Here is a 72,089-nt window from a genome sequence, read left to right on the forward strand (position 1 = left end):
CCAACTCGCCAACAATGGTCAGCAGCAGCTGTAGATGGAAAAGTCCAAGGATCTCACAGTTGCTTAGTCCCAGAAGGCAAGCAGGTATGCAAGAGTGAGTCTTCCTTCTTCCGATATCCTTACATAGGTCTCCAGCAGAGGGTGTGGCCCAGATTAAAGGCTGTAGGTCTCCAGTAGAGGGTGTGGCCCAGATTAAAGGCATGTGCCACCTTGCCTTTAATCCTGGATGACCTTGAAATCAGAGATCTCCTAGTCTTAATTTTCTAGAATTCATAGCTACTAAGCTTCAAGATCTCCATGCCAAGATCCAGGTCAGAAACTTGCATCTTTGAGCCTTCAGATTAGGATCATAGGTGAGCATTCCCATTCTTGGTTGTAGTTCATTCCAAATATAGTCAAGTTGACAACCATGAATAGCCACTACAGAATCCATGAAGTGCCAGATCACCAAACCCATATGTCAAGTGGGCAGGTACAGCCAGGAGGCAGGGACCAAGACAAACAGAACAGCTGGATCCATCTGGTCTCTGCCTGCACCCAGGGGCTGGTCGTCTCCACAGTCCTCTGTGCACTGATTCTGCCAGGGGAGTACTGCTCTGCAGGGAATGAGTTGACTCCCAGCTTTGAAGGTCAGGGCACCTCAGTCCTCTCTCCAATGGCTAAGCAGGCAGGAATAGCCTGGAGGCAGGGCCCAGCAGGGGCAGAACAGCTGGGACAAAGTCAGTCTGACCTTCACATGTACCCAGGAGCTGGCAGCGCCACAGCACTCTGTGCTAGGGGATAGTTAGTCATACAGGGATGCTGAGACAGGATTGTAGGCCCACAGGAGGGACAAGCACCCACCAGAGATAGCAGGAACAATTAATACCAGACATAACCAGATGGCAAAAGGCAAATGTAGGAACATTACCAACAGAAATCAAGGCAACATGGCACCATTTGAACCCAAATTCTCCCACAACAGCAAGTCCTGGATACCCCAACACACTGGGAAAAGCAAGATTTGGATTTAAAATCAAAGCTCATGATGCTGATAGAGGGCTTCAAGCAGGACATAAATAACTCCCTTAAAGAAATACAGGAGAACACAATAAAACAGGGAGAAGCCCTTAAGGAACTACAGGAAAGTACAACCAAAGAGGTTGAACAAACCATCGAGGATCTAAAAATGGAGGTAGAAACAATAAATAAATCACAAAGCAAAACAACTCTGGACATAGAAAACCCAGGAATGAAGTCAGGAGTCATGGATACAAGTATCAACAATAGAATACAAGAGATAGAAGAGAGAATCTCAGATGCAGAAGATAGCATAGAAAGCATTGAAAAATCCAAAAAGCACCTAACCCAGAATATCCAGCAAATCCAGGACACAATGAGAAGACCAAACCTAAGGATTATAGGTATAGAAGAGAGTGAAGATTTCCAACTTAAAAGGCCAGTAAATTTCTTCAACAAAATTATAGAAGAAAACTTCCCCAACTTAAAGAGATGCCCATGAATGTACAAGAAGCCTATAGAACTCCAAATAGTTTGGACCAGAAAAGAAATTCCTCCTGCCACATAATAATTAAACACCAAATATACTAAACAAGGAAAGAATATTAAAAACAGTAAGGGAAAATGGTCAAGTAACATATATAGGAAGACCTATCAGAATTTTGCCAGACTTTTTGCCAGAGACTATGAAAGCCAGAAGATCATGGGCAGATGTCATACAGACCCTAAGGGAATACAAATACCCACCCAGGCTTCTATATCTAGGAAAACTCTCAATCTCCATAGATGGGGAAACCAAGGTATTCCAGGACAAAAACAAATTTACACAATACCTTTCCACAAACCCAGCCCTCCAAAGGATAATGAATGGAAAACACCAAAAAAAGGAAGAAAACTACACACTAGGGAAAGCAAGAAATTAATGTGACCTCATAAAATTGCAAAGCTTCTGTAAGGCAACGGACACTGTCAAAAGGACAAAACAGCAACCAACAGATTGGGAAAAGATCTTTATCAATCTTACATCCATTAAAGAACTAATATCCAATATATACAAAGAACTCAAGAAGTTAGACTCCAGAGAACCAAATAACCCTATTACAAATTGGGGTACAGAGCTCCACAAAGAATTCCCAATGGAGGAATACCAGATGACTGAGAAACACCTAAAGAAATGTTCAACATCCTTAATCATCAGGGAAGTGCACATTGAAACAACCCTGAGAGTCCACCTCAGACCAGTTAGAATGGCCAGGATCAAAAAATTAGGGGACAGCAAATGCTGGAGAGGATGTGGAGAAAGAGGAACACTCCTCCATTGCTGGTGGGATTGCAAGCTGGTAAAACCACTCTGGAAATAAGTTTGGTGGTTCCTCAGAAAATTGGACTTAGTACTACCTGAGGACCCAGCTATACCATTCCTGGGCATATACCCAGAAGATGCTCTAAAATGTAAAAAAATACATGTTCTAAGATGTTCCTAGCTGCCTTATTTATAATATCCAGAAGCTAGAAAGAACCCAAATGTCCCTCAACAGAGTAATGGATACAGAAAATGTGGTACATTTTCATAATGGAGTACCACTCACCTAAGTGGATATTAACCTAGAACTGGAATACCCCAAACATAATCCATACATCAAATGAGGTGCAAGAAGAAAGGAGGAGTGGCCCCTTGTTCTAGAAAGACTCAGTGGAGAAGTATAGGGCAAAACCAGAACGGGGAAGTGGGAAGGGGTGGGTGGGAGGACACGGGGAGAAAAGGGGGCTTATGGGACTTTCGGGGAGTGGGGGGCTAGAAAAGGGGAAATCATTTGAAATGTAAATAAAAAATATATCGAATAAAAAAATAATAAAAAAAAACAAAACAATGAATCATGAAATACTTAGGCAAATGGATGGGGCTAGAAAATATCATCCTGAGTGAGGTAACCCAATCACAAAAGAACACACATGGTATGCACTCGCTGATAAGTGGATATTAGTCCAAAAGCCCGGAATACCCAGGATACAACTCACAGACCACATGATGCTCAGGATGAAGGAAGACCAAAATGTGGATTCTTTGATCCTTATTGGAAAGTGGATCAAAACACCCATGGCTCACAAACAACCAATAGGGTCCCCGATGAAGCAGCTCAAGAGAGGACCCAAGGAGCTGAGAAGGTTTGCAGCCCTGGAGGAGGAACAATAATATATACAAAGCAGTACCTCCAGAGCTTCCAGGGACTAAACCACCAACCAAAGAGTACACACGGAGGGACCCACAACTCCAGCTACATATGTAGCAGAAGATGACCATTTCAGACATCAACAAGAGGAGAGGCCATTGGTCTTGTGAAGGCTTAATTTCCCAGAATAGGGGAATGAATGTTCCAGAATAGGGGAATGAATTTCAGCGGAAGAGTGAGCAGGGAGAGGGGAGATGGGATAGGGGGGTTTTCAGAGGGGGTAATACAGAAAGGGGATACCATTTGAAATGTAAATAAGGCAAATATCTAATAGTAAAAAAAGAAAAATACATCTATAAATTTATGAAGTTTCCAAAGAATAAATTTTAAAAGTCTTTAAGGGCTTAGATAAATAGTTCAGTGGTAAAGTACTTACCTCTAGGTTCAGTCTTCATTCTCCCACACACAATCTTTCAGTAGACCAGATTTAAGTTTTACTAGATAACATTAGGGTTGGGTGATTAGGTTTCTCTTTTCAGGTCAGATTTTCTTTGTGAAATAGGAAATGTGATCATTTACCAAAAAATACAAAAGAATCAAGAGAGAATGAAAGTTTGGACTGGATGACTGAAGCATAGTTAGGTATCCCTCAGAAGTCAGCTGAAATTTTCTACTTCTATCTGAAGAAAGTCTTGTGTCCATATATATAAACCAATACAATAACCACTGTGAAGGGAGTCATCCACAAATCAGGGGGAAGTGAGGAAGAAAAGAGAGATTCTCTAACCCTGCGGTCACTGAAGTCTCCCATTCACAGCATAGTGGGATATCTCCTGCTACTGATGTAATCCACTTCAAGTGCAGACTCATTCATTCCTAGTAATGAAACACTTTTGATAAAGTGGGGAACAGTATTTTGGGATAAATGATAAAATGAAATACCATATACTGGAAGAACTTTTCATGCAGTGTCAAAGATAAAATAATGATAAGCATGTTTCAAAGTTTCAAGCAGAAGTATGAGGCAGATGAAACATTGGATGAACACCCCAAAGAGGAAAAGATTTCTTCCAGCTGCTTGACAAGCAGCATTAGAGCAAGGTTTTGAAATATGAGTAGACTTTAGGCCTTTAGAGGTCGGCAAGGACAAATTAATTGTCACTGCTCTTGAATACTGACTTTCTAGACCAGCAGCAAATTGATCATCAGTGCTCACAAGGAAAGGAACCACTGCATCCTGGTTTGCCTGCCCATTTATTTCACAGGTGGAATCCCTGAAAGTCTCACGCTGCAGGAACTACCCCAGTCCCTGGAAAATTAGACAGGATGTTGACTATGCCAAAATTGTGAATGGCAATTTTCTTGTAGAAAAATAAAATAAAGCAAAAATAAGCCTTAATACTTGAATAGGGTCAGTACTGAGATGGTTCAGCAAGTGGAAGCTCTTATGCCACATGCCAGAGCATCTGAGCCTGACCCTGGAACCCAAGTAAAGGTAGAAAGGAGAACCTACTCTACAAAACTGTCTTCTGATCTCCACACATGCACAGTAGAGCATGTGTTTCCCCACACTTTAACACATATCATAGCAATAGATATAACTTTTAAAACCATCTTTTATAAGATGCTAGGTAGTTAGTTTCTGGTAAACTATAGCTGAATATCATATATACTGGAATCCAGTCAGAAAAAATGAATTTATTTTGTTTCTAATGACAATAATTAGGCTTCAGTTCACAGAGTTTAGCATTCCTTGTTATTCATAACTTTCTCTGAGTTAGTGGATATACTTTCACTGGTGGAGGAGACCTGCTCTGCCCTTTCCATAGTAGATGATCAATCTATAGCAACAGCAACTCACAGCAATGTAATCTGTAAGAATTTCATAAACCTATAAGGTACCCTTGGGTCTCTGGTAGAAGGAAATGCATCATGCATCATTTGTAAAGAGAAATAAGAGACAGTGTTAACCTCAGGTCTGCTCTGTTTGTGAGCTCATGTTTCTGTTCCTTTTTCTGTGCAGGATGAAAGTTGAATTTTAGTTTCCATTTTCCATTACTTGGTGCCAAACACACACACACACACACACACACACACACACACACACACACACACACACACACAGATACATATATAAGCATACATATGTGTATATATACACAACCACATACATTACATACACACATACATAAATGTACACATACCCATTTTTCACTCCAATAATTTCCTGGTAAACTTTTTGGTGGGGTTGCAAATTGGTACAACCACTCTGGAAAGCAGTCTGGCGGTTCCTCCGAAAACTGGGCACTTCACTTCCAGAAGATCCTGCTATACCACTCCTGGGCATATACCCAGAGGATTCCCCAGCATGTAATAAGGATACATGCTCTACTATGTTCATAGCAGCCCTATTTATAATTGCCAGATGCTGGAAAGAACCCAGGTATCCCTCAACAGAAGAGTGGATACAAAAAATGTGGTATATCTACACAATGGAGTACTATTCAGCCATTAGAAACAATGAATTCATGAAATTCTTAGGCAAATGGATGGAGCTAGAGAACATCATACTAAGTGAGGTAACCCAGACTCAAAAGGTGAATCATGGTATGCACTCACTAATAAGTGGTTATTAACCTAGAAAACTGGAATACCCAAAGCATAATCCACACATCAAATGAGATACAAGAAGAAAGCAGGAGTGGTCCCTGGTTCTGGAAAGACTCAGTGAAACAGTATTTGGCAAAACCAGAACGGGGAACTGGGAAGGGGTGGGAGGGAGGACAGGGGAAGAGAAGGGGGCTTACGGGACTTTCGGGGAGTGGGGGGGGGCTAGAAAAGGGGAAATCATTTGAAATGTAAATAAATTATATCAAATAAAAAAAAAACTATCATCATTTATGTATTAACTATACTTTCCAAGTTTCAGTTGCTAATGTGTTTTTAAAAAGTAGCCATAAGTTAAGTATATCTGTATATATGATTACTAAAACTTAATCAGGTTAAGTCTGTGTAGAAACTATAAACAATCTTCTGATTTGGGTTCAGTGTCTAGGACTGATCCTTTACTTTATGACACACTATGTTTTAGTTTTCTAATTTAAAATTTTCATGCTCTGCTGTGGGTGACAACATTTGACTTTGTAAAATTTGAAGGTTTTTTTTTTATGAAAATAAAACTGAATATGTAACATTTAAAAAACTAAAAATAAAATGAAGATGGAGGGTGGTGTCCTTGGACTCACTCTCCTAACACAGAAAGTCAGAACAGGGTAAGAGTAATCTCCAGAAAAGTTATGATAGCTCCCACATAGTTTCCGTAATGCTATGTGAATATAAGACACTAATATGAGGCCATATCAGCCAAATGTCTAATGCATTGGCCTTTTCCTTCCAAAGACCTCCCTCATCTCAGTTATTCTCAATCCATTTGTCCAAGGTCACAAAGGATTCTGTGACCATCAGAGCCAATTTGAGCCAACAGGAGACGCTCAGAGGAGAAGAGGGCACAGGAATGTCACAGAGGAAGTGACCACTACTTTCATCATATGGGCCAAGAAATGTGTCTCCTAACCTCTCTCACTTTCTCACCTGAGCATGGGAGTTTCCAGGAACTGCAGAGTTGTCCTTCCTTGGTCCTTGCAATGCCACCTCCAGCCCTATATGAGGGACAGGCGTAGTGAGGGCTCTAGATACACCCACTCAGGACCCTTTTTGCTCCCCCAGGACTTTAACTGTTTAGGTTGTTGGCTGCTCCTCTCTAGTCATGGTCAGGGATGTTGTAGTTCTAGAATAACAACCTGTTATCCTGGGCTCCAGGAACCCTGTCCTACATGGATCTAATCACCAAATGGGGGAAGACCCAGGCTAACAACTTTCACCAGAACTGACTAGAACATGTCACAAGAACAAACCAGAGCTGGGAATGCTGAAGAAATGAGCCCTTCCCCTAAGCCTTATGTAGAAATTCTGCCTGCCCCTGCATGCACACAGAGGAGTGCCTTCTCTGCCTTCCATGGTCCACTTGGAACAGAAGCAGTTGACAGATCCCAATGATCCTATTGACTGGTGACAGTGCTTGTGTGTGCCATCCCTGTGGAGGCCTTCCCTATATGTACTAACTCCCTGAATTCCTGCTCAACATATCAACAGTGCACATGACCCCCCCAGATGTCTTTCCAAGGCAATCCCCATTGATGGACGATCAGATGAGCCATTATCCTTAAAGACTTTGTGCTTGATGGTTTTATGTCAACCCAATACAAGCTAAAGTCACCTGAGAGGAGGGAATCTCAATAAGAAAATTCCTTCATAAGATTGGGCTGTGGTACCATTAGAAACAATGAATTCATGAAATTCTTAAACAAATGGATGGAGCTGGAGAACATCATACTAAGTGAGGTATCCCAGTCTCAAAATATCAATCATGGTATGCAATCACTAATAAGTGGATATTAGCCTAGAAAATTGGAATACCCAAAATATAATCCATATATCAAATGATGTCCAAGAAGAATGGAGGATTGGCCCCTGGTTCTGGAAAGGTTCAGTGCAGCAGTGTAGGGCAATACCAGAATGGGGAAGTGGGAAGGGATGGATGGGGGAACAGGAGGAGGGAAGAGGGCTTATGGGACTTTTGGGGAGTGGGGAGCCAGGAAAAGGGAAATCATTTGTAAAGTAAATAAAAAATATATCGAATAAAAAAAGATTGGGCTGTGGCAAGCCTATAGGATATTTTATTTGTTATTGATTGACTGGGGAGGGCCTAGTCCATTGTAGATGTCATTCTCTAGTCTGAGTTCTGGGTTCTATAAGAGAGCAGTCTGAGCAAGCCAAGAGAAGCCAGCCAGCAAGTACCACTTCTGCAAGGCCTCTGCATCAGCTCCTTGCTTCAGGGTCCTGTCCTGTTTGAGTTCCTGTCCTGACTTCCCTTGGCAATGAGCTGTTGTTTGAAAAATTAAACTGAATCAACCCTTTTCTCCCCAAACCACGAATATGAGTGCTGCAGGCCTCATATGTTGTCTGTACCCCACCCCCATGCAGGAAAAGTAGTGGAGGAACATAGAGGTTGTGGTCTTACTAGAAGCCATAGCACTGTCCATTCCAGTGAGTGACTGGTTGTATGAGGACCAGGTTTTTCTTATTGCTTGTAAGATTCTTGATCTTACAGCTCCTCAACAGTCTGAGCCTCTAGACTCAAGGCACCTACAGTGACATTCTTCACAGCTATGTACATGGATATCTTGGAGTATCTGGGCATCCAAACAGACTACAATGTGTTCCTGTGAGTGCAGGTGAATGTGGAAAAGAACAACCTTCTTCCTAAGGCCCAGTCAGTCCTGAGAATATTCCCTGCTTTGCTGTATCACTGAGGCTACCTTGCCAGGCAGGCCGTTCTGCCTTTGAGCCACTGACTCCCATCTATCTTGGGCAGGTCTGTTTCTCAGCTGATCTGGAGAGGTCTTTGTGGTCACAGGAGATGTGGGCCAGAAAATGTGGGAATCTTCTTGTAGGTGAGCATATGACCCATTATGGTGGTGACATTTTTGCCAAAGTTGGTTTAATCCCCGGGTGTGAAGATCACAACCTGAAGCTAGGTGGATGAGAGAGCAAAGTGCAGCTTCTATCCTCACTGGCCTGGAATCCTGATCCACTTTCCCCATCTGACACACAGGACAGAAGCTTGGACTTACCATTGGCTATGTGATTTAAACTTTTCACACAGATGCCACTAACTAACAACTGTGCCAGGATTTTATTGGTCTCATCATTATTGCCCTTACCTTTGATAGTTTCCCATCAGAGGATGCTTCCTGTGCATCTACATTGTACCATAAGTTGAAATTAGAGTGTGATATTTGCAGTGACTAGTATCCACTTATCAGTGAGTGCATACCATATGTGTTTTTTTGTGATTGGGTTACCTCACTCAGGATATTTTCTAGTTCCATCCATTTGCCTAAGAATTTCATGAATTCGTTGTTTTTAATGGCTGGGTAGTATTCCATTGTGTAAATGTACCACAGTTTCTGAATCTATTCCTCTGTTGAGGGACAGCTGGGTTTCTTTCCAGCTTCTGTTTTATTTAGATTTCAAATGTTGTCCCCCTTCATGGTTTCCCCTCTGCAAATTCTTCCATCTCCCCTCCCTTTGCCTCCTCCACCTACCCACTCCCACCCTACACCTCTACTATCCTCCTATGCTGGGGTATCAAGCTTCTGCAGGACCAAAGACATTCCCTCCATTAATTTCAGATAAGGCAATCCTTTGTTACGTATGTAGCTGGAGTCATGGGTCCCTCCATGTATATTATTTGGTTGGTGGTTTAGTCTCAGGGAGCTCAGGGTGGGGTTTGGGGGTCCAGTTAGTTGATAGTGTTGTTCTTCCTATGAGGTTGCAATCCCCTTCATGTCCTTCTGTCCTTCCCCTAATTCTTTCATTGGGAAGCCCAGGCTGAGTCAAATGATTGGCTTTGAGTATCTGCATCTGTATTAGTCAAGTGCTGGCAGAGTCTCTCAGAAGGCAATTATACCACACTCCTGTGAGCAAGCATTTCTGTTGGGGTTTGGTGTCTGTTGATGGAATGGATCACATCGTGGGGGCAGTCTCTGGATGGCCTTTCCTTCAGTCTCTGCTCCATTTTTTGTCCCTGCATTCCCTTTACACAGGAGCACTTCTGGGCTAAAAATTTTGAGATGGGTGGGTGGCCCCATCCCTCCATTGGGCAGGGAATTTCTTCAGGTTCTAAACCCACATTCACTGTTGGGTATTTCGTCATCCACATTGGATCTTGGGAGCCTCTCACATCTCTGGTGTCTGGGACTTTCTAGTGGTTCCCCAATTTCCCTACCCTCCACTACTATTTATTTCAATTCCTTCTCCTGGACCTCTGGATTGTTTTCTGGTCTCTTCCCATACTTTGTCTTGCCACCTCCCTTTTTTACTCCCCCTCCCCTCTCCTACCCATATCCCTCCCTCCTTCTGTCTCATGTAATTATTTTGTTCCCCCTTCTAAGTGGGGTTGAAACACCCACACTTTGGCTTTCCTTCTTATTAAGCTTCATATGAACTGTGAGTTGTATCATGGATATTCTGAGCTTTTGGGATAATATCCACTTATCAGTGAGTACATAGTACTCTAGGGCACTCCAGACCCCCTCGCATACCCTCACAACTTGACTCTTAGGAGGTCCATCACAACCAGGCTAACAGGTTGAGTTGCCCCCTCCCACAACCAATACCTGGCCCAACTGGGACTCCCATGGACCAAAGTATGCAGGTCATTAAACCCTGTCAAAGACACACTTTACTTCCAGTTAGAATCTGTGCCTGGGAGCAGATACTGTGCTCTAGCCTCCCTCCCAACCCTTTCTACACCAAGAGACAGCTTGACCCTAAGTTGTTATGACATAGCCAGGCTCACAGACTAAGCTCTCCAGACCCCCTCTCATACACAGAGACAGCCTAATCCAAGGAGGCTTAACATAACCAGCTTCACAGGAGGGACAGACTTCAGTCAGAGACAGCAGGTCAGTTCACAACAGAGATAACCAGATGGTGAGAGGCAAGTGCAAGAACATAAGAAATCAATGCTACATGGCATCATCAGAACCCTGTTCTCCCATCATAGCAAGCGCTGCACACCCTAACACACCTGAAAAGCAAGATTTTATTCTAAGTCCCATCTCATGAAGATTACAGAGGATGTTAAGAAGGCTAGAAATAACTTCCTTAAAGAAATACAAGTTTGTATTTCAAACAGAACACAAGAGATAGAAGAGAGAAGCTCAGGTGCAAAAGATACCACAGAAATTATTGACACAACAGTCAAAGAAAATGCAAATGCAAAAATCTCCTAACTCAAAATATCCAGGAAATTCAGGACACAATGAGAAGAACAAACCTAAGGATAATAGGTATAGAAGAGTGCGAAGATTCTCAACTAAAAGAGCCAGTAAATATCTTCAACAAAATTTTAGAAGAAAACTTCCCTAACCTAAAGAAAGAGATACCCATGGACATATAAGAAGCATACAGAACTCCAAATAGACCAGACCAGAACAGAAATTCCTCTCATCACATAATAATCAAAACACCAAATGCACTAAACAAAGAAAGAATATTAAAAGCAAGAATGGAAAAAGGTCAAGTAACATATATATCAGAATTACACCAGACTTCTCACCAGAGACTATGAAAGCTAGAAGATTCTGGACAGATGTCATACAAACCCTAAGAGAGCACAAATGCCAGCCCAGACAATAATAACCAGCAAAACTGTCAATTACTATAGGTGGAGAAATCAAGATATTCCATGACAAAACCAAATGTACACAATATCTTTCCACAAATCCAGCCCTACAAAGGATAATAGATGGAAAATGCCAACACAAGGAGGGAAATTACACCATAAAGAAAGCAAGAAAGTAATCTTTCAATAAAGACACACAAACACAATTCCACCTCTAACAACATAAATAAGAGAAAGTAACAGTCACTTTTCCTTAATATCTCTTACTATGAAAATTAATACTACCAGCATATCCTAATCAACTGAAATTCAAAAATATGAGGAATTAGAAATTTGTTGACTGTCACCCAGTGTTCTCTCTAATTTGGTAATTAGAGAAATAGGTACAATACTGTACAGTCCATATACACTTTCTGCTTATTTGCATGTGACAGTGTCTTGCTGTGTACCACATAATGGTCTTGAACTCATGCTTCTCCTATCTCAGCCTCTCTATAAGTAGGATTGTTTATTTGATGTTTTTACACTATACTATGGTTTTCAGAACAGTTTACATATTTCAACAGTATTTATATAGTCAAAAGAAATGTAGATAATTAATTTGGGAGGAGACATGTAAGAGATCAACAAAAGAGTGAGAGTGAATGTTTTGCTTGGTATTTATAATTACTGTATCAATTTTGAAGAAGATTGTTGCAAGATTTTTCTATGTCCAATCATATTAGGGCAGTGGAAGGTCTGTGATTGTACAGAAAAGAGGAGGCAGAGCTAGGAGTCGGGAGATGCGAGAGCTGATGCACGAGCACAAGAAAGGGAGAGAGATGCGGATCAAGATGGAATCAGACGTTAGATTATCTAAAGGTTAGAAATTGAGGTAAGACTTTTATCATTGTAAATTGGCATTTTTTAAATTTTCTATATTCTTTGTTTATATTTCAAATGCTTTCCCCTTTCCCACTTCCTCCCTCCCCATATGTACCATAAGCCCTCTTCTCTCCATGTGAGTTAAATATACATAAATATAATCAGTTAACTATTTAAGATTGAGTCCTGCTTTAACAGTAATTGGAATGAGTGGGCACTGGCTGGAAGTGAGATGAACATGCAGGAAGCACACTGGTAGACCACACTGGAGACACCTCCACTGGACCTCCACTGGAGACACAGCTAGGCTGGCAGGACTGCTGGGGAGCTTGGGTCATGCGGAGTGGGACCCTGCTGGGACATAATGTTAGAAATTGTCAGGCTGGCAGATCTCGGAAGCCTGGTCCTGTGCTGCCATGGAGAGTTAGCGAGGCAGTTCTTTTTTATTAATTCCTGCTACAGAGATGACATTATAAGTTTCTCTTTTTCTAAGAGGAATACTTTTCAAAATCATCACAGGCAATGAACCACAATCTTACTCTAGCCTAATGTCTGTGCCACCCTCCAAGCAGAACCATTGTTCATTGAAACAGTTGATGCATGACTTCATGGGTAGACCATCTTAACACACACACCATTTCTTAAATGAATGTAACCTGGTCCTTGTTGGTTGAGAATAATGACAATACTCAAGTCAAGTAGCTTTGAGCATAGCAGGAAATCTGTATCTGAATAATCATGCCTACAATTCATTCCTTGGCACAGCAGAACTGTCAACTCTCACCTTAGTTTAGCTACTATGGAGGTAAAATCCTTTGGTGATGTGAGGGACATTGAAGTACAGCCTTATCACAATGAACTCCCATGTCTAAAACTTGTTCTTATTTTGGGTTTGTACCACAGCAAGAGCCAACATTTTAAGCTCCATTAAAAACAAAACAAACAAAAAGACTATCTTTTTATGTTCATTTAATACTATATCTCTCATTTTTGTGATTGGTATTAAAAATAGATGTGTTGAATATAATAAAAAGTAAAAATAATTATTTTCAAAAATAAAATAAAGTACTTGAGCAGTTAGACTAAACAAAACCAAATAATGCAATTTAAGAAATGTGGCAAACCTGCATGTCAGAAGAGAACATCAGATCCCATTAGAGATGGTTGTGAGTCACCATGCGGGGGCTGGGAATTGAACTCAGGACCTCTGGAAGAGCAGGCAGTGCACTTAACCACTTAGACATCTCTCAGAAAGATGGCATGTTTCACTTTTCTACTCCCATTAGACACCATCATCTTCTTTGGATTGACAAAATGTCTTTGCTGCATTTGACTTTAAAAATATTTTTGAAGTTAAGTAAAATAATGTGGAGACTGAGAAAAATATGTAGCCTCGAATTTTTCAGATTACATTGGATTTTTCAAAAGTCAAAGTTTTTATGATTTCAATTTACATATCAATGATTAAACTATAGTGCCAAAAAAGAAAGTAAAGAAAAAAAGAAGAAATGGGACACAGAGCTAAACAGAGAATTCTCAACTGAGGAATCTCAAATGGTCTAGAAACACCCCCAAAAATGTTTAACATCTTCAGTCATCAGAAAAATGCAAATTAGGGAGCAGCAGCAGCGGCAGCAGCGGCAGCAGCAGCAGCAGCTGCTCCAGAGGAAGGGCCATCAGCAGTAGAACCAAGCGGACAGGGTCCAGGCAGACCCTGCGCCCACAACCACTGGCCATCGCTGGCCAGCCAGGCTGCGAGCAGCGGAGTATTTAAGGCGCCTTTCACCACACAGAAGCCACACCAGAACTCTGCCTCCTGCCAGTCAGATAGGAGGCCTCCATATTGGTTCTCGGTCGCCAGAGAAATCAGACAGAGGTACGCAAATATAACCCGAGACCAACATCGCGGGGGTCTAAGCTCGAGGGGCGTTGGCCTGCACCCAGGCCCTGGGCTGATGGGGGGGGGGCACCAGGGTGCAAACCCGGCCAGGAGGTTCCCCCCCTCCCCCCGCCGGCGCACCACCGCCATTTTGCCTAAGGGAAGCCAAAGAGACCTAGCAGGCAAAACCAAACCCGCTAACAGGCATAGCCCGAGGCGGACATAGCAGGGGTCTCAGACGGTCAGGCCCTGGACTGCCCCCAGGCCCTGGGCTGCTCGGTGGGCCATCTGTGTGCTGACCCGGCCAGGAGGTTGTTAGCCCAGCAGACTCTCCCAGCACTCTCAGGGAGTGCGCACAGGCCACCATCCTAGCCACCTGACAGACCCAATTAACACTCACAGCTGAGGGGAACTTTGCTCAGACATTGGCCTGCCAGGCTTTTGCCTAGACTCAGGGCCTGAGCAGCTAGGCTAGCCTTGTGTGCACCAACCCGGTTGGGAGTTCCGCTGCCCAGCAGAGAGATCAGCATGCAGAAAAGGTCCCTACAGCATACAGCCTCAGCACTTCCTGAAGGAGCAAATGGGCACCTTCTGGCTCACAGATACAATCTGGGGCAAAGAACACTAGGGCTGCAAGGGCACCCAAGAGGAGGAAAGCACATTAACAATCTGCAACAGGGGAAACCCTGCCCTCTAGTGGTGCAGAAATAGCCCTAGAGCCTCTCAGGAGGCTGAAACACCAGCCAGAGACAAGACCAATTAGTTCCAGAGAACAAGATGGCAAAGGACAAACACAGGAACGCTACTAACAGAAATCTAGGCAATATGGCAGCATCTGAACCAAGCTCTCCAACATCAGCAAGTCCTGGTTATGCCAACACACCAGAGAAACAAGATTTGGATTTAAAATCACTGTTCATGATGCTGCTAGAAGAACACAAAAAGGACATGAATGAATCTCTTAAAGAAATGCAGAGGAACATGAATAAGCTAGAAACCCGTATAATGGAAACACAAAAAACACTTAAAGAAATGCAGGAGAATAAGGCCCAAGATATAGAAGCCAATAAAGAAGAAAGGCAAAAAAAAAAAAAAAAACTTAAAGAAATGCAGGAGAACTTGAGTCAACAGGCAGAAGTCATGAAAGAGGAAACACAAAAATCTCTTAAAGAATTACAGGAAAACACAAACAAAAAAATGATGGAACTGAGCGAAACCATCCTGGACCTAAAAACAGAAGTAGAAACAACTAAGAAATCACAAAGGGAGACAACTTTGGAGATAGAAAACCTTGAGAAGAAATCAGGGGCCATGGATGCAAATATAAACAACAGAATACAAGAGATGGAAGAAAGAATCACAGATGCCGAAGATACCATAGAAACCATTGACTCAACTGTCAAAGAAAATGCAAAATGCAAAAAGCTTGTATCCCAGAACATCCAGGAAATCCAGGATACAATTTAAGACCAAACCTAAGGATTATAGTTATAGATGAGAGTGAAGATTTACAACAGAAAGGGCCAGCAAATATCTTCAACAAAATTATGGAAGAAAACTTTCCTAACTTAAAGAGAGAGATGCCTATGAATATATAAGAAGCCTACAGAACTCCAAACAGACTGGACCTGAGCAGAAATACCTCCCGTCACATAATAATCAAAACACCAAATGCACTAAACAAAGAAAGAATATTAAAGGCAGTAAGAGAGAAAGGCCAAGTAACATATAAAGGAAGACCTATCAGAATCACACCAGACTTCTCACCAGAGACCATGAAAGCTAGAAGATCCTGGGCAGATGTCATGCAGACTCTAAGAGAACACAAATGTCAGCCAAGACTACTATACCCAGCAAAACTCTCATTCACCATAGATGGAGAAACCAAGATATTCCATGACAAAACCAAATTTACACAATATCTTTCCACAAACCCAGCTCTACAAAGAATAATAGGAGGAAAACACCAATACAAGGAGGGAAACTACACCCTGGAAAAAGCAAGATAGTTACCTTCCTTCATCAAACCCAAAAGAAGATAACCACTCAAATATAAAAAGAACATCAAAAATGACAGGAAGTAATAATCACTATTCCCTAATATCTCTTAACATCAATGGTCTCAATTCCCCAATAAAAAGACATAGACTAACAGACTGGATAAGGAAACAGGACCCTACAATTTGCTGTATACAGGAGACTCACCTCAGTGTCAAAGATAAAAGCTACCTTAGAGTAAAAGGCTGGAAGACAATCTTACAAGCCAATGGTCACAGAAAACGAGCAGGAGTAGCCATTCTAATATCAGATAAAAGTGACTTTCAACCTAAAGTCATCAAAAGAGACACAGAAGGACACTTCTTGCTGGTCAAAGGAAAAATCCACCAAGAAGAACTTTCAATTCTGAACATCTATGCGCCAAATGCAAAGGCACCCTCATTCGTAAAAGAAACTTTACTAAAGCTCAAAGCACACATTGCACCTAACACAATAATTGTGGGGGACTTAAACACTCCACTTTCCTCAATGGACCGATCGGGAAAACAGAAACTAAACAGAGACACAGTAAAACTAATTGAAGCTTTGGACCAATTGGATTTGACTGATATTTATAGAACATTTCACCCTAAAGCAAAAGAATATACCTTTTTCTCAGCACCTCATGGTACCTTCTCCAAAATCGACCATATAATTGGACACAAGGCAGACCTCAACAAATATAAGATGATCGAACTAATCCCATGCCTCCTATCAGATCACTATGGTGTAAGGATGGTTTTCAATAGCAACAAAAACAACAGAAAGCCCACATACACATGGAGGCTGAATAATACTCTACTCAATGACACATTGACCAAAGAAGAAATAAAGAAAGAAATCAGAGACTTTTTGGAATTTAATGAAAATCAAGGCACAACATACCCAAATCTTTGGGACGCAATGAAAGCAGTGCTAAGAGGTAAACTCATAGCCCTGAGTGCCTCCAAAAAGAAAATGGAGAGAGCATACACTAGCAGCTTAATGACACACCTGAAAGTCCTGGAACAAAAAGAAGCCAATTCACCCAGGAGGAGTAGAAGGCAGGAAATCATCAAACTCAGGGCTGAAATCAATCAATTGGAAACAAAGCGAACCGTACAAAGAATTAACGAATCCAGGAGCTGGTTCTTTGAGAAAATCAACAAGATAGATAAACCCTTAGCCAGACTGACCAAAGAGCACAGAGAAAGTATCCAAATTAACAAACTTAGAAATGAAAAGGGAGATATAACAACGGAAACTGAGGAAAAACAAAAAATCATCAGGTCCTACTACAAGAGCCTGTACTCAACACAACTGGAAAATCTGGAGGAAATGGACAATTTCCTTGACAGATACCAAATACCAAAATTAAATCAGGACCAAATAGATCATCTAAACAGTCCCATAACGCCTAAAGAAATAGAAGGAGTCATAGAAAGTCTTCCAACCAAAAAAAGCACAGGACCAGATGGTTTCAATGCAGAATTCTATCAGACCTTCAAAGAAGAGTTAACTCCAATACTCTTCAAACTATTCCACAAAATAGAAACAGAAGGAACACTACCCAATTCCTTCTACGAAGCCACAATTACGCTGATACCAAAGCCACACAAAAATCCAACAAAGAAAGAGAACTTCAGACCAATTTCCCTTATGAACATCGATGCAAAAATACTCAATAAAATTCTTGCCAACCTAATCCGAGAACACATCAAAACGATCATCCACCATGATCAAGTAGGCTTTATCCCGGGAATATAAGCAATCCCAAGCAGGGTTTGGTTTAATATACGGAAATCCATCAATGCAATCCACTACATAAACAAACTCAAAGAAAAAACCACATGGTCATTTCATTGGATGCTGAAAAAGCATTTGACAAAATTCAGCATCCTTTCATGCTTAAAGTCTTGGAAAGAACGGGAATTCAAGGCCCATACCTAAACATAGTAAAAGCAATATACAGCAAACCGGTATCCAGCATCAAACTAAATGGAGAGAAACTTGAAGCAATCCCACTAAAATCAGGGACTAGACAGGGCTGCCCCCTCTCTCCTTCTCTTTTCAATATTGTACTTGAGGTACTAGCTCGGGCAATTTGACAATATAAGGAGGTCAAAGGGATACAAATTGGAAAGGAAGAAGTCAAACTATCATTATTTGCAGATGACATGATAGTCTACCTAAGTGACCCAATATACTCCACTAGAGAACTCCTACAGCTGATAAACAACTTCAGCAAAGTGGCAGGTTATAAAATCAACTCAAGCAAATCAGTGGCCTACCTATACTCAAAGGATAAGCAGGCTGAGAAAGAAATTAGGGAAATGACCCCCCTCACAATAGCCACAAACAGTATAAAGTATTTTGGGGTGACTCTTACCAAACATGTGAAAGATATTTACGACAAGAACTTCAAGACTCTGAAGAAGAAAATGGAAGAAGACCTCAAAAAATGGGAAAACCTCCCATGCTCATGGATCACCAGAATCAATATAGTTAAAATGGCCATTTTGCCAAAAGCAATATACAGATTCAATGCTATACCCATCAAAATCCCAACTCAATTCTTCACAGAGTTATAAAAAGCAATTAACAAATTCATCTGGAATAACAAAAAACCCAGGATAGCTAAAACTATTCTCAGTAACAAAAGAAATTCTGGGGGAATCAGTATCCCTGACCTCAAGCAATACTACAGAGCAATAGTGTTAAAAACTGCATGGTATTGGTACAGTGACAGGCAGGCAGATCAATGGAAGAGGATTGAAGATCCAGAAATGAACCCACACACCTATGGCCACTTGATCCTCAACAAAGAGGCTGAAAACATCCAATGGAAAAAAGATAGCCTTTTCAACAAATGGTGCTGGTTCAACTGGAGGTCAGCATGCAGAAGAATGCGAATTGATCCAACTTTATCTCCTTGTACTAAGCTCAAATCCAAATGGATCAAGGACCTCCACATAAAGCCAGACACTCTGAAGCTAATAGAAAAGAAACTGGGGAAGACCCTTGAGGACATTGTTACAGGGAGAAAATTTCTGAACAGAACACCAATAGCGTATGCTCTAAGATCAAGAATTGACAAATGGGACCTCATAAAATTACAAAGTTTCTGTACGGCAAAGGACACCATCAAAAGGACAAATCGGCAACCAACAAATTGGGAAAAGATCTTCACCAATCCTACATCAGATAGAGGGCTAATATCCAATATATATAAAGAACTTAAGAAGTTAGACTCCAGAAAACCAAACAACCCTATTAAAAAATGGGGTACAGAGTTAAACAGGGAATTCTCACCTGAAGAACTTCGGATGGCGGAGAAGCATCTTAAAAAATGCTCAACTTCATTAGTCATTAGGGAAATGCAAATCAAAACAACCCTGAGATTTCACCTTACACCAGTCAGAATGGCTAAGATTAAAAATTCAGGAGACAGCAGGTGTTGGAGAGGATGTGGAGAAAGAGGAACACTCCTTCACTGCTGGTGGGGTTGCAAATTGGTACAACCCCCCTGGAAATCAGTCTGGCGGTTCCTCCAAAAACTGGGCACCTCACTTCCAGAAGATCCTGCTATACCACTCCTGGGCATATACCCAGAGGATTCCCCACCATGTAATAAGGATACATGCTCTACTATGTTCATAGCAGCCGTATTTATAATTGCCAGATCCTGGAAAGAACCCAGGTATCCCTCAACAGAAGAGTGGATGCAAAAAATGTGGTATATCTACACAATGGAATACTATTCAGCCATTAGAAACAATGAATTCATGAAATTCTTAGGCTAATGGATGGAGCTAGAAAACATCATACTAAGTGAGGTAACCCAGACTCAAAAGGTGACTCATGGTATGCACTCACTAATAAGTGGATATTAACCTAGAAAACTGGAATACCCCAAACATAATCCATACATCAAATGAGGTACAAGAAGAAAGGAGGAGTGGCCCCTTGTTCTAGAAAGACTCTGTGAAGAAGTATAGGGCAAAACCAGAACGGGGAAGTGGGAAGGGGTGGGTGGGAGGACAGGGGGACAAAAGGGGGCTTATGGGATTTTCGGGGAGTGGGGGGCTAGAAAAGGGGAAATCATTTGAAATGTAAATAAAAAATATATGAAATGTAAATAAATTATATCAAATAAAAAAATAAAAACTAAAATAAAGGAAAAGATTACTGAAAAAAATATCGAATAAAATAAGAACTATAAGAACTGAACAGAAAAAAAAAGAAAAAAGAAAAATGCAAATCAAACAGACTCCTTGAGATTCCACCTTACACTAATCAGAATACCTAAGATCCAATACTTAAGTCACAACACATACTGTTGAGGATTTGGAGAAGGAGAAACACTCCTCCATTGCTGGCGGGATTGCAGACTGATACAACCACTCTGGAAATCAATCTGGCAGTTCTTGAGAAAATTGGAAATTGTTGTACCTCAAGATGCAGCTATACTGCTCCTGGGCATATACACAAAAGATGCTCCACCATACAAGGACACTTGGTCCAGTAAGTTCATAGCAGCATTTCTGGTAATAGCAGCAAGCTGGAATAAAACACAGTCGTCCCCCAAGGAAAGAACTGATACAGAAAATTTGGTACATTTACACAATGGACTAAGGAAGGCCCAAGTGTGGATGTTTCAGTCCCACTCAGAAGGGGGGGAAATAATCATGGGAATCAGAGGGAGGGATAGACCAGGGAAAGAGAGAGAAACAGGAGAACAAAGAGGGTGTAGGATCAGGTAATGGGGGGAACTAGGGACAAGCACAGAGGGACTGGAGAATGAATAGAAATAAGTAGGAGTGAGGGATGGGGAACTCGGAGAACCACTAGGAATTCCCAGGAGCCAGGGATTCGAGAGCCTCCCAGAACAGACAGGGATGTCTGTAGCCACAATGCTCAATAGCATGGATATAAAACCTGAAGAGACAAACTTCAGTATGTATACACGGCTACCAGTTGAGAGATGGAGCCACCCAACCATCTCAAAATTTTAAACCCAGAATTGTTCCTGTCAAAAGAAAATGCAGGGACAAAAAATAGGTCAGAAACTGTAGGAAAGGCTACCCAGAGGTCACCCTACTCTGGGATTCATCCCATGTGCAGACCCCAAACCCAGACACTATTGCTGATGCCAAGATCCTTTTACAGATAGGAACTTGATATGGCTGTCCTCTGAGAGGTTTGGCCAGCCACTACTTACAGTCAAACACTGGACTGAAACTGGGGACCCCAATGAAAGAGTTAGGGGAAGGACTGAAGGAGCTGAAGGGTATTACAAGCCCTACAGGAAGAACAGCAACATCAACTGGAAACCTCAGAGTTTTCAGGGAATATACCACTGACCAAAGAACATAAAAGAACTGGTCTGTGGCTCTCACTAAATATGTAGCAAAGAACTGCTGTGTCTCACTTAAGTGGGAAGAGATGAGCTTAGTCCTTTGGAGGATTGATTCCTGAGGAAATGGGAATACTAGAGGGGTGAGATGGGAGTGGGTGTGTGAGCACCCTTGTAGAGGGGAAGGTGATGAGGGACAGGTGTGGGGAGTTAGTAAAGGGGGGACTTGGAACGAGGACAACATTTTAAATGTAAATAAGTAATATAATTAATACAAAAGAGAAAAGGTCACTCAGGAGGAATCAGCCAGTGATCCATCCTATTACAAGAAGTGCACAATCAGGGATAAATTCAATGTCACTAAATTCCCTTTCCATGTCTCTCTGCTATCCAATGCTGAGGGATGGGCTGGGGTCCCCAGAGACTGACACCTGGTATGAATTTAGACAGCCACAGCCGAAAGTGCAGCCCATGCCTGGGCAGCGGTATGCTGGCATCATGGTCAGGAGAAGTCTCTTTAGCACACAGCATATTCCAACCACCATGTATGCTTTCCCGCATACCATCCCAATCACAAAATTACCTAGTCCAGTGCTGCAATTCTAGCAAGTCCTGCTAAGAGTAGAGGTAGATGGATCCCAAAGATGATGACTGGTATCTGGTGACTAGAGCACTGTGTGCCCCCAAAAAGGGGATGTCAACAACCATTGTTTTATCCAGGACCAGCAGACAAGGGCTTCAAGGTTTGAAAAGAAAGATTGCAAGAAAGCAGCCCTCATAAAACCTTAGCATCCTGGCCCTTAATGCACATCAAACATCCTGAATATCCTCTTCTTAACTCAGATTTCCTGAAGTACAAGAAATCAATTTCTGTTGTTTATAAATTTCTTAGTTTAAGGCAATTTGTTATAGAAAAGGATGAGACTTTGCCATGTGAAGATTCTCTGTCTCCCATGCCTAGAACTTTGGCTGTCTGTAGAATTCTAGGCTGACATTATTCTTTCTTGATCATCTTCAAGATGTCTACCTTCTGTCTTCTGGGCTTCTAGGTCTCTGATAAACCCAATCAGAATTTTTTGGGGAAGCTAGGATAAAATTCCCTTCCCCTCAGTCCCACAAATTTTTAGTAACTTGTCCTAGGGTGTTTGAGAAAGAGAATATTTTTGACAGTAGGACAATGACAGCAAGGGGTATAGTTTGGACAGCAAGTATGTAGAGAGGAAGAACTATTGGAACATAGATAGGTTGAGGTCTGCGCCAGTTGTTAGCATAGACTTTTGGGTCCTACTTGCAAAGCACATGGGAGCATCTTCTGGGTTCACTTTCTCACTGGTAAATATCAGAGTGTATACCCAGTACAGCATAAAGTTTGGGGGCCTATATTATCACTATTCCTATAACTGTTTCTATTACCTTTAAGTGGAGACAGTCCTTGCTGTGGTTTGGATTTTAAAAATCCCCTAAAGACACTTGTGTCTCGACACATGGTCTCTAGCTGGTTACACTGTCATCAGAAGCTGGAATCAAGCTTTATGGCTATAGCTCTAGGAATCAGTTGTATGACCTGGCATTGGACATGGGGTGACCAGAAGTATCATGCAAATAGCCACATGTTAACACTGTACACCATGCTATCCCTGGTCCCTCTAAGTATGACCAAAAATGAACCATTCTATTGCTTCTGGTTGGGCACTTGGCAGTTCACTGCAGAGTAGCTAATACAGTCCTTTGGGGCAGGAGTGTGCCTTCATTGGCCTGTTTCTTGCTCTAAAGTCAGAAAAACCACTGTGATAAATGACAGACACCCGACCATATAATGTACTGCCCAGGGCTGGTTATTGTCCTTCTAGTGCAGAGAGTGGTTTGGTGGTTATTTGTGAGACTTGGACTGTGGTGAAAATTTCAGACTTGGATACTGGTGAAGTTTTGGACACGGATTCTGGTGAAGGTTGGACTCAGATACTGGTGACATTTTGGACTCAGATTCTGGCAAAGGTTTGGACTTGGATACTGGTGAACCTGCTTGGACTTTGACACAGTGAGTCCCTTTCTCAGTTTACTGCTTGAGATTTGTAGGTGCGGCTTTTAGTTTTTCATTTTTTTAAAATTTGTCTTTGATTTTAGATTTTCGTGTTTACAGAGTTTAAATTATCTCCATTCATTATCTGCAATTTGTCTTTCACTACCTATTCATCTTCATTGCCTTTTGTTTAGTTTTTGAAGTTCTTGTTAATTTAAACATACTAAGTAGGACATTTCTCCCAGACATTTCTGTGTCTGCACACAATGCACTTCGATCCTTTTCACCTGGTCTAAGAACCTGCCCCAGACCCCCTTCTGTCTCCTTCACATTCCTACTGAATCCCTTTGACTGCTGGCTCCTCCATACCTAGGCTTCAGCATTGAGAGTCAGTATCTTTGTACTGGCTTGTTAAACACAACATGGTGATTTCCAGATCCATGTACTTCTTTTTACATGACAATTTCACTCTTCAGATGAGCATGTGATTCTTGCCCTTCTGTTTCTATGCACTGTTGTCAATCAGTTGTTGGGTGTTGCAGCCCTGGCATGACTGGATGAACCCATCTTGATCAGTAAGTTGTGTCCTTTAGATTGCTGTAGAATTCTGTGTTGAGGCATTAAGCACTCTGCATAAGGACTGTTGTATCATGAGTGTTGACTATGCTTTTCTCTTGTTACTGTGCCCAAGTGGCCTCAGGATCTGAGCAATACAGGCTCAAAGGATGAATCTGGATTCCTCCTGCTCCTCTTTCTAATTTATTGAATTGTTTCAAAAACATTGGGGTGGGATCTTCTTTAAAGATTTGATAGGAATCACCAATGAGTTTGTCTGTCTGGCCTTTGTTGTTGGTATTGCTCTCAAGAGATTCTTTTAAATCACTATTTCAATTTTGTTGCATTTTGTTTGCAATTAGCTCTTTGAGAATTTTACAGGATATTTTCGTCATATTTATCCTTTACCCTAACTCCTCCCAGATCCTCCACTTGGCATTTTCTACCATCCTGGTTTGGGTCTTTTATTTTGTTTTGTCTCTGACTATCAAGTACAGTTTCTCTTGTCTTTATACTCTTAGATATGTAGCCTTCCACTGAAGAGTACTCTGTCTAACCTTATCAAGGGTCACAACCTTACAAATGATAGCTCTCCTGGCAGCTCTCAATTGGGAAGGGCTTTTCAGCTAGGTGTGTGATTTCTTGTCCACCTCCCCTCTTCATGCTGAGGTTTTGACTGACTTGAGTCTGAGCAGGTCACAATGCTGTGAGTTCATATGTGCAACTGCCCTCTGTGCCCACAAAACACTGCTCCTCCTTGGCAGCGAATGCCTCTGGATCTTAGTCTTTCAGTTTAGATGTTATCTCTTTTCTTAGTTCTCAGTTCATTGTTTAATGTGTGTCTAGAGGTATATCCATTTCTTCTAGAACTTTCCATTTCACTGGAACAATTTTAAAATATTCCCTAATGATTGTTTGGATATTTGGATTTCATCTCTCTAATATTATTGATGTATACCTTTATATTTCTATGAGTTATTATGGTGAAGATTACATCAGTTGTGTTTATCCCTAGAATAATCAAGTCTTTATTACTGGAGTGATTTGAATGTGCTTGGCCCAGGGACTGGCACTATTAACAGGTATTGCCTTGTTGGGTGAAGTGTCACTTTCTGAGTGGATTTTGATGTCCTACTCCTAACATCCGAGATGAGACAGTGTTCTAGTAGCCTCAGATGAAGAGGTAGGACTCTCATCTCCTCCTGCTCCGTTGCTGCCTGGGTCCTGTCCTGCTCTTACCCTGGTGATAATGGACTGATCTCCTGAATCTGTAGAAAAGCTTCAATTGAAGGCTGTTCACAGCTAAGAATTCCAAACCAAGACAGTTACATCGGTCTTTGTATTATTTTAGTCTCCATTTCATCAATTCATACACTGAACTTGAGTCTAATTCCTTTGGATTTGGCTTGTTCTTATATTTCTATGACCTTGACATGCATTGTTAGATTATTTAGACCACCTTTGTGTTTGTGTTAGCACAGGAATTTAGGGCTATAAATGTTTCTCTTAGACCCACTTTTACTTCCTTTTATCTTGCATCACTGGTTGTGTGGACACAATCCATTCGTATCAAGAGAGATGAAGAGATCGCAAGTATGTCAAGACCTAAGTCCCAACCCCTTTGAGGAAAACGCATTAACAGATCATTAGAGAATACTAACAACCCTTGGCCAAGGAGCATTTGGGGATGTAAAATTGGCCAGCCATCTCCTTACCCAGACAAAGGTAGCTGTAAAAGTTCTCCCCCAAAGCAGGAAAAAGCCCATCAAATTCGAAATCGAGATAATGAAATGCCTTGATCATCCATAAATTATTAAACTTTTACACATAATCAATACCACCAAAAACATTTTCATCGTTCTGGAGCACGCTGTGGGAGGAGAGCTTCTGGCCAAAATTGAGGAGTTTGGCTACCTAGCAGAGGAGGAGTGTCACAGGCTGTTTAAACAGATGTTATGTGCCCTCAAGTATTATCACCAGAAAGGAATTGTCCACAGGGATTTAAAGCCAGAAACATTTTATTAGACCACCACAGAAATGTAAAACTTACTGATTTTGGATTGGGCACCAAAATAATCATGGTCCAGAAGCTAGCAACCTTCTGTGGGACCCTCCCTTACTGTGTCCCAGAACTGTTTGAAGGTAGAGGATACGATGGCAGGGCAATTGATATCTGGAGCTTGGGGGTGGTGCTCTACTACATGGCCACAGGGTGCCTCCCTTTCCAGGGATATACCTATGAAGCAATAAAGCAGAAGATCTTGGCAGGAAAGTACTCTATGAGCTTCTGGCTGTCAGCAGACCTTTGGGATATAATAGCCAAATTGCTAACTGTCAACCCTGGAGGAAGGCCAATAGTCCATGACATTCTCAGATTTAAGTGGCTAAAGCATGACAATGAAGCTTCTCCTGGTTCTTTGGTAGAGAACACTGACAGCCATCCTGACCCCTCTATTATGGTCATTATGGCTGTCATGGGATATAATCCAGCAGAGATAAGGGAAAGTCTGAGGGAGAAAAAGTTTGACCAGGTGATGGCCACTTATTTAATGCTCTGAGAACAGTCATCCTGTGGAAAAACCTAATCCTAAACAGTGTGATCAAACACTGAAAAACACATGGCCAACCATGCAAAACCAAACAGCCATGAGGAGGGGATGTAGCATGCCTACCGTTTCCACCTTCGATTTGCCCAATGAGTCAGAAAGTCTAGAGAAGGGGAAAAGTACTACAATGAACATTATGTCTCCTACCCCGAACTGCTTCAACAAAAAGACAACTCCAGTTCACAGAATCTGCCCCCAGCTTGTCCAGAAGTCTTACTTCATGAGGAGAGCCTGGGGGGAGACAGAGAGCAGTGACACCTCAGAAGAGAGCTCTCCCATAGAGTCTTTAAAAAAAATCTATCAATGAAAATACACCCCCGCCAGTCATATATGAATATGTTCAAAACTCTCTCTACCTATGCAAAGAGTAAGTGTGTTTCAGGTCATCATTCCTCTGTGGAGGAAGGTCCGTGTAAGGCCACCAACATACCTGGAGGAAAGATCACCCCAACTCTTCCACCAACCTGTCCTCAGAAGCATCTCATGCCACAGCTCCACATTGTGACTGCATGTAGGTCAATGGACAACATTAACTCACGAGAGAGATCACCTCCATTCCCTATCAAGGCCAAGGCTGAGTGTCCTGATCTATGAGACAGACAGTCCAGACCATGTTTCTGAAATACACCCCAGAGACACCTCCGTGGCAGGTGTCAGAACGTGCCCCAGCCCCCCTTTCAAAGACAGGTCTGGAAGACCCTGAAGAATGGCTTTCTAAAAGCCCTGGGAACTTTATGTTGCTACCTGCCAATCCAAAGTAGAGTGCACCTAGGTAATGACAGAGTCCTGGCTGTGAGTTAAAAGGGACGTGGAGGCAGACCTGGTAACAGGTAAGTGGAGAGTCTACAGTGCACTTCTTCCCCTAGGTTTTTTGCTTGTTTGTTTAAAGTAATCTCAATTTCTTTAAAGAAAAAAAAATATTTATTTACTCTATGTGCATGCTGAAGTTAACTGGCCAGAGTCAGTTCTGTCTTTTTACCCTATCTGTCCTGGGGAATGGATTAAGGTCCCCATCCTTGGCAGCAAGTGCTTAAACTCACTGAACTGTTTCCTGTGCTAAATGATATGCTTCGAAATAAACAGTTTATAAGAGTATACATTTTTAGGGGTTGGTGATAACATATAATTATACCAGAATTCGAATCCCATGGTATCCTTTGTGAGTAATTTAATCACATGTAGAGAGCAGAGGACTGTATCTGGAGCCTGGCCAGGGTCTTCGAGAATTGTAGGTGAAGGTATCAATGGAGCACTCTGGAGGAATCAGCCTGAGGGCCCATGCCAGCAGAGGGCCAGCACAGTCAAGCCTAAGTCCTAAAGGTTTCTCCTAAGAGTGCCCTTCTTGTGTCTGCCTAAGGAGCATTTAGAGGTACTGTGCTCCCCGAGAGATGATATCAGAGAGTGAAGAGCAGCGTGCTGAGGATGCAGACTGGTGCAGGAGAAAGCCAGGTGGAAATTTTCCATGGCTGTGTGCAATGTGTATATCACAGTCTGAAGCTAAGGGCAAGCTCTTCTTCTGTCTGCAGATTAATAGAGTGTGTCAGGGTGCTGTGACACCCTTCTCAGGTCCTTTGAGATCTGAGGACTGAGCAAGGATTCTGGGAGGAACTTCTGAGCTCACGATGGTCCTGACTCTGCCCTCTAGGTCAGTTCATGATGGTTGATGGTTCCACAATTTGGCCAGCCAAGCAAGGGTCTCCATAGAACTTAGGAATCTTGTAAATAAGGTACCATGGCATGCAGGTCATCATCAGGAAAACAGGCCTCAGAGGAACTTCGATGTGTGTAGATATGATCACCAGCTGACTGTCTCCAGATGTTTCTGTGAGCCATTAGAAGAGACAGTGGCCACTGGAAGCCGAAGAGGACCCCAGAGTGCCTGACTTCCCTGTGTTTGTGTCCAAGATTACTACTGCTGAGTTTTAAGGCAGAAAGAGAACAATGAGAGTGCAGGGGGTGTCTGTCTTGTGTGTACAGGCGAAGGTAGAGTGTACAGGAACAGGTGAGTCCATTGCTTATAGTGCAGCTCATCAAATCAAATCATCATGGCTTGCTAGACAGCTTGCTTCTAACCCAGCAATATTCAAAAAACCACCACAACTCACCCCATTTGGAATGAAAGGGACACACACACACACACACACACACAGAGACAGACATATACAGACACACACAGACATATACCTCCATACACCACACATCTCCACACCCACACACCCACACACACATGCCTACACACCCACACATACCTTCACACCCACACTCTTACATACCCACACACCTCCACACCCACACACCTCCACACCCACACACCTCCACACCCACACCCACACATACCTTCACACCCACACTCTTCCATACCCACACACCTACACACACACACACACAAACTCACACCTCCACACATTCTTTAGGTACATTTGATGCTACTGAAATTTGCTTGAAAAGGAGAGAATCTGCATTCTAATCAAAGTAATATCGTATTTTTTGTGACTCCTCCTGTCTTCCCTCCTAAGTGGAGTCCTTCAAAGCTGGGCTACATATTGACAGCAGGAGAAAGAGTCCCGAGTCTGGGCAAGGTGCTAGAAAAGGTGCGTGCATGGAGCAATGGAGTGCTCTGCAAGGACCCCTGTGTGCCCCAGCACAGGCACAGCACAGACCACCACAAGTGCTGCAGATTTCAACTAAGAGGCCCCTTTCATGTGGCTGTTTCCAGAGCTCTTGGAAGCACTGTGGTCCCTGGAGGATGATTCTAGAGAGTGGAGAGCAGCTGGCTGAAGAGACAGACAGGAGCAGGAGAGCACAGAGCCAGGTAGGAATTCTGGGTAGCAGTGCCATTGGGATGCTCCTTTTAAATCACAGGTTGAAAGTAGAAGAAAAACGTTTTTCCCTGAGGACTGAGTGCAAATTCTGGCAAGGAGTTCTGCCCATGTTCATTCTGCCAATTCCCTGTGGGGATATCAATGCTGGGCACCAGTCCCAGAATACCTGTGGCCCAGTGTATTCTTCTGCACAGGATCCTGAAGCCCCTGGACCAAAATCCATGGAGTGCTGGCGATTACCAAGGAAACTGAGAAGAAACACCAGACTTGAGAGAACCTTCATGCACAGTGAGAATGTCAATCCAGCTTCCTGGCTCCAGGTTTACCTGTGAGCTGAGCAGACAGTGGTCCTGGAGGCAGAGCAAGGAACCCAGAGGACTCAATGTGTTGCATGTGTCCAATGGATGTTTGAAAAGGTAAGAGCAGCAACAGAACTAAGAAACCATGAGTGTCCATTGGAGCCCAGAAGTGAATATAGAGTGGACAGAGATAGCTGAGGCCCACAGCTCAGCTGCAGGCCTCCATAGCATCCTGACTATTGCACAGTCACCATGAGAGATCCTAAGAACTTGGCAAGTCTCTGTGCAAGTTGCATTCACACTTGAGTCATTTGATGTGTACTTTTTATATCTTCTTCAAAATACAAACACACACACACACACACACACATACACACATACTGCACTTACACAAGAGACATACAGAGAGAGGGGGGAGAGAGGGAGGAAGGGAGGTAGAGATACAGAGACAGAGGCATAGACAGAGACAGAGACAGAGAGAGAGAGACAGAGGGACGGACAGAGGGAGGGAGGGAGGGAGGGAGGGAGGGAGGGAGGGAGGGAGGGAGGGAGGGAGGGAGGGAGGGAGAGAGAGAGAGAGAGAGGGAGAGAGACCTTTCCTATTGTATTTCATGCATAGCTAATGCTAATGAAGTTTTCCTTAAAGTGGAAATAATCCACCTTCCAAACAAGGTAATTTCATATTTTTAGTGACTCTCATTTCTGGAAATATTTCTTCCAATCTAATTTCTCTTGCATTTGCTCCCTTTTGAAACATTAACTACCTACTCAACTGCTTCCTAGGAGTAATGGGAAGCCAGTATGACCCTTTTTTCTTACTTTACCTGAGGGTACCTAACCATGTGCCATGTGCAAGGTGAGCCTTACCTATTGACTGGCTTTTGAGGAGATCCATTGCAAGGTATGAAGTCGTCACCACTAGATTCCAGAGAAGGTGCTGGTAACAACTATTGTGGGGTAGTGGGGGGAAGAGAAATATTGATGGAAAAATGGATGAGGTCCTCTTATCTGACTCTGTGGGCTTTCCTATGGGAGGGCTAGAGTGATATGTCACATTCCCTCCAAGCAGAAATCACAGAGACCCTCAATTGTGATTAAGGAGGAACTGGATTACCCCATCACCTAAGACCATTCTTGTGCAAACTATTTGGTGGATATTAATCAGTTTTACCACAAAGCTGGCTTCTGGCATGCTCATGTCCTTTCTTCTGCCCTCCTGGTGCCCTCCTGGTGCTGCAGTCAATGCTGTGGCTGCAGCTATGGCTGCTTCATTAGCTCCACTGCAATGGACACTGTTGAGTTCAGTTATTGAATATTCCCAAACCACTGTGGAAACTTGAGAAATACACCAGGAACATCACCCAAGAAAGAATAAAGCCTGCACCCAGCCTCACCTGCTGGGACCTAGAAAAGGGCCACATCTTGAGCACAGACACCCTGGTTGGAATAGAGGCGCCCAGGTGATACTTCCTGGCTCAGGCCATTGGGAGTTCAATTACAGATTCACAACTGTCCACTTGTAATTCTTACAAAAACTCGTTACTTTAAGATCTCTTTCACGGAAGAGGTTCCTTCTGACAGTCAGAGAAGCAGGGCCAAAGCCAGAATCACAAGTGCATGGACTGGGAGGGAGAAGAGAAGAAAAATGTGTTCTGATTCTGGGAGCACATAGCACCATTTCCTTACCCCTTACAGTGGGAAAACACAGTGAGACAGCTTAAAGAACTTCCTCACAAGGGCAATTCCTCTCCATCCTGCCAGAAGGGGAAGGTGCCTCTAAACTCCCTTCTATTCACCAACACCATTGCTGTGTGCATGGCACAAGGAGAGACAGCTGGTGTAAGTGCCCCCTTAGACTCCTAGGAATGGACACTATTTGTCAGTAGAAAGTCTCATAAGAACCTGCCATCTGCAAGAGCCAAGCCATACAGAACACTGACAGTCTCTTTGGGGGCGATTTGTGTTGGCATCATGTATAACAGTGACATCAACCAGGGTCTGAAGAAATGATCCATTTTCAAGGGACCCAGAGTGAGTTTAAGCATTGTGTGTCTGAGTGAACATCAGCCACCCAGGATGTGGACAGAGAGCTGGGTACCATGCTGTGCCCGCAGAAATGTTACCAAGCATGTCACACACAGAAACCTGGAATAAACCTTCATTTCTCCAGTACAAAGATGATTCTTTTGTCTTTTTTTTTTTTTTGAGAAGTAAGAGCCAGACTTAGTCCTTCCACCTCTTTTTGTTAAAGTTAAAGGATATTTTATTTAGTTTTATTAGATATTTTATTTACATTTCAAAGGTTATCCCCTTTCCTGTGTTCCCCTCAGAAAACCCCCTATCCCATCCCACATCCCCCTACTCACCAATCACCCACTCCCTCTTCCCTGTCCTGGAATTCCCCTATACTGGGTCACCGAGCCTTCACAGGACCAAAGGCCTCTGCACCCACTGTTGTCTGACATGGCCTATTCTTCATATGTAGATGGAGCCATGGATCCCTCTATGTGTACTCTTTGGTTGGTGGTTTAGTCACTGGGAGCTCCGGTGGTACTGGTTGGTTCATTTTTGTTCTACCTATGGGAGTGCAAATTCCTTCAGCTCATTTGGTCCTTTCTCTAGCTCCTCCATTGGAAACCCCTGCGCTCAGTCCAATGGTTGGATGAAAGCATCCACCTCTATATTTGTCAGGTACTGTCAGAGCCTCTCATGAGACAGCTCTATCAGGATCCTGACAGCAAGCCTTTCTTAGCATCTGGGCATGATACTACTGAAAGACCTTGTTATACCACTCCTGGGCTATACCCAGAAGAGTCTGCAACATGTAATAAGGTCACATGCTCCACTATGTTCATAGCAGCCCTATTTATAATAGCAGATGCTGGAAAGAACCCAGATGTCCCTCAATGGATGAATGTATACATAAAATGTGGTATATTTACACTATGGAATACTACTCAGGTATGAAAGACAATGAATTCATGAAATTCTTAGGCAAATGGGTGGAACTGGGAAGTATCATCCGAAGTGAGATAACCGAATCACAAAAGAACACACATGGTATGCACTCACTGATAAGTGGATATTAGCCCAGATGATTAGAATACCCAAGACACAATTCACATATCAAATGATGCCCAAGAAGCAGGAAGGAGGGGCCCCGGTACTGGAAAGGTTCAATGCAGCAGTGTAGGGGAATACCAGGCAGGGAATTGGGAGGGGGTTGATTTGGGAACAGGGGAAGGGGAGAAGGCTTATGGGACTTTCAGGGAGGGGGAAACATGAAAGGGGGAATCATTTGAAATATAAATAAAGAATATATCTAATAAAAATAAGAGAAACTAACAGAAGCTTGGGGCAAATGGGTTTAACATATCTATAAAGCACTTTATCCTAATACAAACACATATACCTTCTTTTCAGCACCAATAAATTATTGGTTTATAATAATTAAAATCAAATTAACCATATAGTCAGTCACAAATCAGGTCTCAAGAGACAGAAGATCATCGAAATAATCCCATGCATCCTATCAGATTACCATGGACTAAGGCTGGTCTTCAAAAACAACCACAACAATAGAAAGCTTGTTCTATTGTATATATTCTATTGTATATATTCCACACATACATGGAAGCTGAACAACACTCTACTCAATGATAACTTGGTCAGGAAGAAATAAGGACAGAAATTAAAGCCTTTTTTAGAATTCAATGTAAATGAAGCCACAACATACCCAAACTTATGGGACACAATGAAAGCAGTGGTAAGAGGAAAAAATCATAGGTCTGAGCGCCTCCAAAAAGAAACTGGAGACAGCATACACTAACAGTTTGACAGCACATATGAAATCTTGAAAGCTCTAGAATAGAATGAAGTAAATACATCCAAGAGGAGTAGATGGCAGGAAATAAAAACAGGGCTGATATCAACTAAGTAGCACCAAAAAGAAGTATAGAGAGAATCAACCAAACCAGAATCTGGTTCTTTGAGAAAGCAACAAGATAGATAAACCCTTAGCCAGACTAACCAGAAGGCACATAGACAGTATCCAAATTAACCAAATCAGAAAGCAAAAGGGAAACATAAAAACAGAAACCAAGGAAATCCAAAAAATCATCAGATTCTACTACAAAAGCTTATAGCCAACCAAACTGGAAAATCTGGATCAAATGGACAATTTTCTAGACAGATACCAGGTACGTTAAATATGAATGAGTTAAACCATCCAAACCATCACATAATCCCTAAAGGAATAGATTATTTTCTTTTCAAAAGAAAAGTTATTGTCCACTTCAGAAGCCAAATGCCTCCACTATTCCTTCATACATCAGCTCATCATTGGAATCCCTGAGTGGTACACCACCAATCTGTCAATGCACAAGCTATTGCCCTTACTTACTTACTTACCTTCCTTACTGCCCCAGGCTAAGTTTGAAGAGAGACACCTCTACCGCATCCCCAAAGGAGCTGTCCAAATAGGGGCTCCAATTGAAATGGCTGTACCAGGACAACTCCTTAGCCTACAGACCTCACAGAAGCTGTCCACAGTGGCAGCAGCTCCTCTTCAGCCTCCCTAGCAGGGCAACAGAGATGGTACCTCAGCAAAACCAGCTGCAGGTGGGAAGGAATTCCCATTCTAACCCACAGGCCTGATATAGGGGGAAAGAGGTTAAAAGACGCCATTAATTCCTGACCACGAAAACCCGCCCATCACTGAGCTTCTCACAGAGACCTACCAATCCCTGAGCAGGAGAACCCACAAACCCTAAATTCCTCAATCCCACCAATCCTCACTCTGGAAATCATTGCCCTGACAAGCTCCACCCCCTCATAAATTCTATATAAGCACTGCTCCTTTGTCCCATTCCTTGCTGTCTACTCCAAGGAGCAGAGGTTAGCTGTCCAAGGATTTCTCCCTCCACATCCTGGAACCTCCCCTAAATCTCTTTCATGATATTTGCTGCCTGGTGTGACTGTTGTTTAAGAAGCCAAGAAGAGAAGTGATGAGGAGAAGAAGAAAAGCAGGATCAGAGCTGAGCTTTTAAGCTACTCAGATTAGCTCTGGATTCTTCCCTTGACAGCTGCAATGCCTCTGCTGAGGAGGCTTTCTCTCAGAGCTATGTCATCCCTGGTCTCCCTTGTCTCAGAATACTCTTTCTCTGGGACACTTTTCTCCCTTATAGTATTTGGTTCCTGGGCCTCAAAGTCTCAGGATATCCTCCAATGAGGAACATTTCCCCTCATAACTGTACAGTTGCTAAATTTCCTAGTCCCTAGATGCCCTTCCATCTGAGCTGAAAGACTCACAAACACTATTTCTCCAGTTGACAAGAAGCTGGGTAATGTACAATAATCCACCATATTCCTTGCCTTCAGTACATCTCTGACTTTTTCCTGATGCACACTGGCTCATTTCCATCCTTAGGACAACAGCATTGGAGCATCTTGTCTTAGACTCCTCCATCCAATATTTTCCTCCTTTTGTAGCTTCCTATGCTCAGCACATTACTTTCCCATTTTACCCATCCTCATATGTCAGGCTCTCTTTGCTCTTTCTCTGAAGGAGGTTGTGGTTGTGAAGCACAGGGTCATCAGTAACTTTCCAGCTCTTTCTGGACACTGGATCACCGGTGTGATGACAGATTTGCACCTCTTGTAATTTTAGGCCTAACTTTACAATTTCTTAGACATGTGGGTTTGGTAATCAGGCACTTCATGGATTCCAACCCCTCTCTTAATCACGTGTTGACTCCTCCCAAACGTTCACTAGAACCTGAGTTGTTCTGTACTTTCTTGGTTTATTCTTTCATACCTGTTACCTTTGGTACCTTAAAGAGTTAATGGCTTGAAGATGTTCCCAGGAGTCCAGACTTTGATGGGAAGGCACTTTCTTCCTGTTTCTCCCTATGGGACCCAGAGGCAGGGGCCCTGATTTACATGTCCTCCAGAGTAACCTGAGGAAGGGATGGCACTCTCATTCAGGGTGCTCTAAGTTCTCTGCCTGAGGGGTACAGTGTGAGGGTGGTGCGATGGCATGTTCATTCCTGAGAGGACAATGTTTTTAGGGTCTTGGTTGAAGTATGGTTATCTAGGGATACAAAAGATCATTCCATCAAATAGACAATTGGCAATGCTAGACATAAGGTCCAGGCAGAAAGTTGGAAGGAAACAAGCAGAAAGTTAAGCAACTGCTGTGGAGGAATATATAGTAAAATAATAGACTCAGTTTATTTGAACAAATACTCATCATTGTGGTCATGGGACATTTCCTGGGCCAAATCTTTGTCCTCTTCCCCTTCCATCAGCTATTTATATGTACTAGAGGGCCTCAGCTCCTGCTTTACATGACAATGGATACTGGGAACTAAACCTCCCATTAAGGGAAGTAGTTTGGGGTCCCCGGATACTACTACTATCATATGTCACCATTGGTGAGGCCCCCTTGGCACAAGGAATTCACTAAAGTCATTGTGTAGTTGGTGCCCAGGATACTAAACCTGCCCTGGTAGGCATGCCCTGTGACTAAAGCAGAAATGAATTTAATTGTGCCCAGTAAGGACTAAATTCCCTTGTTCACATCCTAAGGTCCAGACTCTGGCATTATGCCTTTCCTGAGGTCAGTTAGGGGATGAGCCCTGTATATTTTTCTGAACAGGAAGGTACAATGTGGTGGTCACTGGCTATTGTTTCTTCCTGGAAGATAATATTTCTGTGCTCTCTGTGGTTGCTGGCATGGCCTGGTGTCAGCCTGTAGTCCCAACCCTGGGCAGTGCTCCTGCTTTGAAGGTCAGTATGTGGCTCTGGCTCAGCTCTGACTTATAATGAAAATGGTCTGTGTCCTCTGGACAATGCACTCTCAGGCTTTGTTATTTGCATTGCCTGACCATTGATATTACAAACTGGTCATTGATCCTGGAGGCTACATGTCTTATCCTTGGTACAATGTCTAGCCTCCACCCTATGGGTGTAGATTCTGGAGAGCAGAGCAGTTTGTGAACATACCACTGGGGACTTGATCAGCCCTGAGGTCTAGTATGCATTCAACCTTTATGATGCTAAGAAAGGTGTGTGCTTGGCATTTATTCAATCCCTAGGTGTTGGGTCTGTTCTATTGTCTGATTTGTAGACTCCTGTTTATTAGGTTTGCTCTAGAAGCAGCATTCAGGAAAACTCCTAGGTCCTTGAGATTGCCTTGAGGCCAGCATGTTGTTAGGGTTCTCAGACCTGGGCCTTTCTTATCAGCATATGATCAGCCCCTTGTCTCAGGGATTGGTAGTTGAACTGTATGGAAGGTGGTCCATTAGGTAGTAAGACCTGATTGTGTATGAGGTGGGGGGAATATAAAACTCCATTTGATATTTTAATTGAAGATAAACTTCAGTTGGGTCTCTGGTTATTGCATATGATGAAGGCTGAAACACATATTCAGTGCCTGGTCTGGGGTGAAAAATGTGTCACTCTCCTGGGTACTATTCTTTCATTCATTGAGCAATGTACAAGGTGTCTTCCTGAGTATTGTCTATACATTGTAAAGCAGTGTGATCATTCCCCTGGGTACTAGGTCAGAACTTGGTAGAAGTTGCTACATTGGTAATTTCTGACCTTACAACAGCCTATGGGACAACACCACAGTACAGGGTAAGCATTAGGCTCAACACCCTGGGTCCTGGCCTGCATCCAAGCAACCTTTTCATTTTTGGTCTTTTCCTGGTTGCATCCTATTACTGGCTGTTTGGGCTATAGGCCTGCCCTGAATCCAGTGAGTTGTAGTTTCTTCATATATGAGTATTCTAGTTAGTTTCTGTGACCACAACACTAGTTGGAGTTTCCTGGTAACAGAGAGGGAACACCTCTTAAAAATTAACCCTAAAAGATTGACACATGAACAAATCACTGGTACCTTTTCTTGGTTAAAAATGTGATGTGGCAGGGCCCACATTAGTGGGCCAGATGTGATCAGTGTGGCCCCTATGTAGTTGGTCTTGAATGTATAACAAATCATGTGAAAGCTGGTAAGGACTACATAGTGGAGAACATGCCCACCCCCGCCCCCCAAGATAAAAAGGCAAAAATTTCCCTGTTTGCTAAGTGTCTCTCATAAATGCTTGAGGCCTTACCCAGTGGATATTAATGTTTTACAGAACCAATTGCAATTACTAAATCTTAATGGCTCCTAGTACTTCAATCTACATGGCTTGTCTTAGGGAGAGGAATGAGACACAATCTACTGGCTCAACATACTGAACTCTATTCAAATATGACTCTATATGTGAAAACTTGAGGAAGTGTGGTCCAGAAATATAAACAGGTCAATGGGGCAGAAGTGTTCTTGTGTGGTATTTCCTGGGGAAATACCAGCAAAGTTCTAAGCACCTCAGAAAGGGAACCAATACCAGACAAAACTAATAATTCCATCAAAGTCCATCATGATAAACCAGTATGTTTATTAGGCTTATTAACAAGTATAAGGGGCTACAATCAAGGCCATAAGTGATTCATAAGCAACTCTAACACTGAAATGTCCAGGCTTCATAGGAAATAACTCACAAGAGCCTTAAGCACAAAGCTCTCTATAGGGCTTGTAAACAGCTCCATACTTAAAAGAGTCTCTGCCAACAAGAGTTATTTCTTTCAGTCATAACTGTGGAGGGATCTTATAAATCCTTTTAACTCTAGAAAATTCCTGGAATTACTGAGTTGTTAATTTCTTGAGTTGGTTGAACCTCTCTCATCCCTCCTGGAGGGGCCATTTCAACTCTGGGTGAAAAATCAAAAAATATAATATAATATATATATATCAATAGAGGCACATGATATATATAAAAATATATCAATAAAAAAAGAAAAATCAAACAAAAAAGCCAAAAATATGGCACACAATATTCTACCCCTTCCTCTGGCTCCTACAATCTTTCTGTCCCTTCTTCTGCAACAGTCCCTGAGCCTTGAAGAGGGTGACAGAGTTGTGTGCTTCTGCCTAAGGATTGGGCCACTATGCCACAGTAAAAGTTACTCAATCTCAGGATTTTCCTCAGTGATTACAAGTTCTTTCACTCATCATTTCTGAAAAAGAAGTTTTCTTCCATGGTCAATTATAGCTGACAGCAACAGTGATGTATAGGTGCAAATATGCCAAGGGCTTAGAAGGCAGTTTGACATACTTTGCACATCCATTTAACAAAGCAATAACAGTTACTTTCATATTGGAGAATTGATATCATATCCACAGGTTTCTATTCTGGCTTAAAATACCAGACACAAATTCCTTGTTCATAATATCATAAATTCCTTCTGATGGTGCATGTCTTAAATTCAATGAGAAAGATGTGGTTGTGTCCTTAATAATAATGACATATTCACACCAGGAAACTAGCATTGTAGGGTTTATTCTGGGCTACCATGGAAAGAGGTGTTGACAAAAGGCCTTCACTATAACTCTTATTTAGGTAAGCATGTTCTTATGGTTGCTGGGGTGGAGCCACTGATGGATGGACTCCATTTGTTGTCATGCGTTATATGCTGCTAGTATCTAACATTCTAAAGCTGAACTGAGCCTCTGCTCAGTTCTCATGAAAGAGAACAATAACCCATTGTAATCATTTACTGAGCTTATATTTTCCATAGTCTCAATCGTAGACCTTTGCAGTTCTGGTGATTTCTAACAGGAAGAGATACTGCAACAATCTATCAAACAGCTGGTTAGCCTATCTTCCAAAGGTCTTAGCCTGCTCTAAATGCCTGTGAAATCTTTATCCAGTCTTACATGGCATTATATTTATCAAATTATTATGGGATGGACAACTTGGATAAGGCAGCATGTGAAAAATCTGACAGTATCCCTCCAGACGTCTTACATTTATAGGCACATGCTGTACAATGTTGCCAATAATTTTGTCAGGTACTGTGTACTTTGATGGGACATACTGCTCCCAAAAATTTTCTGGCTGTGGATGGCATATTGTGTGGATAGAGCTCTTCTTTGTTTCTTTAGGTACACCTGCCTGCCCCATAGTTGGTTCTGTTGTAATCCTGTAAAACATTCCCAAGTTGGACTTATGTCTATCTATGGGTCATCTTTGGGTCATAGATGTGTGTAGTGGGTATATTCACATGCCCTGTTGCGCATGAACAACTTTATGGTGTTGTTTCTCCCCTTCCATCTTTGTATGGATTCTGGGAATTTATGTAAAGATTGCCAGGTTTCATGATACATACTTTTACCAACTGAACCAAATCACAAGTACCAGATTGTCAATAATCTCTTTCAGTGTGTGGTACTCTCAGGATCAACATTTGTTCTTAGCTAGTCTCTGTAATCACATTGTGTACTCTACAAGCAGGCATGTGCTCCACTGTACACAGCAGACTTCCATATATGGATTTGCTCTAGGTACAGTTTACCTTCAGGAGACTCTCAGGAACATGTCTGAGAGTCAAAGGCTTACACAACTTCTGAAAGAAAGGCATGATCACATACTACATGGAGAAAGAAAGTCATATCAGAATTTCTTCTGAGGATCCTCCATCTGCAGTCTTATTTGCATGCCTCACTAGCCAGGAACATGAAATCAAACCCCTGCAGAATTTACCTAAAGAACAATTCATCAGCCTGCCCAAAGGTATGACAGAGAATTGCTGAAAAAGCAAGAGACCAAGAAAAATCAAATTGCAAACCCCTTTCACAGATTACACTGCTGCCTTACGGCCACAAACAGACACCTGGTAGTAAATCATGAAAGCACTGGAGATATTAGTGGAAACAAACAGGTGGGGTGGCTGCCTGCATGTCTACATTTTATCTTGATTCTTTCAAATATCCTTCTCAAATATAAATATTTTAGTGGGGTCGACTTAACACACTTGCCACCATGAAGGCAATTTCTTCATCATCTCCCTTCTGAGAAAGGTGAATGAGACTATGCTACAGAAAATGGTGACTGGAGGCCGAGCATGAATGGGAAAGGAGAGCTGATGATGGAAAAGAAAAGTTCACTCAGCAGGCACAGGCCAGAGATGCATTCTACCACATGGCCTGCCTGCATGGTCAAGGATAAATTCCCCACATTTCAGTGTCATCCGAATTCCCTTTCCCATGTCATGCTGCTCTCCAATGCCAAGGATGCAGGAGGGCTTTCCAAAGGCTGTCACCTGGTATGGATGCACACAGCTACAGTGGAAAGGTCAAACTAGGCCAGGCATCTGTGTGCCTCCATCATGGCCAAAAGGCTTCTGTTTAGGACAGAAGTTATACAAACTACCATATGTTTATCCACATAGAATTCCACTCACAAATTATCTGGGTCAGTGCTGGATTCCAAATGTCTCTTGCTAAGAGTAGAGGTTTGGACACATGGATGCGTACAGACATCTGAGGATGAAAAGACACATGAAATCCATGAACAGGGAGGAGGGTAGAATATATGAGTGTCAGAACCCAGATCCAGCAAACAAGGTCTTCAAAGGCTGGCAATGTCAATAATAGTGAAAATCCTAAACATGAGAGAAAAGAAAGCCTGTCACATCATATCTGTGGGTGGGATAATAAAGCCTGTAGTCATCTCAAATATCACTGTACTCCATCACATGCAACATGTCCCTGGCAGGTGAACATGTAAGAGTAGGTGAGCTGTCTTTAAGATGCATGGCATCAGTGCAGAAGGTGAGAGGGGGTGAACAATATTACATAGCTTGGATATCTGCAGAAGGATAGGGCCTATAGGCTCATAATAATGAAAAATGGTGTCATAAAAGGCTTGTGACAGTATCTAGGTACCAATGACTTTAATAAAGAGGATTTAACTGAACACAAATAAATTTTAAGAACCTCTGGCCAAGGAGCATTCAGGGAATTAACACATCTCCTCCTGTAGACTATGGTAGCAGTTAAAATTCTATCACAAGGGAGAAACAATACCCACACTGAATGAGAAATTTAAATTATAAAACCTCTATAATTCCTTTACATAATTAAACTTTCCATACTATTAACAAAAATAACTATTTTTCTGGAACAGTAGGTGGGAGGAGAGTTGTTAAGCAGAATTATAGAGTTTGGCTAGCTACCAGAAGAAAAATTCCACAGGCCATTTAAGCAAAGGGTGTCCACAGGGATATAAAGTCCAGAAATATTTTTAGTAGATGCCAAATAAATAAAAATCTTACTGATTATAGATTGACCAAAAACATTACCTGTGGTCAGAAGCTAGCAACATTCAACCAGAGTTGTGCAGCAGAATTCTTTGAAGGTATAGAGTGTGAGGGCCATACTATTGATATATAGAGATTAGTGCTTATGCTCTACTTTATGTGGACAGAACGCCTCCATTTCCAGGGAAATAACTATGAAGACATGAAGCAGCAGACTTCAGCAGATAGTACTCTGAAAAATTCAATCTGTCACCAGAGATTTGTGACATGATTGGCAATTTATGAACTGTAAACCCTGGACAAAGGCCAACAGAACCTGAAGTTATGAGCTTTGAATGTCTCCAGCATGCAGATTAAGGTTGTAGCTGTTCATATAGACAGAATACAGAAATCCACCCACACCATACTGTCATCATGAGTCTCATGTGACATAAGCAAGGAGAGATAGAGTGAAGTTTACAGGAGAAAAGGGTGACCATGTGATGGGTATAGATTTGATGCTAAGGCAACAATCTCCCTGGAAAGACAACTCAGAAAAAACTAAGCCCAGGCCATGGGATTAATCCTTGAGACACACAGGGTCAAGCATGAAACAATAAACATCTTTCATGAAGGGATCATCTGTTCCTTTCCCTCCCACCTTCAGTTTGCTTACTCTACTTGAAGTTCCCTAGAAGGAAACAAGAGTACCATGAGGTGCCCTATGCCACCTACCTTGAACAACTTGAACAAGACAACCCCATTGGTGGAATCTGACCCCATTTTATCCACAAGGCTCACTTCATGAGCAACTAACTCATGGTAAGGGGTATTTGGGAGACAAGGAGCAGTGAGCCTCAGAGGAAAGCTGTGCCAGCGTGTCTTCAGAGGATTCATCACTGGAAATCTACTCTAGCCAGGCATCCATGGATGCGTCCAAAGCTGGCTCTAACAAGTAAAAGAGCCAGGTGTCCTGACATGGTGTTTTATCTCATTGTTGCTCTGTGGAGAAAACTCATGTATCTTTAATGTCTTAGTCAGGGTTTCTATTCCTGCACAAACATCATGACCAAGAATCAAGTCAGGGAGGAAAGGTCTTATTAAGCTTACACTGTGGAAACATTGCTGTTGATCACCAAAGGAAGTCAGGACTGGCACTCAAACAGATAAGGAAGCAGGCATTGAAGAAGAGGCCATGGAGGGATGTTTCTCACTGGCTTTCTTTCCCTGGCATGCTCAGCCTGCTCTCTTATAAAACCCAAGACTACCAGCCCAGGGATGGCACCACCCACAAGGTGGTGCCTTAATCACTAATTGAGAAAATTCCCCAGAGCTGGATCTCATGGAGGCCTTTCCCCAACTGAATCTCCTTTCTCTGTGATAATGCCAGCCTGTGTCAAGTTGACACACAAAACCAGCCAGTACATTTACCAATATACCCAGTGAAAAGAACAACTCATCTTTTCAACTCACCTCACCTCAGGGGTACCTCACAGAATAGCTCAATGACATGGAGACCATTTCTTCAGAGGACAACATGACCTCACAGGAAAAATCACCTCCATTCTCCAGGAAATAGTCCAAGGGTGAGGGTCTCCCTACACAAGAAAGACAGTCAAGCCTCTCCTCCACAAATATGCCCCAGTGATACCTTTGTGATGGTTGTCCCACTTTATCTAGGATCCCCTTTAAAAGAAGGTTCTGAAAGACTGTGAAGGATGGGGTTAAAAGGGCTTGTGTCAGGTCCTAAGGTCCAACCCCTTTGATGAAGAGGCTTTATCTGATCATTACAAAATATTAAAGTACCTTGGCCAAAGAGCATTTAGGGAAGTAAAATTGAGTAGCCATTTCAGTACCCAGACTATGGTAGCACTTAAAATTATATCAAAAGTGAGAAAGGAAACCTTCATTATGTCAGGAATTGAAATAAAATATCTATACCACCCTCATATTTTTTTTGGCCTGACACTCATGGTCCCTGTTTATTTACTTGTTATTTTTTTTGAGATATTCTTTATTTACATTTCAATTGTCCCCTTTCCTGGTTTCCCCTCCCCCCAAAAATCCCAAACGCCATCTCCTCTTGCCTAATGAATCTTCCCCCCTTCCCTGTCCTGGTATTCCTCTAAACTACGGCATCAAGTGTTTGCACGACCAAGGGCTTCTCTTCCCTTTGGTGTCTAACAAGACAATCCTCTGCTGCCTATGTGTCTGGAGCCATGGGTAAGTTCATGTATACTCTTTGTTTGATGGTTTTGTCCCTGGGAGCTCTGGGAGTACTGGGTGACTCATATTGATGTTCCTTCTGTGGTGCTGCAAACCCCTTCAGCTCCTTGGGTCCTTTGAAGACCCAGAAATGAACCCACACACCTATGGTGTCTTGATCTTTGACAAAGGAGCTAAATACATCCAGTGGAAAGTAGATAGCCTTTCAACAGATGATGCTAGCTCAACTGGTAGCTAGCATGCAGAAGAATGCAAATCCATACATTCTTATCTCCTTGTAGTAAGGTTAAGTCCAAGTGGACCAAGGACCGCCACATAAAACCAGACACACTGAAACTGGGGAAGAACCTTGATCACATGGGCACAAGGGAAAATTTATACCCTAAGATCAAGAACTGTCAAATGGGACTTCATAAAATTACAAAGTTTCTTTAACGCAAAGGATACTGTTAATAGTACAAAATGGCAACCAACAAATTGGGAAACAATCTTTACCAATTCTATGCCAGACAAAGGGCTAATATGAAATATGGACAAAGAACTCAAGAAGTTACACTCCAGAGAAACAAATAACCCTATTAAAAATGGGTTACAGAGCTAAACAAAGAATTTTCACTTGAGGAATATTGAATGGCTGAGAAGCACCTAAAGAAATGTTCAACATCGTTAGTCATCAGAAAAATACAAATCAAAACAACCCTGAGATTTCTCCTCATACCAGCCAGAATGGCTAAGATAAAAAAATCTCAAGAGGCAGCAGGTGCTGGAGAGGTTGTGGGAAAAAAGGAACACTTCTCCACTGATGGTGGGATTGCAAGCTGGTATAACTACTCTGGACATCAGTTTGGTGGTTCCTCAGAAAACTGGGCATAATACCACTCTCATTTCATTAACCATTTGCACAATATATACAAAAAACATTTATATGATTCTGGAGGTTGGGGGGAGAGTTGTTGGGAAATTTGTGGAGATTGTCTAACTACATGAGATAGAATCTCATAGGCTATTTAAGCAAATGGTATGTCCCCTCCTGTAGGGTCAGCAAAAGTGTATTGCTCTCAGGGATAGAAAACCAGGAAACATTATAGTGAAATGCAAAGGAAAAAGAAAACCTAGTGATTACAGATTAGGCAAGAATATTATCATGGTTCATAAGCTAGCAACTTTAAACAGATTCCCCATTTTTCCCCCAGAACCATTTGAAGGTAAAGGTCATGATGGCCATGCAATTGAAGTCAGGAGCTCTGCAGTTGTGCTTTACTTTATGTTGACAGGATGCTTCCCTTTCCAGAAAATAATTATATAGACTTGAAGGAGAAGTCATTGTCAAAAAGTACATTGTAAAATTCAAGCTGTCACCAGAACTTCTTAACAAGATTGCTAACATGTTAATTATAAATACTGGACAAAGGCCAACAGGTCATGACATTGTGAGCTTTGCATGGCTAAATTGTGGTCATTAAGTTTGACACAGTTCCTTTAAAGAGTATACAGACAGCCAACCAGACCACAGTATAATGGTCATCATGATCAATGGGTGTCATGGGCTATAAGCAATGAGAGATGAAATTAAATTTACTGGAGGAAAAGTTTGACCCAGTGATGCCAACATATTTGATACTGAGGCAACAATAACCCTGGGAAGATACAACTCAACAATAAAATATAAGCCCAGTCAGTCGGGCCAACCAGAAAAAACAAATGGCTATAAGGAGGGTATCCAGTGTGCCAATTGAAATGAAATTCCTCAGAATGGAAAAAGGGGCTGAGTGTGGGTCTCTCTGCTACCTACCCAGAAAGGCTTGAACAATAATCCAACTCCCATTCTCAGAATCTACATCCAGCTTATCTATAAGGCTCTAATGTGGGGGAGACAGCAGTGACTTCAGATGAAAGCTCTACCAGAGAACCTTCAGAGAATTCATCATTGGAAATCTATTCCAGTCAGTCATCCATGGATGTGTCCAAACTGGCTATAACAATTCAAAAAGTAAAGTGTTTTATCTTATCATTGTTTCTGTCCAGGAAGCCCATTGTAAGGTCACTAACGCGACCACTGGAAAACTCAACTCATCTCTTCCACAAACCTCACCTCAGGGAGTTCTCCAGCACAGCTTCCTGACATGACTACCTCTGGGTCAAAGGACAACATAACCCCTTAGGATAGACCACCTACATTCTCTAGCAAGTATATCATGGGGTAGGGTATTGCCATACAAGAAACAGAGTGGAACCTGTCCTTCCCACATATGACCCAGAGACACCTTCACAACTGGTGTAAGACTTTACCCAGGGCATCATTTAAAAGGTGGGTATAGATTCCCCAGAAGAATAGGGTTATAAGTGGCCTGTGGTAGGATCTAAGTTCCAACACCTTTGATGAAGAGGCTTTATCTGAACATTATAAAATCTTATAGATGCTTGGTCAAGGAGCATTCTGGGAAGTGAAAGTGAATAACAATCTCTTAAGTCAAGCTATGGATGCAGTCAAAATTCTACAAAAAAGGAGAAAGAACACACTCATCAAATCAGAAATTGAAGTGATAAAAATCTCTACTCCACCCTGCTATTATTAAACTCATCACATTATTGACAAAAACATTTATATGTATGTGGGAAACAAAGTGGAAGGATAGTTTTTGGCCATAATTTTGGAGTTTGCTACCTACCTGAGGATGAATATCATAGACTATTTAAGCAAATGATATATGCCCCCCAGTATTATCATCATAATCCTATTGCCCACAGAGATTTAAACCCCAAATATTTTATTAGAAGACAATCCAACAGCTACTTCAGACTGGGTAAAGATATTCTCATGGTCCATAAGCTAGTAACTTTCTATGGGACTGTCCCTTACTGTGCCCCAGGACTCTTTGAAGGAAAAGGTTATGATGGACATATAATTGATGTCTGTATCTTCAGTGTTGTGCTCTAATCTATATTGACAGAATGCTTTAATTATCAGGGAAATAACCACAAAGAAATAAAGCAGAAGATTTTTGGGAGGAAACTACTCTGTAAAATTCGAGCTTTCACCATAACTCTGTGTTATTATTGCTAAGTTTTTAAGTCTAAACCTGGATGAAGGTCATTAGCACATGATATTGTGAGCTTTCAATGTCTAAGACATGACAGTGAAGGTCGTTGCAGTTTCTTCAGAAAGAACACTAACTACCACCCAGACCCCTCTGTAATGTCCATCATGGGTATCGTGGTATATAAGTGATGAGAAATAAAGGGAAAGATTTGAGTATGTGATGGTAACAGATTTGATGCTGAGGCAACAGTCACCCTGGGAAGAAAACTCATTTAAAAAAAACTAAACCCAGCAGTGGGATCAAACCTTGAAACATTCAGTTACAACCATGAAACCACAAAAAGCCATAAGGAGAACATGCAGTGTGCCTACCCTTCCCACCTCCATGTTACACAATCATCCTGAAAAGCCTTGGAATGGAAACAAGAGTAGAATGAGGTACAGTATGCCACCCACCCTGAACTGCTTGCACAGGAAGACAAATCCCATTCACAGACCCTGCCCTCAGCTTGCTCACTTTATTAGCAGCACACAAGGCTAGAGGGAGAGAGACAGAGAAGAATGACACCTCAGATGAAAGGTGTATCAGAATCTTTAGAGGATTCATCCATGAAAATCTCCAGCCAGTGAGTCATGGATGTGCCCAAAGCTGGGTCTAACATTTCAAACAGCAAAGTGTCTTCACAGGATGCTTTATGTCCTTATTCCTCTCTGGGGGGAATTCAGTGTAAATGCATCAAGATACACAGTGAATGTACAACATATCTCTTTTGCAATCATTGCCTCAGTAGCAGGTCATTGGACAGATCCTCACTGTGACTACCAATGGTTCAAAGGACAACATGACATCAAAGGACAGAGTTCCTCCATTTCCAGCCAGGAGGCCCAGGCTGAGGATCCCACTATACACTGAACAGAGTCAAGCCTATCTTTAACCAATACACCCAAGGGACACCTTCCTGGCAGGCTTCAGATTTCACAAGGCTCCCCTCTATAAGGCAGCACTGCAATACTCTGAAGAATTAGATTAGAAAAGGCCAGTAAGTCTATGTTGCTGCTTGCCAATCTGAAAGAGAGAATGGCTAGCCAACAACATCCTAGCTGTGAGTTAAAAAGGCAGTGGTGGTATCTACGTTGGGGTACTTGCACAGGCTACAATGCCCTTTTACATCTAGGGTCTTTAAAACAGTATATACTTCAAAGGAAAAATATTTATCAATGGTATTTGCATGACTTGCAGTAGTAAATTCTTTCTTTATACCATGTCTGTCCTGGAGAATGGCATAAGGTTGCCAGGCTTAGCAGCAAATACTTTTACACACTAAACTGTTTTCTGGATTAAGTGACATGCTTTGTAATAAAGATATTATAAAAATACACGTTTGAGGGGTTGATGATAATATATTATCTCAGCAGAACTATAATCAGTGGAGCACTCAGGAGGAATCAGCCTGAGAGCTCATGGCATCACAGGACCATAAGTTCTCAAGTTTGTCCTACATGACACCTTTCTTGTGTCTGTTTTAAGTGCACTGTGAGGCATTGTACCTTCTGGAAATTGAAACCAGAGAGTAGATATCAGCTTGTTGATAATGAAGACAGATGCAAGAGAATCAGGTAAGAATTACCAGGACTTGGTACCTGTGAGAAGCCATGTCTACATCATAGGCTGTTACTAAGGGCAAACTTTTCTTCTATCTGTCAATGAACAATGTGTGTATTGGGGTGTCATAGCCTTCGCAGGTCCTCTGGGACCTGAGGACTGAGCAAGAATTCTAGGAAGCAGGTCTGAGCTCATGATTCACCTCTCTCATCTCTCTAGGTTGGTTCATGATGGCTGGTGGTGTCACAAAGTTGCCAGTCAAGTGAGGAGCTCCATAGAACTCAGAAATGTTGTAAGGAAGGTACCAAGGTATGTGGGTCATCATTAGAAAAGCAGGCCACAGAGGACCTTCCTGGCATGGTGACATCATCAGCTACCTTCTCCAAAAGTACCCATGAGCCATTTGAAGAAAAAGTAGACACTGGAAGCAGAGTAGGAACCCAGAGTACATGAACTCCTAGTGTGTTCTGTCCAAGATGAGTATAGCAGAGCAGTTGGAGCCGGAAACAGAGCAGTGAGATTGCAAGGAATGTCTGTCTAGTGCTCATAAGGGAAGGTAGAGTGCACAGGAACAGGTGAGTCCATTGCTTATGGTGCAGTTCTCAAAACCATCCTTGCTTGCTAGACAGCTTGCTTCTAACCCAGCAAGTTTCAGAAACCTTCACAATTCATCCCAGTGCTATTTTTGGTGAGCCTGTTTGTTGCTTTTTCACATGTGTCATCTAGATGCACTCTTCTCATTATCTGAACAGTCAGGGACACAAACACACAAACACACACACATAAACACACACACTCTTTTAGATATACCTATATACAGTTGATGCTAGTGAAATTTGATTGAAATGTAGAGAATCTCCATGCTAAACAAAGTACTTACATATTTCATGTGCCTTTAGATGTCGGTCCAAATCAGTTTTCTCTTGTCTCCAACCCTGTCTGAAACAGTGACCACCTCCTCTACTGCTTAATCTGAGCCATTTGTCATGGCATGGTGCACACTTTCTCCGAGGTCTTCCGACCTCATGAAAGGTGAGGCACACCACCAGTCCTTTGAATGGAGTCAAGGTGAAGTCTATAGTATTTGAAGTTGAATTCAGAGCTGGAGCTTGTTCCAAGTATCATGGATAAGAACCTGTTAATGGAAAAACAACGGAGACCCTCTGGTCTGACAGTGAGGACTTTCCTTTGGGAGGTTTATGGTCTCCTGCCACTTTCCAACACCTAAGAAAACTCAGAGACTTAAGAGGTCATATTCTTACCCCTCTTTATCCCCACTCTATTGTATACCTTGCCTTTCTTATGTTCAACAGTATCTCACACAAAGATTCATGGTGATTTCTTTCTAATATCCTGCAATTATGTTGCTGTTATTACAGTTTTGTGTCCCCAGGCAGCAGGCTGAGACAGTCTGGTGCCTTAGTGACCTATAAGACCCTGTGCTGAGACTACCCGAGAACTCCTGGGACTACACTCAACACAGCACAAAGCCTGAGGCCAGCTTCATCTGCTTGGTGCATAGGGCAGGAGATATCCCTCACTCCCTAACACACTGGATGGCACAGGGGTACAGGGATGATGCTCCCTGGCTCAAACCATGGGGAAGGCATGATTCGCTAACACTTGAAATCTTACCAAAAGCTCTTTTTTCAGGCGTCCTTAATGGAATAGGCTCCTGTTGATTGGCAGAGAAGTAAGGCCAGAGCTAGAAGAGCACAGAAAAACTCCATCAGCAATATGTACTGTGAGAACCTAGAGAAGAAAACCATGTTCTGAGCCCAGGTCACCCATCACCTTACCCTGACCCTTTGTTGTTGGAGAAGACTGTGTGGAAATTTAGAAAACTTCCTCACTAAGGACAGTTCTTTGCTCTTTTGGCTGGAGTCAAGTAATCATGGTAAGGTGCTTCTCAAGTCCCCACAATCCACCACCTCCACTGCTGTGTATGTGGTGCAAGGAGAGTTAATTGGTGTCACTGCCTCCTCAGTCTCTTAGGCATAGACACCAGTCCCTCAGTAAGAAGTCTCAAGAAAGACTGTCATCTGAAAAAGCCAGACATAGGAGACAAATAGAACACTGAGAGAGATTGTATGTGAGATGAGATTATTTTTTTTTTTTGTATAATGTCCTTCAAGTCTACTCAAGGTGACCACAAAATTCAGTATCCTTCATATTTCTTTATATTTCTTTTTTTATTCGATATACTTTTTATTTAAATTTCAAATGATTTCCCCTTTTCTAGCCCCCCACTCCCCAAAAGTCGCATAATCCCCCTTCCCTCCCCCTGTCCTCCCACCCACCCCTTCCCACTTCCCTGTTCTGGTTTTGCCTTATATTGCTTCACTGAGTCTTTCCAGAACAGGGGGCCACTCCTCCGTTCTTCTTGTACCTCATTTGATGTGTGAATTATGTTTTGGGTATTCCAGTTTTCTAGGTTAATATCCACTTATTAGTAAGTGCATACCATGATTCATCTTTTGGGTCTGGGTTACCTCACTTAGTATGATGTTCTCCAGCTCCATCCATTTGCCTAAGAATTTCATGAATTCATTGTTTCTAATGGCTGAATAGTACTCCACTGTGTATATATACCGCATTTTTTTTGCATCCACTCTTCTGTTGAGGGATACCTGGGTTCTTTCCAGCTTCTGGCAATTATAAATAGGGCTGCTATGAACATAGTGGAGCATGTATCCTTATTACATGCTGGGGAATCTTCTGGGTATATGCCCAGGAGTGGTATAGCAGGATCTTCTGGAAGTGAGGTGCCCAGTTTTCGGAGGAACCGCCAGACTGCTTTCCAGAGTGGTTGTACCAATTTGCAACCCCACCAGCAGTGGAGGAGTGTTCCTCTTTCTCCACATCCTTGCCAACACCTGCTGTCTCCTGAATTTTTAATCTTAGCCATTCTGACTGGTGTAAGGTGAAATCTCAGGGTTGTTTTGATTTGCATTTCCCTAATGACTAATGAAGTTGAGCATTTTTTTAAGATGCTTCTCCACCATGCAAAGTTCTTCAGGTGAGAATTCTTTGTTTAACTCTGTACCCCATTTTCTAAATAGGGTTGTTTGGTTTTTTGGAGTCTAACTTCTTGAGTTCTTTATATATATTGGATATTAGCCCTCTATCTGATGTAGGATTGGTGAAGATCTTTTCCCAATTTTTTGGTTGCCGATTTGTCCTTTTGATGGTGTCCTTTGCCTTACAGAAACTGCAACTTTATGAGGTCCCATTTGTCAATTCTTGATCTTAGAGCATACAAAAAATATGGAACGCTTCATGAATTTGCGTGTCATCCTTGAGCAGGGGCCATGCTGTATCGTTCCAATTTTAGTATATGTGCTGCCGAAGCGAGCACTTCTTTATATTTCTGAGAAAAGGTATTGTTGTATAGCCTAGGCTGGTTTACAACTCCTGACCCTCCTGCTCAGAATCCTGGGTACTGTGGTGACAGCTTTGCACCTTGTGAATTAAAAGGCCAAATTACATTCTTCCTTAATAAACAGATGGGAATAGGATAGCCACATTGTTAAAAAATTATGTTTTTATTCATTTTGAAATATTCTCACTACTTTCTGCAGTTGTCTTATCTTAGTGTCTTAAAACACCTCCTAATAATTGGATATGGAGGTCAGGGATACTGATTCCCCCAGATTTTCTTTTGTTGCTGAGAATAGTTTTAGCTATCCTGGGTTTTTTGTTGTTCCAGATGAATTTGATAATTGCTCTTTCTAACTCTGTGAAGAATTGAGTTGGGATTTTGATGGGTATTGCATTGAATCTGTATATTGCTTTTGGCAAAATGGCCATTTTAACTATATTGATTCTACCAATCCATGAGCATGGAAGGTTTTCCCATTTTTTGAGGTCTTCTTCCATTTCCTTCTTCAGAGTCTTGAAGTTCTTGTCATACAGATCTTTCACATGTTTGGTAAGAGTCACCCCAAGATACTTTATACTGTTTGTGGCTATTGTGAAGGGGGTCATTTCCCTAATTTCTTTCTCAGCCTGCTTATCCTTTGAGTATAGGAAGGCCACTGATTTGCTTGTGTTGATTTTATAACCTGCCACTTTGCTGAAGTTGTTTATCAGCTGTAGGAGCTCTCTAGTGGAGTTTTTTGGGTCACTTAGGTAGACTATCATGTCGTCTGCAAATAATGATAGTTTGACTTCTTCCTTTCAAATTTGTATCCCTTTGACCTCCTTATGTTGTCGAATTGCCCGAGCTAGTACCTCAAGTACAATATTGAAAAGATAAGGAGAAAGGGGGCAGCCTTGTCTAGTCCCTGATTTCAGTGGGATTTCTTCAAGTTTCTCTCCATTTAGTTTGATGCTGGCTACCGGTTTGCTGTATATTGCTTTTACTATGTTTAGGTATGGGCCTTGAATTCCTGTTCTCTCCAAGATTTTAAGCATGAAAGGATGCTGAATTTTTGTCAAATGCTTTTTCAGCATCCAATGAAATGACCATGTGCTTTTGTTCTTTGAGTTTGTTTATGTAGTGGATTGCATTGATGGATTTCCGTATATTGAACCAACCCTGCATTCCCGGGATAAAGCCTACTTGATCATGGTGGATGATCGTTTTGATGTGTTCTTGGATTCGGTTGGCAAGAATTTTATTGAGTATTTTTGCATCGATGTTCATAAGGGAAATTGGTCTGAAGTTCTCTTTCTTTCTTGGATCTTTGTGTGGCTTTGGTATCAGCGTAATTGTGGCTTCATAGAAGGAATTGGGTAATGTTCCTTCTGTTTCTATTTTGTGGAAGAGTTTGAAGAGTATTGGTGTTAACTCTTCTTTGAAGGTCTGATAGAATTCTGCACTGAAACCATCTGGTCCTGTGCTTTTTTTGGTTGGAAGACTTTCTATGACTCCTTCTATTTCTTTAGGCATTATGGGACTGTTTAGATGGTCTAGTTGGTCCTGATTTAATTTTGGTATTTGGTATCTGTCAAGGAAATTGTCCATTTCCTCCAGATTCTCCAGTTGTGTTGAATACAGTCCCTTGTAGTAGGATCTGATGGTTTTTTGGATTTCCTCAGTTTCCGTTGTTATATCTCCCTTTTCATTTCTAAGTTTGTTAATTTGGATACTTTCTCTGTGCCCTTTGGTCAGTCTGGCTAAGGGTTTATCTATCTTGTTGATTTTCTCAAAGAACCAGCTCCTAGTTTTGTTGATTTTTTGTATGGTTCTCTTTGGTTCTACTTGATTGATTTCGGCCCTGAGCTTGATGATTTCCTGCCTTCTACTCCTCCTGGGTGAAATAGCTTCTTTTTGTTCCAGGGCTTTCAGGTGTGTCATTAAGCTGGTAATGTATGCTCTCTCCATTTTCTTTTTGGAGGCACTCAGGGCTATGAGTTTTCCTCTTAGCACTGCTTTCATTGTGTTCCATAGGTTTGGGTATGTTGTGTTTTCATTTTCATTGTGTTCTAAAATGTCTTTAATTTCTTTCTTTATTTCTTCCTTTACCAAGGTATCATTGAGTAGAGTATTGTTCAGTTTCCACGTGTATGTGGGTTTTCTGTTGTTTTTGTTGCTCTTGAAGATCACTTTTACTCCATAGTGATCTGATAGGAGGCATGGGATTAGTTCGATCTTCTTATATTTGTTGAGGTCTGCCTTGTGTCCAATTATATGGTCAATTTTGGAGAAGGTACCATGAGGTGCTGAGAAAAAGGTATATTCTTTTGCTTTAGGGTGAAATGTTCTATAAATATCAGTCAAATCCAATTGGTCCAAAGCTTCAATTAGTTTTACTGTGTCCCTGTTTAGTTTCGGTTTTCCCGATCAGTCCATTGAGGAAAGTGGAGTGTTGAAGTCCCCCACAATTATTGTGTTAGGTGCAATGTGTGCTTTGAGCTTTAGTAAAGTTTCTTTTACGAATGAGGGTGCCCTTGCATTTGGCGCATAGATGTTCAGAATTGAAAGTTCTTCTTGGTGGATTTTTCCTTTGACCAGCAAGAAATGTCCTTCTGTGTCTCTTTTGATGACTTTAGGTTGAAAGTCAATTTTATCTGATATTAGAATGGCTACTCCTGCTCCTTTCCTGTGACCATTGGCTTGTAAGATTGTCTTCCAGCCTTTTACTCTAAGGTAGTTTTGATCATTGACACTGAGGTGTGTCTCCTGTATACAGCAAATTGTAGGGTCCTGTTTCCTTATCCAGTCTGTTAGTCTATGTCTTTTTATTGGGGAATTGAGACCATTGATGTTAAGAGATATTAGGGAATAGTGATTATTACTTCCTGTCATTTTTGATGTTCTTTTTATATTTGAGTGGTTATCTTCTTTAGGGTTTGATGAAGGAAGGTAACTATCTTGCTTTTTCCAGGGTGTAGTTTCCCTCCTTGTATTGCAGTTTTCCTCCTATTATTCTTTGCAGAGCTGGGTTTGTGGAAAGATATTGTGTAAATTTGGATTTGTCATGGAATATCTTGGTTTCTCCATCTATGGTCAATGAGAGTTTTGCTGGGTATAGTAGTCTTGGCTGACATTTGTGTTCTCTTAGAGTCTGCATGAGATCTGCCCAGGATCTTCTAGCTTTCATCGTCTCTGGTGAGAAGTCTGGTGTGATTCTGATAGGTCTTCCTTTATATAGTGTTAAAAACTGCATGGTATTGGTACAGTGACAGGCAGGAGGATCAATGGAACAGGATTGAAGATCCAGAAATGAACCCACACACCTATGGCCACTTGATCCTTGACAAAGAGGCTAAAAACATCCAATGGAAAAAAGATAGCCTTTTCAACAAATGGTGCTGGTTCAACTGGAGGTCACCATGCAGAAGAATGCGAATTGATCCATCCTTGTCTCCTTGTACTAAGCTCAAATCCAAATGGATCAAGGACCTCCACATAAAGCCAGACACTCTGAAGCTAATAGAAAAGAAACTGGGGAAGACCCTTGAGGACAGCGGTACAGGGAGAAAGTTTCTGAACAGAACACCAATAGCGTATGCTCTAAGAGCAAGAATTGACAAATGGGACCTCATAAAATTACAAAGTTTCTGTAAGGCAAAGGACACCATCAAGAGGACAAATCGGCAACCAACACATTGGGAAAAGATATTCACCAATCCTACATCAGATAGAGGGCTAATATCCAATATATATAAAGAACTCAAGAAGTTAGACTCCAGAAAACCAAACAACCCTATTAAAAAATGGGATACAGAGTTAAACAAAGAATTCTCACCTGAAGAACTTCGGATGGCGGAGAAGCATCTTAAAAAATGCTCAACTTCATTAGTCATTAGGGAAATGCAAATCAAAACAACCCTGAGATTTCATCTTACACCAGTCAGAATGGCTAAGCTTAAAAATTCAGGAGACAGCAGGTGTTGGAGAGGGTGTGGAGAAAGAGGAATACTCCTCCACTGCTGGTGGGGTTGCAAATTGGTACAACCACTCTGGAAAGCAATCTGGCAGTTCCTCCGAAAACTGGGCACCTCACTTCCAGAAGATCCTGCTATACCACTCCTGGGCATATACCCAGAGGATTCCCCACCATGTAATAAGGATACATGCTCTACTATGTTCATAGCAGCCCTATTTATAATTGCCACATGCTGAAAAGAACCCAGGTATCCCTCAACAGAAGAGTGGATGCAAAAAATGTGGTATATCTACACAATGGAGTACTATTCAGCCATTAGAAACAATGAATTCATGAAATTCTTAGGCAAATGGATGGAGCTAGAGAACATCATACTAAGTGAGGTAACCCAGACTCAAAAGGTGAATCATGGTATGCACTCACTAATAAGTGGATATTAACCTAGAAAACTGGAATACCCAAAACATAATCCACACATCAAATGAGATACAAGAAGAAAGGAGGAGTGGCCCCTGGTTCTGGAAAGACTCAGTGAAGCAGTATTCGACAAAACCAGAACGGGGAAGTGGGAAGGGGTGGGTGGGAGGACAGGGGAAGAGAAGGGGGCTTATGGGACTTTCGGGGAGTGGGGGGCTAGAAAAGGGGAAATCATTTGAAATGTAAATAAATTATATTGAATAAAAAAAAAAAACAATGGGAAAAAAAATCGGGTATGGAAATTCTCACTTTCCTGACTTTGTTCAAAAAGCTCTGACATTTGTAGCAGTTCAACTGCTACAACTGGTTCAACTTCAACTTGTATTTCTGCCTTACCACTCATATCGTGTGGAAGGGACAGGCAGCCCTTTCTTGGGGCACAATGGATGCTCTGTATTGTCACGTGAGCTAAAAATAGAAAGGCTACCAAGATGACAGGAGCTGTGGCCTCCTGCATCCAAATCACTGTGGGAAGAAACAAAGAAACTAGCTAATGTGCCTTCCTGTGGAAGTGAAGCCAGCTTGGACTCTCTGGCAGGTCCTTTTTTCGTGTTGCAAGGGTCCTGTGCTGTATAAGGTCATCTCTGGATACTGGTTGACTCCACAGCTTGGCTCTCATGAATATGTCTCTGACACATGGGGCAGTACAGAATTCTCTTTGACATTCTGATATTCTTTTTCTTGTCAAGTACCCTATGTTAGGAAATCTGGATCACAGGGAAATCATGATTTCACATTGGTGGAGTCTCCACACTGGGTCTTACGATTGTTATATTGATGTTTGCTCTGTCAGCAGTGAGCAAGGGTTGCCAATTCACACTTAGGTAATTTTTTTTGTCTTTCAATAATGCCCACACTAGTTCATTTATTACAACTCATCAGTGGTTGTCCATATTTCCTGGACAAATTCAATTCAATGCACAAAGTTCTAACCTATGTTCCTACCTTCGTGAGTTTTCCCTACTTTTCCAATAGCAACTTCAGGGTGTCAGGCCTGTCTTCAAGGTCCTCTTTCTATTTGGATTTGATATTTAAGCAGGCAGAAATAAAGATCTAATAACACTTTTCTATATTAAATGCCATGTATTTTTTCTATCACCATTTGATGTTTATATACGAAATACCACACTAAAAAGGAATAAGTAGTGAGACTATATTTACATATTAATACATATGTAGAAAATGTAATGATGGATAACTAGATTCACTTTAAATTGGTTTTTCCTTTCCCATTTAACTATTAATCTATTTGTCAAAAATAATCATGAACATGTTGAAACGAGAGACTGGTGAACCTTTTAGTTTCTAAACAGTACTATGGGTGGATATGATCTCTGTTTAAGGAATAATTTGAGTGCCTTGTAATAGCATTTGCCTATTAGTGACCTGGGAAAGTGGAATTCAGACTATACCAAAAATAGTTGTCTATATCTTCCGCCATTAAAAAAGTTTAAGAATGTCATTTAATTGATACAGTTGGGATCTTTCTGTAATTGTGAGAACATGGTCTACCCTCACAACAGATTTAGGTGAAGGATGAGAAGATTACAAGTCAAAAATTAGCATCCCATCCACAGGTATAAAAATCAGGAGTGTGTTAAGTTAGAAAGATTGGTTAAGAGCCTTTTCTGTTAGTAAAGGGATGGAATGCCTCTGTATGTGTAAGGCTCTGGCAGTGCCCCTCCATAGACAACCATAACAGGGGTTAAGAGCCTTTTCTGCTGGTAAAGGGATGGAAGTTTGATTCCTGGCAAACATATAGGGTGGCTCACAACTGATATCATTTCAGTTCCATGTATCAAGTACCTCTGCCTTCCATGGGTACCTTCATTCACATGCACTTGCATATACTGCATCTCCCACGTTTATGGTAAGAACACTTTTGGCTATCTATAAGATTCCCCTAAGGAAGTTCAACATTATAGTACAAGCCCTGAACCTTAGAAGAGAAAATGCCATACTCCAGAGCACTTCTTTGGGCACTGCCAGAGTATTCCAGAGTCCAACAAAGACAATGGTACCGGAAGATCCTGAACAGAAATGCCAAATGTTTACAGAGCTTGTGTTGTTGCTTTTCCAGTGCAGAGAGACCACCTCACTTGGTTAAGAGCAAAATTATTTTCTTTTTGGAGGCACTCAGGGCTATGAGGTTTCCTCTTAGCACTGCTTTCATTGTGTCCCATAGATTTGGGTATGTTGTGTCTTCATTTTCATTGTGTTCTAAAAAGTCTTACCCAGGATAGCTAAAAACTATTCTCAGCAACAAAAGAAAGTCTGGGGGAATTAGTATCCCTGACCTCAAGCAATACTACAGAGCAATAGTGTTAAAAACTGCATGGTATTGGTACAGGGACAAGCAGGAGGATCAATGGAACAGTATTGAAGATCCAGAAATGAACCCACACACCTATGGCCACTTGATCCTCGACAAAGAGGCTGAAAACATCCAATGGAAAAAAGATAGCCTTTTCAACAAATGGTGCTTGTTCAACTGGAGGTCAGCATGCAGAAGAATGCGCATTGATCCATCCTTGTCTCCTTGTACTAAGCTCAAATCCAAATGGATCAAGGACTTCCACATAAAGCCAGACACTCTGAAGCTAATAGAAAAGAAACTGGGGAAGACCCTTGAGGACATAGGTACAGGGAGAAAGTTTCTGAACAGAACACCAATAGCGTATGCTCTAAGAGCAAGAATTGACAAATGGGACCTCATAAAATTACAGAGTTTCTGTAAGGCAAAGGACACTATCAAGTGGACAAATCGGCAACCAACAAATTGGGAAAAGATCTTCACCAATCCTACATCAGATAGAGGGCTAATATCCAATATATATAAAGAACTCAAGAAGTTAAACTCCAGAAAACCAAACAACCCTATTAAAAAATGGGATACAGAGTTAAACAAAGAATTCTCACCTGAAGAACTTCGGATGGCGGAGAAGCATCTTAAAAAATGCTCAACATCATTAGTCATTAGGGAAATGCAAATCAAAACAACCCTGAGATTTCACCTTACACCAGTCAGAATGGCTAAGATTAAAAATTCAGGAGACAGCAGGTGTTGGCAAGGATGTGGAGAAAGAGGAACACTCCTCCACTGCTGGTGGGGTTGCAAATTGGTACAACCACTCTGGAAATCAGTCTGGCGGTTCCTCCGAAAACTGGGCACCTCACTTCCAGAAGATCCTGCTATACCACTCCTGGGCATATACCCAGAGGATTCCCCACCATGTAATACGGATACATGCTCTACTATGTTCAGCACCCCTATTTATAATTGCCAGATGCTGGAAAGAACCCAGGTATCCCTCAACAGAAGAGTGGATGCAAAAAATGTGGTATATCTACACAATGGAGTACTATTCAGCCATTAGAAACAATGAATTCATGAAATTCTTAGGCAAATGGATGGAGCTAGACAACATCATACTAAGTGAGGTAACCCAGACTCAAAAGGTGAATCATGGTATGCACTCACTAATAAGTGGATATTAACCTAGAAACCTGGAATACCCAAAACATAATCTACACATCAAATGAGGTACAAGAAGAAAGGAAGAGTGGCCCCTTATTCTGGAAAGACTCAGTGAAGCAGTATTTAGCAAAACCAGAACAGGGAAGTGGGAAGGGGTGGGTAGGAGGACAGGGGGAGAGAAGGGGGCTTACGGGACTTTCGGGGAGTGGGGGGGATCTAGGAAAGGGGAAATCATTTGAAATGTAAATAAAAAATATATCGAATAAAAAAAATAAAAAAAAGAGCAAAATTATGGTAACCATGCAGATTTTATTACTGTGTACTCTAGGGATAATCTCTAGTGTACAGTGTGGAGGAAACACCTGTCAATAAAAAATGATGGCTTATTCCAAAGGACAGGAAGTAGAAGTTGGTATTTTCAGTCGAGAGATTGTAACTCCAGGAAAGTCAGAGATGGGAGATATGCCCCATATGAACTCCACGGATGTTGGGACATAATGAAATCAAGGAGAGGTAATTCGCCATATGGCAGACATAGTATAACTTAAATGGATTGAATACATAAAGATAATAGACTAGCTCTTGCTGCTGAGAATTAAAAAAAACAAACCTATAACCCTTAACCCCAAAGTTTTCAGGATGATTCACTTAAATAAGTGCTTTTTCTTCTCTCTAACAGGAATACCAGAAACAATGTTTGTGCCTTTTAACTCAAAATTTTCAGGCTTCTTTATTTGAATGTCTTTTTTTCTCCCTAACAGGAATACCCAAAACTATGTTCATTCTTTCTTACCTAAAATTCCCCTAAAAGCTCACAATTTGTTTAAAATCATATTAAATCCATTCCCACAGGTCAAACCAACTATGTAAATAACCATTATTTATTCCCTAATTATCATCCAATTTCCTTTTACAAAGTGTTACTTCCTATCCCAGGAACATAATTAATGTGATATTATATTCCTTGTCCATCCAAAGCAGATAAATTCTCAACTGTTCACTTCTGGTTTCATCAATAAAACACAGATAACTCCTCAACTGAGGATTCCATAGAAAGAGAAACTGGCCAACAGACATGGAAAAGGACTTAATGGAGATCCTTTAAGATTAACATTTTCCATGTTTAATATTTTATTGCAAAACTTTTCTTACTCCAGTTTTATACTATTATAGCCATAATATTAGCATTTTAGATTACATTCATGCCCTTAAATTTTAGGTGTTCTGACCCACATAGACCATGATCTCGAAAACAGAAACTTGGGCTCTCTGATACAAGTCAGATATTAGACATTGTTACAAGATGTAATTGATCTAAGTTGAAAGCAGATTAATGTAAGCTCTTTCACTGCTACTCTTGGTTGAAGTGTGCGCACTTACAATTTGGGGAGGGGGACCAGGAAAGGGGAAATCATTTGAAATGTATATAAAGAATATATTTAATAAAAAAGAAAAGAATCTACAAGGCATCCTAATCTTTGCATGTCCAGCACAACCAGATAAACTTGCCAGGGTAACAGTATATATTATCAGGCCTTTTAGAGATGTGGAACCCTTGCCTCCCTTGGTAAAGTCCAACAAAGGTGTTTTTATCCTCTTTCCCAATCTTTCTCAAATCAACCCTGTTAATTAAAGTTATGTAAGATCAGAAATTAGCACCCAAAATTCTAAGACATCTATGACTATTCTGGCAAATCTCTCTGGGATGCCAGAAGATCTTGAGCAATTAGAATGAATTCAGTTGTGCTGGACCTGTGTTCCTCAAACACAATTCAAAGATATTAGGTAAAACAAGAAGTGTCTAAATCTACAGGCTCCAATAGAGACTTCTTTCTAGCACACCCAAGACTGTAGGGTATGGTAACTACTGTCTGACCTATTCTAACCTCCCTTAAGATACCTCCCACTATCTATCCAATGGACCTCCTCCTGACTATGCTAGCATCAACACTTTCTTCCTCAAACAAACTTCACCTAACCTGACACAGTTTATTTGATTATGCCTTGATCCAAAATGCCCTTATTAGGTAGTAATGGCCTTCAAACTTTCAAGCAAAGAACAGTCACAAACCACTGTTGATGCCTGCTCATATCAATGGTCCTAGCTAGTATCAATCCTAGGTGGCATGTAAGGACAAGGACTGTGTATCCTGTCAAATTGGGTTACCTGGCTTCTCTCTCTGTGCATAACTCTGCAGATATTATCCAGAATAATTCCTAGTGTTTCCAAATGTCAACAACTCTTTCTTTCTGCCCCTTCTGACACTTGGTGAATGTCTGTTGAAGGTGTCAGGCCTCCTATATTCTCCAGTATCTATTGTTCTCCCACATTATCCAAGGTCTATTAGTCTCCCACTTTGTCTAATGTCCATTGATCTCCCACATTGTTCAGGGGAAATATCCAATCATTTGTGGCATTACTCACATTTGTCCACAAGTTACATCTATGATGGCAATACAAGCCACCTATATTTACCCATGACCCCAGACCACAGTTGACCAAAACAGGTAGTCACCATACTATTTCACTCTAAATGAGTGCAGAGATACTATTTCACTCTTAGTGAGTGCAGGTCTACTGCACTAGGAACATCAGTTGTCCACAAAGGTCCAGTGTTCAGAACCTTGAACACCACCCCAAGCTTAACAAAATTTAGGGTTCTTAGATGACTCAATATTCAGTGTGTATACCAAGTAGACACATTGGCAGAAGTAGTATTGCAGAATCAGAGAGGTCTCAACTTACATTTATGGAAACAGGGAGGACTGTGTAGTCTTTGGAGAACCAAATTTTATGCCAGCAAATCAAGAACAATTGTGGACACCTTTGCCACTGTATAACAACAACAACAAAAAAAAGATCTTAAAACTTAAATACTCAGACAAAGAATTCTCACCTGAAGAACTTCGGATGGCAGAGAAGCATCTTAAAAAATGCTCATCTTCATTAGTCATTAGGGACATGCAAATCAAAACAACCCTGAGATTTCACCTTACACCAGTCAGAATAGCTGAGATTAAAAACTCAGGAGACAGCAGGTGTTGGTGAGGATGTGGAGAAAGAGGAACACTCCTCCACTGCTGGTGGGGTTGGTACAACCACTCTGGAAATCAGTCTGGTGGTTCCTCAGAAAACTGGGCACCTCACTTCTGGAAGATCCTGCTATACCACTCCTGGGCATATACCCAGAGGATTCCCCAGCATGTAATAAGGATACATACTCCACTATGTTCGTAGCAGGCCTATTTATAATAGCCAGAAGCTGGAAAGAATCCAGGTGTCTCTCAACGGAAGAATGGATGCAAAAAAATGTGGTATATCTACACAATGGAGTACTATTCAGCCATTAGAAACAATGAATTCATGAAATTCTTAGGCAAATGGATGGAGCTAGAGAACATCATACTAAGTGAGGTAACCCACTCTCAAAAGATCAATCATGGTATGTACTCACTAATAAGTGGATATTAACCTAGAAAACTGGAATATCCAAAACATAATCCACACATCAAATGAGGTACAAGAAGAAAGGAAGAGTGGCCCCTTATTCTGGAAAGACTCAGTGAAGCAGTATTTAGCAAAACCAGAACGGGGAAGTGGGAAGGGGTGGGTAGGAGGACAGGGGGAGAGAAGGGGGCTTACGGGACTTTCGGGGAGTGGGGGGCCAGAAAAGGGGAAATCATTTGAAATGTAAATAAAAAATATATAAAAAAAATTACAAAAAAACCTTAAATACTTAGACATACAGGCATGAAACAGTTGGTACCAATCACTAGTCAACTGGTCTCCCCTAGTTAACACCTGTTTGAGCTGCAACAGGTCCCCTATCCAAAAGTCTTTCAAGAATAGGGCACATCTCTGGTTCCTCTCACATATAAAATCACATTCTGGGCTGGAGAGATGGCTCAGTGGTTAAGAGCACTGACTGTTCTTCTGACAGTCCTGAGTTCAAATCCCAGCAACCACATGGTGGCTCACAACCATCCATAATGAGATCCAACGTCCTCTTCTGGTATGTCTGAAGACAGCTATAGTGTACTTACATATAATAAATAAATAAATCTTTAAAAAAAATCACATTCTAAATTGCCTTACATATTAACAGAAGGAAATGAGAGAACCGATGCCCTGATTATAGTTGTGGACATGGAAATGCTAGAACAGAGTGGATGTTATACCAACAATTTCACCTTTCCTCTCAGAACTTACATAAAATCTTTCCAAAATTGCCAATCTCACAATGTACACCTTTTACAAGTTACTGTGCAACGTGTACACCTCTTGAACCATTGGGGTGGCTTGGCCAATCAGGAGTTAACCCTAAACATCTACTCCCCAATGTAATCTCATGATGGATGTCACCCATTACCCAGGCTTTGTACATCTTAGGTATGTATATATTTTTTTACATACTTGCTCTGTCTTCATAGACGAGGTGGTCATGACAGGTGAAAATGACTGCCATGCTATTAATGCCATGAAATCAGCCATGCTAATATTGGGAGTGCCTAGTCTGACAATAAACCTGCTTACTTATTTCAACAGCTCGGCAGTAATTAGCCTAATGGAGGATTAGTCCCTCCATTGGGATACCTTATAATTCTCAAGGACAAACAATCATAAAAAGAACAAATTGGGCTGGAGAGATGGCTCAGTGGTTAAGAGTACCGACTGCTCTTCGAGAGGTCCTGAGTTCAAATCCCAGCAACCACATGGTGGCTCACAACCATCTCGTAATGAGTCTGAAGACAGCTATAGTGTAGCTACACATATAATAATAAATAAAAAAAATTAAAAAAAAAAGAACAAATCATTCCTTGAAGGGAACACTTGCTTGGGTCATCTCCCCAGAATCCAAAAGAGATCCACACCTAGTATTGTTGGAGAGCCTATGTCATGTGAATTTTTCCTTCTTTTATGGGAAAAGGAGGAGCTCTGCTAACAAACATTGGGAATTTTTGCCGAGGGACACTCTCTTCCCATTGGTTAGATGGTGGGAATCAATAACCTCTCAATGACAACTGCCCACTCCTCTTCTGACAAGAGGTAAGGGTATGCTTGTCCTTTCTCCCAGAACACAAACCACACCAATATGGGTGCCCTCAAGGGACATTTGCCCTGTCATGGATCAGGGGTTAATTAAGAAGCCAGAAGAGGACCAGGACCAGGAGATAAAATGTACATACTATGCTTATTAATATTTCTTCCACCTCAGAGGGTCAATGAGCAATGGACTTTGGTGCCACCACTCCCCATTCTTTTGTCTGTAGCAGTTAACTCCCAGGGCTACCCTGTTCTTTTCTTTTTCAAAATGAGTTTGGATTTGTTCTCCATGAACTTCTTCACTACTACATGACAATTAGAAGATACCTGGCTCACAGAGGAAATTCTCTGCTTTACCACCAGTGTCTCCTCCATTATCACTTCTATTCACTACAGAATATGACTATGATGGCACCTCATGGTAACCTAACCTATGACACTCTATTAGACATGGAACTTCATGTTCCCCTTACAGATTTCAAATCCCCAATGGTCACCCAAACATGAGACATCCACCTTTGCCTTGCTGTCCCAGGGACCCTCAAATGCCCACTTTTGTCGGACTTCCCATACATGGGAACACAGCCAGCCTAGACTACATGTAAGATTCACCAGGGATGCCCAATGTTGTCATCTAACCTCACACTTGACATGTGGAGATTTACCTCATGTGATGCTTCCAATGTTAGTCCATATGTTAGCAGGTATCCCATTCAATTCCAATATGACCCCATTACAAACAATTGAGATTCATGAGGCCCCTATGATCCTCTTGATTCATGCCCATTTACTCCCCTAAAAGCTGTCCTTCTTTTAAATGGGAGACATTTCCATTTAAATCTTGGGCAGCAAAAATGAGGAATGTGGCAACCCCTGTGAATATGACCATTGGCAGGTTGTCTGGAAAGCCACCCCAGTCTCTGTTCAACCTCCCTTTTTATTTCTAGTCACCAATACCTCCATTGAAAGAGACAGCCTTAACTTCTTTAATGGAAAGTGTCTCCTGACCACCTGCTACATTGGGTATTCAACAAGAGCTGTCCTGATGAGGGAACCAGAAAACATTTAGATGCCTATGGTAAATACCACTCACTTTCATGTTGTCACTGTGATGGCCCAGACTCACTTACAGCCCCTACATCATGGAAAAAGAGAAGTTGGTATTACAGATGCCATCATTGCAGCCAACATTACAGTCATTGCCAGGGTGACAACAGCTGTACTTGCCTTGACCCTGAGAGCCACTCTTGTGCAGACTGCTAATGTGGTAGTCTCTAAGTCAGCTGAGGTCCTACAGGCACAGTACTAAATCCACATCATTATCAAGCCATTCACATTTTAAAAGAGCAGATTGACATACTGGCAGAAGAGTTGGCCCTTGTTAGAGACATGTCTCTATTTGCTTGTGATCCCAGGTTTCACTCAATCTGCCTAAACCCTTACCAGATACATAACGCCATTGAAGCCCAACAACAGTTGACTCAATAATCTCTTGTGCTATGATGAGAGGAATTGTCATACTAATAATCACTTTGTTTAAGTGACTAATGCAACATATTTCCAGACAGTGCTCCATAAATAAGACTAACCTCCAGGTGTTGATGGCTCTGGAAAATCACCATTGCAGCCACCCTAAGGAAGTGATAAAACCTGTATAGTAAAGATCCATGAGACCACCATGTAGGTTGTTACTCATCTCCCCCTTGTTTGACATGCCTCAAGAGGGATATCTCTTTTGGCCTAGTAGTCAATGACAGGTAAGCTCCTAGAAAACAGGACAACCTAAGACAGGCACTGTTTAGTATACTAGAAATCCTCTGACAGAGTGGCAACAGTGTTGAGAAAATGGCACCCCATAGAATACTAGACTGTCAAAATCTAAACATGTAAGGGTGGAAATGTAGGGGGAATGGTGTTGCCACCTCTGCATAAAAGTTGGAGGCCATACAGCCACAAAGGAAAGTTTAGCAGCAGAACCTCATTGAAGATTGCCTGAAAGACCAAATATTGCTGATGTTGACAATGCCAGCCAATGAGAAACTGTTGTGTGGAAAAGATGCTTTCTTAGAACAAATGGAGCACAAGAGAAGGCTATTAAAAGAGCTTGCAGCATCATTCATAGCAGCCCTATTTATAATAGCCAGAAGCTGGAAAGAACCCAGGTATCCCTCAACGGAAGAATTGATGCAAAAATTGTGGTATATATACACAATGGAGTACTATTCAGCCATTAGAAACAATGAATTCATGAAATTCTTAGACCAATGGATGGAGTTGGAGAACATCATACTAAGTACGGTAACCCAGTCTCAAAAGATCAATCATGGTATGTACTCACTAATAAGTGTATATTAGTCTGGAAAATTGGAATACCCAAAACATAATCCACACATCAAATGAGGTACAAGAAGAACGGAGGAGTGGCCCCTGGTTCTGGAAAGACTCTGACAGAGTGTCGACAATGTTGAGACAATGGCACCCCATTTAATATTAGACTGTCAAAATATAAAAATAAAAGGGTGGAAATGTAGGGGGAATGGTGTGGCCACCTCTGCATAAAAGCTGGGGGCCACCCAGTCACAAAGAAAAGTCCAGCAGTAGACCCTGATTAAAGATTGCCTGAGAGACCAAGTATTGCTGATGGTGACAATGCCAGCCAATGAGAAACTGTTGTACGGAAAAGATGTTTACAAATGGGGACAAATGGGGCAAAAATTGAGGCTATGAAAAGAGCTTGCAGCATCATTCATAAGAGCTTATTGTGGTATTCTCTCCTACTCCCTACACCACCTCATCTCCAACTCACAAGGGTAGGTAGGTTTGAGGCAGTGGGAAGTTCAGGACACAGACAACATCCAAGTTAGGAGGGTGTCCCAAAAAGGAGGTGTTCTAGAAAAAGACAATTCCAGAAATTGACTGGAAACCTACCACTGCCTACTTTTTGATGATGTCTGTGTTGTTTGCAAGAGCCCTTTTGCCTGATTTTGTGAAAGCCTCCTACTCAGGCAGATTTAAGTCAAGCCAAAGTCTGCTGGCAGGTTTCCTGGTCTGCTAACACATGGCACACTAAATGTGGATATACTTGATACTCAAGGCAGGTGTCTGAACATTCTGTTAATATTGGAGAAAGAAACGGGGACGCCTATGGATCACAATATTTATCTAATTTGGTGGTAGTGTGCGCTCTACGGTTGGTATGTCTGCACTTAGGCATCTCATCCCTTCAAGTAATACAGAAGTTCTGCACACTGGCTCATGAAAACCAAGTATGTACCCAGGCCCTAAATCACACACCTTGGTGAACTACATAGGGAAAACTCTCAAGGCGTTTCTGATGCAGTGGAGTTATTATGTTAATGAGAAGTTTTACCCAAGACTTATACTGGTACCACTGATTTCATTTTTATACCTAAGTCCCTGAATATTACAGCCAACTGGTCCATTTCTTCAACATGAACTTCTCAATTAGATTCATCCATTGGAAGTCTCGATTGCCTTAGCACCTTGTGCAAACCTTATAGAGCTTGACATCATTTCTGAGTGCACTCCAGAAAATGTTTGATCTCAAGAAAACAAGAGCCCCCAGGCTGCTGCTCTAGCAGTTAGGCTCCCGAGGCTCCTGTGAGTGATGTAAAGCTCTGTGTGATCCTCATTACCACATCAACTGAAGACTTTGGGGAGTTCCTGATCCAATGTGTGCCCCACCACACAGACCACAGCCTCTGCACACACTGGCCATCTTTGCTGTTAGGCCTCGCTGCCAGCGAATAAATACAGGTAATGCAACTGCAGATGGTGAAGCTGCTGCTGGAGGCCAAGTTTCAGGTGATGGTCTGTTAACAGCTTTCATCCAAAAGAAATACAGAGACAAAGATGCAGCAGAGACTGATGGAATGGCCAACCAGTAACTGGCCCACATCGAAACTTTTCCTGTGTACAAACACCAACCCCTGACACTAATAGTGATGCTCTTTTATGCTTGCAGAAAAGAGCTTAGCATAACTCTCCTCTGAGAGGCTCTACCCAGCAGCAGACTGAAAGCAGAACTCGGAGTCTAGAAAGAAGTGCTGTGGACTAGAGCTACCTTAACACCAAAGACTGCTAAGGGCCAGTTGACTTATTCATTCTGCGAAATTTGATCACTCCCCAAGATATGAAGGTTGTCTTTATCATCATCCTTGACATTGTTTCTTAGTTCCTCTAGGAGGAAGATAAGCTGCATGAGGAGGAAAGGCTACATTTTCCTTTTTCTAATTGAAAAATGGAATAGAAATATTTTACGATAGAATTGAAGATTTACATGGAAAATACTTCTAAAAAACTGTAGAAAAATGTAGACAAACATGTTAAAATTGAAGATTATCATGGAAAATTTTATATAGATACAATAATTGTAGGCAAAAAATTATTCCTAAGTTGATTTAAAGTGGAATTATAAACATTTTCTGATAAAGTTGAGGATTAACAAGGAAAATATTTCTGATAAAATTGAAGAACTATATAGAAAAACATGTTTAAATTGAAGATTATCATGGATATAATAAAGATAAAATGGTAGGCATAAAAATGTTTCTAAATTGTTTGAAGGTGGAATTATAAACATTCTCAGGTAAAATTGAAGATTTACATGGAAAATATTTTTGATAAAATTCAAGAAATGTATAGACAAACAGGTTAAAATTGAGTATTTCATGGAAAATTATATAGATAAAATGTAGATATAAAAAGCTTTCTAAATTAATTAAAGCTGGAGTTAAAACCATTTTGTGATAAAGTCAGAGATTTACATCGAAAACATATCTGATATAAAAGGAAAGAAATATATTTCTTCTAATTTCTAATATATAAAACACCTTTACAATGTAAGATTATCATGGAAAATAATGCAGATAATATGGTAGACATAAAAAGCATTATTAAATTAATTCAAAGAGGAATTTCAAAGATTTTCTGATAAAATTGAAGATTTACATGAAAAATATTTGTTAAGAACTATACAAAGAATCAACAAAACCAGGAGCTGGTTATTTGAGAAAATCAACAAGATAGATAAACCTTTAGTCGGACTAATCCGATAACACATCGACGGTAACCAAATTATCAAAATCAGAAATGAAAAACGTGATATAACAAAAGAAACTGAGGAAATTAAAAAAAATCATCAGATTCTACTACAAAAGTCTATACTCAACACAAGTGGAACATCTGGAGGAAATGGACAATTTCCTAGACAGATGCCTAATACCAAAGTTAAATCAGGATCAGATAGACCATCTATACATTCCCATAACTCCTAAAGAAATAGAAGTGGTCACTGACAGTCTCCCAACAGAAAAAAAGCACAGGACCAGATGGTTTTAGTGCAGAATTTTATCAGACTTTCACAGAAGACCTAACACCAATACTCTTCAAGCTATCCACACAATAGAAACAGAAGGAATACTACCCAACTCATTCTATGAAGCCACAATTACACGGATACCAAAACCACACAAAGATCCAACAAAGAAAGAGAACTTCAGACCAGTTTCCCTTATGAATATCAATGCAAAAATACTCAACAAAGTTCTTGCCAACCAAATCCAAGAACACATCAAAAAGATCATTCACCATGATCAAGTAGGCTTCATCCCAGGGATGCAGGGATTACTCAATATGCAAATATCCAACACTATATTCCAGTATATAAACAAACTCAAAGAAAAAACCACAAGGTCATTTCATTAGATGCTGAAAAATCATTTGACAAAATTCAGCATTCTTTCATGTTAAAAGTCTTGGAAAGATCAGGAATTCAAGGCCCATAGCTAAACATAGTAAAAGCAATATACAGCAAACCAGTAGCCAACATCAACCTAAATGGAGAGAATCTTGAAGCAATCCCACTAAATTCAGGGACTAGACATGGCTGTCTACTCTCTCCATACCTGTTCAATATAGTACTCAAAGTCCTATCCAGAGCAATTAGACAACAAAAGGAGGTAAAATGGATACAAATTGCAAAGGAAGAAGTCAAAGTATCACTATTTGCAGATGATATGATAGTATACTTAAGTGACTCCAAAAGTTCCACCATAGAAATTCTAAAGCTGATAGACAACTATAGCAAAGTGACTGTATATAAAATTAGCTCAAACGAATCAGTAGCCTTCCTCTACTCAAAGGAAAAACAGGCTGAGAAAGATATTAGGGAAATGACACCCTTCACCGTAGTTACACAGAATATAAAATACCTTGGTGTACTTCATAATAACCAAGCAAGTGACAGATCTGTATGACAAGAGCTCCAAGTCTCTGAAGATAAAAACTGATGAAGTTCTCAGAAGATGGAAAGTTTTCCCATGCTCATGGATTGGCAGGGTTAATAGAGTAAAAATGGCTCTCTTGCCTTAAGGAATCTACAGATTCAAAGCAATCCCCATCAAAATTCCAACTCAATCTTTCAAAGAGTTAAAAAGAGCAATTTCCAAATATATCTAGAATAGTAAAAAAAAAAAAAAAACAAAAACAAAAAAACAAACAAACAAAAAAAAAAAACAGGATAGATGGCACTAGAAAATATCATCCTGAGTGTGGTAACCTAATCACAAATGGACACATATCACTATGCACTCTCTGATAAGTGGATATAATCCCAAAAGCTGTGAATACCCAATATGCAATTCACAGACCATATGTGAAGCTCAAGAACAAACACAAAAGGGCGGGTGATTCGGTTCTTCTGAGAAGATGAACAGAGTATTCACAGGAGAAAATATGTAGATAAAGTGTAGAGCAGAGACTGAAGAAAAGGCCATCCAGAGACTGTACCACCTGGGGATTCTTCCCCGTATATAATCACCAGACCCCAACACTATCATGGATGCCAGGAAATGCTTGCTCTATGGAGCCTGATATGGCTGTCTCCAGAGAGACCC

General features: G+C 41.4%; 2 pseudogenes; one reads left to right on the forward strand and one right to left on the reverse strand.

Annotated features, from left to right (window-relative positions):
- The first annotated feature begins 25,689 nt into the window (after positions 1-25,689).
- On the forward strand, positions 25,690-28,109 carry LOC127684631 (sperm motility kinase X-like; annotated as a pseudogene).
- Positions 28,110-52,097: 23,988 nt separating this feature from the next.
- On the reverse strand, positions 52,098-52,194 carry LOC127686483 (uncharacterized; annotated as a pseudogene).
- Positions 52,195-72,089: the final 19,895 nt, after the last annotated feature.

The sequence above is a fragment of the Apodemus sylvaticus genome, chromosome 5, assembly GCF_947179515.1.
Source record: "Apodemus sylvaticus chromosome 5, mApoSyl1.1, whole genome shotgun sequence".
Lineage (NCBI taxonomy): Eukaryota > Metazoa > Chordata > Mammalia > Rodentia > Muridae > Apodemus > Apodemus sylvaticus.